Source organism: Schistocerca nitens, chromosome 2, assembly GCF_023898315.1.
Source record: "Schistocerca nitens isolate TAMUIC-IGC-003100 chromosome 2, iqSchNite1.1, whole genome shotgun sequence".
Taxonomy (NCBI): Eukaryota; Metazoa; Arthropoda; class Insecta; order Orthoptera; family Acrididae; genus Schistocerca; species Schistocerca nitens.
Genome location: NC_064615.1, coordinates 547136319 through 547208407, shown reverse-complemented (window position 1 = coordinate 547208407; position 72089 = coordinate 547136319).

Below are 72089 nucleotides of genomic sequence, written 5' to 3'. Positions count from 1 at the left end.
AGCAATCCGGGTTAAGAGGTCATTTGAGAAACTATATTCACGCAATCAATCTGTACGTCTCCTGAACACAATCGAGAACCGACGCATCGTCGATCATTCATTAATTTTTCTCTCTTTCCAAGTCGTACCAAAAAAACGGCCAAGGAGAACTGCCGTGAGTACGCAATCTAGTGTTAAAAGGTTGCATTCTATATCTTGTCGGCAAACATTGCCATAAATTATCATCATCAATGTTACATTTGGTTAAATGAGAAAAGCCGAAAAACCTTTTAACGCTAGATGTGGCGCCCGAACAGGGACCTAACTAAAAAACTAATTTGTTCCTTTTATTTTCATGTTACCATCTGGAGAAGATTGGAAGCCAAAGCCAGTGATTAAAAAAAAAGGACGCATACACACTGATTCGCAGTAAGAATCCACAACAGCAATAAATAGCAGCGTGCAAGACAACTAATGTGAGTACGATTTTTCATTACGTTTGAAGCTTTGCGTACCGAGCATTCAGTCGGCTCGTGACATTCACTCTCTACGCTTTTTTTCCTTTTCCTCAAGCAATTTAATTTCCAAATTTCTGTTTCCTTTTGCTATTAGATCCGCCTCTATCTCATCATTTCGCTTACAATAGTTAGAAATAGTTAGCAAGAATTTCCATTGTTGTGTATTTTAGTGAATCACAATGGCCGCTATCTGTGCCAGTTTCAGTGCTCTATAAGTGTTTTTCATTTATTTTATCACTCCCGTTGCCATATTGGCATTTTCGTGTGTCCGAGTTTCAATTGTTTATGACGCGCAAGCAATATCTGTGAAATCAGGACGCGAAATCCTTGGCGCACCTGACAAGTGGAAATCATAATTTAAAAAAAAATTATCTTTTCTAGCTCGTGCAGTGTAACAACTTTAAATTTACGATGGCTGATGAGCAACCAAGGCAACTTAGACCGCGTGCGGGTGTACACAAACCTGAATCTCGTAGTGAGGGAACAACAGACGACGAAGCGACACGTGAGCTGTCGGCGCCACAGACCGCGTCGCAGTCACGTGAATGCTCGCTGTCAGATATACTAAAATTGTTTGCTGATATGAAAACCAGTTTTGAAGCAAACATGGGTAATCTTGGGACGCAAATCAGTCAGTTAACAAACCAAAGTGACAATCTTGGAACGCAAATCAGTCAGTTAGCAAATCAAAGTGACAGCAGGTTCAGCAGTTTAGAATCAAGGATAGAGGACATCCAAGCACAAATCAAAAATTCGGATGACACCATGGAGGAAAAAATTAAAGCCATTACCACTGCTTACGCAAGCGAGCTAAACGCAAGCGTACACGCAAAAATTTATAGTGTTCTTTCGATGGTGGAATCCGCCGAGACCAATATTGGTAGCAAGTTCATAGATATGCAGGCCCAAATAGATGTGTGTAAATCAACTGCGAGTGACTCGTTGAAACATTACAGTGATGTTTCAAAGAGAGTAAGCCAATTTACAGAAAGTGTCAACTACGTTGGCGAGCGAGTCGAAGACCTTGCTCAGCAAATATCCGATGTCAATATTGACAAAAAGATCGCAGATGTCAACACCGGTATAAGCAATACACTTAATAGGGAATTCGAAGAGTGGATGCAATCCAAAGAACAGTACATTGTCAGCAAGCTACACGCTGAACTAAAGGGTACGGTTAAATCTGCTACAGCAGAAATCTTAACCGCTCCCGGTACTTCTGGTGACACTTTAACCAGTGAATTAGGTGAAATCAGACGAGCATTTAGCCACGATTTTCCGGAATGGAAACGTCAGCTAAGCAATGATATAGATCAACTGAAACGACAAGTTACGGAATAGCGAGGTGACAATCAAAGTGAGTATTCGCTTCAGCCAGAACACGATAATCGTCAATATTCCGCGTGTCAGGTACAATTCTCACCAACAGTAAATAATACGCGTGGCGAAACTACCACGTCACGTAGTCATGCCGATCAACTAATACTCGTTGAACTAATGCGAGACGAGAGTGTGCTAAAACACAGAATTTTTCAGCCTTTTATACCTGAAAAACGAAATATACATCCAATGGTATTTCTAAAATCATTCACAGGCGCTTTTCCAGAATCATGGAACGACAGGCAGCGGATACAGTTCATCTTAGGCTATGTACACGGTGAAGGATCAATTTGGGGTACAGAAATAATAAATGTCACACCTATGCAGATTTTGAAAAGCATTTTTTGAATAAATTCTGGAGTTCAAGTATACAACAAAGACTCCGAAAGGAGGTTTACAACGCCGAACCTTTCAACACCCAAGGAGGAGGTTTGAGACGTTATTTTGAAAAATATCTACGTAAAATTCAGTATTGGGACACGCCCATTTCAACCAAAGATGTAATCATGATCTTAAAGTCAAAACTTCCTGTGTCAATAAAAGAAAAACTAGTTAATGTGAGTGAAGAAGACCTAGAAGCCTTTCTTTCTGTTCTTGACAATTTGGATATGATCTATGAGGATGTGCGTGCGAGCGCGCGGAATAATTATAATAATGGACCGCCCGCTCCGCAGCAGCACATAACAAATTGCGTCAATGGAATGTCGTACCAACATAACACGGGACAACCAAACGCTCAGCCTTACGGCAATCATAACAGTTTCAACCGACGTAATTTAAAATAATATAACAAATATCCACACCAGAATAGATAGAATCCGATTTATCAAAACACACAGCAACAATACGGTAATTCACCGATAAATCACAACGGTAATTACCAGTACCAGAACAACAAGACGATTAATGGAAATCGTCACAAGGGAAAGAAATTTAACAATTATAACAGACCACAACAGTACAGTCAGCCGAGCCACTTCACTCCCTCTCACCAAATGAATTTTTCACAGGCGAAAAATGCGACATTTTCTCACCAACCCAACCAACAGTTACGGAACAATAGTCAGGACAATTCGTCGCATACTTTTCCTGACACCACCGGTCATAATAGCCAAGGAAACCCGACTATTTTTTACACACAGGCGAACCAAGCACCAAACGCGATGTCAAATAACACGCAATCAAGTGATGCACAAGTCGTATGGGATACGAACGCGAATTTTCGACCTGGTAGGTCGCAAAATACTAGTCAAGTAAAAATAACTGACATTTCAGCTCCACCCCAGTCGGAAAACCATTAGTAGCTTCTTTATGCCTCCACGGAGAACCTGCGGACCGAAATTACAACACCCTGAAATAACATTAGACGACGAGTTAAGACAAACTCTCATATCTTTAACCTCTCATGCCAACCTAAGAAAAGAGGCGCATGACAAACACATTAGCAAAGTCTTATCGTATCGTATAAATGAACGAGTGCTATTAAAGACCCACTTCAAACCATCTTTGATTCATCATAAGAATCGCAAGTGGCAGCACTTGTATGAAGGACCATATATTATATTAAGAAAGCCGCACATTGGTTGCTATCTACTAGCTGACCCTGTATCTGGACGAATAAAAGGGTTGCTTCATCACGCAGACTTGAAGAAATACCGAGTCAACCATTGAAAATATCTGTTAAGCTGCTAAAATAAAATATACACACACTATAAGTTGTCATACTATGTGTGAAGTACCAACGTATGTAAGAGTAATGCACAGGACTAACACCCTGTTGACCTGCCACAACAAGATAAGTAATTTATATGAGCACCTTAAGTAAAACACATTTATTGTAGGAGAGCAAGATTTGCCTTAGATGTAAGTTAGTTTTAAGTTAATTGAGCCCTGAACGGCCACAGCAGAAAGAGCTGACAAATAAATATTATAGTAGGGACGTGCTAAGTGCCACCTGTTACTAGTTTTAAGTATAGCAAAGCTCTCTCCTCTTGAATGAAATAAATTAAAATGATCATTCAGACCAGAATGATTGCTCGTAGGTTAAAAAAAATTGATTAAGGTCGCTTACTCTAATGAGGTAAATGTTATGTTATGCATAAGGAGTGTGTGACAACAAATTTTATGAGACCACCTATGAAACGCAGCAGGCAAAAAAAGCAGCAGCTTAGCATATAAGAATCAAGTAAGTCAATAACGATCCAGGTAGCAGGAAAGAAGTGTGCAACTCAATTATTTTATTATAATACGGAGAAAACCGTACACGCTCATAACAATTTTTCGGCACAGTGCAGCTGAAATACTTACAAAGATCATTTATAAATAAACTAATTTAGTACTAGAAATATCTATTTCAGGTCCTCGAGATACGACGATTTTTTTTTTTTTTTTTTAGGAAACCAATTTTACGATACATGGAACAGAAGATAGTTAACAGACACAGTTCACTGCTAATGCATGGTTGAAGTAATTTTAGATATGCATAGAAAATTGTTTAGAGAGCTGGATCAGACGACACTGAAACTACTGTATCGATTTAATTATACTATTTGTCATGAAAAACTAAGGTGATAATAATTTATGTTAAGCTCATCATATCATACGTCATTAACACTGTGTCTTCAAATCTCTTCACTCCATAAAAGTCTTTTGTTTTCCTCTAACCAGTATCCTTACCATCCTACCTTATCCAGTGGAGAAGTGAATTTTACGGGCTGGTTGCATGATTGATACATACAGGCTATACGAATGGATAGTCGTGACGCATTGGTTGTCGACGGGCTATGCTTATTCTCCGCAAATTGCGAGTTCAGTTAAGATTTGTTATGTGCAATTGCACGACAGGGAACACCAAGCTTCCTAATTTCCCTAATGGTAGTTTGAACCCGAACTGTTCATCACGTAAACGAAGCCACATTGACTATGTCTACAAACTAACGACGTAATAGAGAGAAAATAAAAGAGCTGAACTTGAGAAAAGAGTAACTATTCTAAAAAGAAAAGAATAACAAGATTTCGAACAAAGTGTAAACCTAAAGTGCCTAGGAAGCACAAACTACGAACAAGAGACACGCTTTTCGTCAGGCCTTGTAGTCACAGATACTAAATATTTCTTTGTAAATAATTTTTAGACATGATATATATACTAAATGTTAACTGTACTTTGTAGTAATAATGCAGTCAGTAATAAATGGACACGTATATGCTGCTGCATGTGAACCGACTATAGAAAAGTAATTAATGGACACGTATAAAAGTGGTGCGTGTGAACCTTAACATGACGACCAAATAAATGTGAACACGAATTAACAATAACGTGCTAACTGAAAAGGCGATAACTCCAAGGACACGTGTGAAATACCGCGTGTGAAGTAATGTTATAAGTACTTGTACCACGAAGTAGAAAGCCGAAGAGTGAAAGTGAATAAGTGTTGTACTTACCACAAACGGTACTGTACGCCTTTCCACGGACACATTCTTCGAAACAGCTGCGGGAGTCGCCGCATCTGGCTGCTTCCGTAATCCAGAGTCGATGAAAAACTGTGTAAAAACTCACACCACGGCTAGTAGACACCAAACGCTCTGCTTGTCGCAGAATACTGCTGCTAGCGTTGTGGAATTCTCAAGTTATTATCACGTGATTGTCACCAACGGACGTAACACTGTGTACGCTGAGCGCTCAACAATCAATTTTTCTTTGCACAACGAGCGCGGATGCCAAATGTGTTTGAAATGCATTCAAAATAAAATATGATAAAGCAATGAACTAAGCACTCATGTACCTTGTGAAATTATAAAGACACTAATCGGAATAGTCTTAAGCTCGATTTAGACAATTGCTACCGAATTTACTGACCAGGCCGAGTAATGACGAAAACGTGTCGAACCAAATAAAACCAGAAAAATAGATAAATATGAGAACTAAGAATTCCTAAGAGAATGAGACCTTATGTACATAAACAATTGTTATCCTTACCTAATCCAATTTTCTTTTAGACTAAGTTATTAGTAAGTAAGCACATTCTAATACAGATTTTTTTGTATTTTCCTTGTACGAAAACATAAATGGAAGCACGGACATGTGTCAAGTGAAATAGAGACCGCCACCATACGGCTCAACATGTTGCAGAACCAATCTTCCAGTTCCTGACCCACGACGTATTTCCAACGCAACATCACACCCCGACAACTACTCCAACTTCCGCAGTGAAAGCGATGCCCTACTTTTCCTCCACTGTGAAAGTGTAATCAATTTCCCCTCTCAAGTACAGTGCTATCATTTATACCCGAAGTTCTCCCACTCCCAGTGCAACTCATACCTACCCAAGTGTATTGAAACATTGTTTTTTGCAGGTCATGAAAGCCACAAAAAAGTAAAGTGCTACGTATTCACTGCAAGAAATCTTCGACGAAACAACGTAAAAATATTCCTGTAATATGTCATTGTAAAAGAAGAATGTCAATTTTTTGTAACATATTTTTTCCACGAGTGCTCACAGCACCCAGACTTCCTGCGAAGTTAAGTAATTTATTTCTTTGTTATTTTTTAATATTTATTATGCCATGTATAATGTATCTATGTATGTGTATCTTTATCTTAATTTCACTATCTTTTACCGAGAAATGAACATTTGTTATCCCTGTACAATACATTAGAAAGAGCACAGTTCAATTGTCATGTAGTTAACCTATGGACAAATTACTGTCAATTTCACTCGTACGAATATACTTACCTCATACTCTATATGTTAACCACTTTGCCTGATGTAGTGTGTAAAATCTATTGTAAAGAATTTTTGCAAGTAATACTAACTTGTTTCACGAAAACAATAATATCATGACTACGCGTGAGTCGCGATGATCCTGACGGAGTCATCGCTCCTCACGCGGGAAGCAATGTGATATTATTGGATTTCAGACATTTTGCTTATGAGAAAAGGATAGCCACCGAGCTGTAGTTTGTAATGATACTAAGCATGACAACGCGAGAGTAAAGAAATGAAATCTGTTTATAACGTGCGCCTATACCAAGACGCGCGGCCAGCGTTTAAAAGGTACTTTTAAACACTATGACTCGCTGGTCGCAGATATTTAAAATCAATGCCGCAGCGCTTGATAGCAAGAAGCTGCGAAACAGAAGAAAGAACAATTTATCATTTGTTAGGAAAATTCTAGAGTCTTTATAGTTGGTTGTACTTCTGGTCGCCGATATGTTAACATGTACTTCATTACCTTTGATGTTTGGTCGCCGACTTGTTAAGACGTGTTGTGTAGCACCGCTACAAGTTATATTTCGTTTAGTGTGAAAAACCACGTTATCATCAAGAAAGAAAACGCTTTTGTAAACCTTGTGACGATAAAAAATACTTACGCGCGCGCTTAATTTTTACAAAATATCACACATACAAAAGCTGCGATTGTTGGACTGCTCCATGTATGAGAAAAACATAAAAATGTAAGTTTTGTATTCATTGTAAATTTGTTAATGTTTATAGTTTAACGCCTTTGTTCTTTGAGAATATATTGATGCTTCACTGTACAGAAAATCTATGCTTATTCTTTTCTTTAAATTAACCACAAATAATGTTTATGTTTAAATGAACTTTGTTACAGGTTCGCTCTTTATCGCGGTGTCTCGATTGTATTTGGGAGACCATTAATGTGTTCAGTTTCCGATCTGACAACTTTTTTTACAAAATTTCACTGTTTTGCATTCATTTCCAATTTTTTTTATTATTCAAATAGGTCCCTTAGGTAATTTCATTGAAGAGTCTGATTGCGTGAAAGCAATCCGGGTTAAGAGGTCATTTGAGAAACTATATTCACGCAATCAATCTGTACGTCTCCTGAACACAATCGAGAACCGACGCATCGTCGATCATTCATTAATTTTTCTCTCTTTCCAAGTCGTACCAAAAAAACGGCCAAGGAGAACTGCCGTGAGTACGCAATCTAGTGTTAAAAGGTTGCATTCTTTATCTTGTCGGCAAACATTGCCATGAATTATCATCATCAATGTTATATTTGGTTAAATGAGAAAAGCCGAAAAACCTTTTAACGCTAGAAGATGTAGTGGTTGAAACTGATAAGGGTTTATAAATTAGGTCAAAGTCACTTACGATAAAGTTTAGGCTGCTACAGTATCCAATTGATAATAATGCCCAAATTTTAACTCAAGTGTTTCAAGACACATCCTTGACAGCTTTTCCTAAAAAAGGAGTCAGGTTGGCTGCTAAAGGTTTCACAGAAGGGGTACCTATGTTGACCAGGATTTTTGCCTCTACTGAAGAAGACTGTATCATGTCCCAATGAGATCAGTACAATGCTGTGTTTCATTGTTAACGCTTCCACAAGTATCACATATGACTCGCACAGCCTCAAGCCCAGTTTAATTACTTGGAGTATCATTCCATAGAGTTGCCCCTGTTTTGTGACAGGTTAACAGAACTTTGCTGCTTTACAAAAGTTACATTAACGTTCATGCAAATGTCCCACCTAGTAGTAGTGGCCATGAGACACAAAAGCCACACAAAGATCCCCCACATTGACACTGTCAAAAAATGGCAAGCAAAGATGCACTCATGTTCCCATTGTGTCGGACTGCTAGGTGAAGCTGCAGTTACAATGCCGGAGCTGGTATACATATGATAGCTGATGCTGTCATACAGCAGTACTTCTGACGCCAAATATAGTAGCCAAGGGCAGGTTGCAACTGTTGGTGTTGTATAGAATTCAAATTCAAGTCAGCACGAGGCCAACAGTTCAACACCCAAGAGACATGGGTATGTGACAAGGAGGCTAGATGCCTAGCTGACGTCTGTGTCTGTGTTAGAATATTAAGCATTTGTCGTCCAGAAAATACATAAGTTGATGCTTCAGCGTTCAGGCAGAGCTGGTGGTAGTGTACCACCATGGAATGAGCCAGTCAGTATACAATCGGAGCTGTGTCGGTTCAGCAGTAGCAATGTCACAGTGCTGCTCACCTCGCCTGTGTTAGTGCACAGCCACGTCTGCTCCAAGTGAGGCTACACATAGCATCAGAGACTTGATGGTCAGGGCCTCCACGACCGAAACGTGGACTGCACACCTGAAAGGCATCTGATGGCTCTGCTCAGAATACATCAAGTTGTGCAGAGAAGTGCCATGGCCTCCCATCAGTAAAGAGCGACTGGCACCATCAGACTGCTGCAGAAACTCAGGAGATTGACAGCAGACGCTCGGCCAAGTGATGGATGATGGTCCCCAGGCTGCCGTATGGCGACTGTCACCACTCCCCTCTATCCTGGACTCAGCAGTTGGTGCTGCAACTCACAAAGACCCTGTCTCTTCGGACATGGCTTGCTGCTCGATAGAAGATCGATGATGACTAAACGAGCAGAGGGTCACCAGCATAGACCTTTCCTTTCGACAGGATGGCTGAAAACTGAACAGAACATCAGAACAGAAGTGTGGCTCCTCTGCCATGGTGTTACAGCAATGACATCATACGTCCTGGTTTTCCTGTTTGGTTAGCTCTCTTGGCTGCATCAGGATTTCACAATCTCACCTTTCAGACACTGTTTCTACCATCTCGGTAAACTCCATAGTTATTCTTGCATCTGACATAAGCTTACTGGCGACAATTTGCGCAGTCACCCCATTATGGCAAAATCTCTCAAGTCACCATTACGTCAGCTTACTACATTCGTGGATTGGGTGCCTAGCTCGTTCAGGGTGTTACAATAGCATCCATTTTGAGTGCAGCCCCATCAGCGGTACTTCCTTGCAGGCTATCTGCCTGGCTACCGACCAGTGCTGCTCTGTCTGAAGGTGTTGCCAGTGAAGAACTTAGAAGAAATTTTTCTGGTTACACCAAATATAATACATTGTGCAACAGTGAAATGGATCCAAAGGTGAGAGGTAATGCTTATCAAATGATAACAAACAACAATACCAATGCAATAACGAATTAATTGCTATCGTTCCAAGACTGAGCTGGTACTGTTGGCGACCATTATCAACGGTGCTATTTTATAACAGAAAAGAAATGAAATGGTAGCTGTCTCTTCACTGCGATGATATAATGTGAATACAAAATTTTACTATGGAATGATGATGGATTTTTTCCTCCTTGTATATTCTCAACTGTACCTCCCAAAACGACAAACATAAATAGATAAACACTCTGCCGATCAGTATCTATGAAATCTAAGTTTTCTTTTCTGATTAAAACAATGGCTTTGATTTGCTTTAATTTCTTTCACGTAGAAAAATACTTGTACCTCCGACGTGACTTCGGTATCATATTCCACCCTTCGGTGAACAGTTAGTAAAATTAAAATAATTACTGATCCTATAACCTTCCATATTTATTTGTTAGAACAAGCAAGTTCTTTTCCGCTGTTATCAGCAATTTATGTACAATACATTAAAGAAAAGAAAAAAACAGAGCTCTAAATATCGTGTACCGTTTGCTAACAGACTTTGTCCTGCAGTACCATGAGATACAATTTAAGTAATCGATAACTGATTATTTGAGCGAAGTGGATCACAACACCTTGTGACGGACTATTCCATAAAATCTATTTATGTTGTGGTATAATACATGTTTTAGCGACAACACAGCATTGCTGACTGCTTTTTGATGCCATGGATGCCAAACAAGCATATTGAAATAGATTTAGAAAATCCCTGTAAGAAATCCATATTTCGAATGTTGAAACCCGATAAATTGTGCTGCAGTGAACTGGGGATCTGTAATAACTAAAGATGGGATGATAGTTTCCGAGCGCGAGCTTACTCTTGTGGCTCGTTTCAAAATTGCATCACGTTTTGAAACAAATGTGCTCTGCAATATGAAATTTCAATTAAACCTCGCTGTACCAAGGGGACAGGGAAAGGAGTCGTTCTGTTCATCCACCTTTTGAAAGTATCGTAATCTAATTATGTACTTTATAATGAAAATATTGAAATACATGTATTACTTTATTGATTCACTATGCCAGGTTCTGTAATTGTTTTAAAATTATCAGTAAAACTTAACCCCAAATTTAAGTCCTCATAATCAGGATGGCTTTTCACAACAAATCTAATATTAATATTTTCAGTTCAAGAACCTTCGCCTCATCTATATATCCATAAAAAGTATGTTGTGGGTAAAATTAAAAAAACAACGAACTAAGCAGGCGCTTTTGTAAATTTTTGTGGTAGTTATAAGGTACTCTTCTGCTCAGTGCACAATATAAAGAAAATACGTTGGTGTTATTAAAATTAGGTTAAAGAAGTTTTCAGGTTCTAGATCATACTTAAACATCACTACCTTTTTGTAATGTACGTTGTTAATGGAAGTTAACAATAATTAACGCAATTTGTAATTACCTTTTTCCGGGAATAAAGTACCCTTCCTTCATAGTACACATACGAAGGATGAGTTGGTACTGTTAGAACAAGCAATGTTTTAAAATATGTAGTTCATTCAACTACATCTACAAAAGGATCACAAACTCATCAGGTACATTAATATGAATAAAACAATAATGACTGCATTAAACTCTCCATTGCTTTGGAAATACAGCTGTCTCGCAAACGAAAGACTATTTTGGGAAGCAGTAGGACAATTTCTGTCAGAGGAGACACTTCACACACCAGTTTGGAGCCGTTTTAAATTTTGTAAAAATTACAATTATTTTATTTTTCAAAATGACAGAACGATTCGTGGAAGGAAGTGATGACTCAGATATTGATGAAAACCACATTAATGTACATTACGACTACTGTAATATACAGAGGAAAAACTATATATGTAGAATGTAATGTAAATTTAATAATGCTAGACATGAGGTATCAAGCTTCTATTATTTAGTAAATATTATTTTTACTTTTTTGTTCTGACTTCGTATCTCCAAAACTGGTGGGGAGTGGCACGCCAATAAATAGATTTTCAAGGGATATCAGAGTCAGATCTACGTGAGTTTATGTCAACAGTAAAAAACACACTCCCAACCTTCGTTGTTCTGGATATTGTGCATTGTGATTTCTGTGAACTTCGTTTGCTAATAAACTACTTATTGTGAATAAATGTTTTGACTTTTGATATTTGGAACATAGCACCTATAGCAGAAGTCAACTCATCGACCAATTTAATTAATCTCTATTACTGATTAAATCCGCAGTATGGATTTGTGGGGTAATTTATTAATTTATTCGCGCTCAGAAGCTGTTTGTAGATATAAAGTGACAAGCAACATCATAACCAGGTTATTAGATAACATGGGGAATTATTACTTCGTTGCAACTACGTGACTTTAATCTTTGAAACATAGTTTGTTTTACAAGGAGGATTATGATTTTCTCCCAAAACCTAAGACAACAGTAACTAAGGCACTAAACACAGAAGGAAAAGAAGGTAAGAAGTAAAATTCCTTTTATGTAGAGTTATTAAAATAAGAAAAAAAATCAGAATTCAATTTGATGAGGTTAAGAAATTTACATCTTGGAATTAATATTTTAATAGAAGGAAAAAGGAAGAGTGTAATTGAATGAGAAATAAATGAAAGTGGTTATTTTAAATGTAAAACAATCGACTTTGAAAAAGTTGATAGATACTTTCAGAGTTGTTTTCGCAAAGATGTGAACCAACCATTTGGGTTAAGAGAATATGTGATTTTAAACTGAAGTTTAGCTAATCCTCCTGTTTTGGTTATAGTTTGCAGAAGAAAGGAAAGGAACGAAGCTTCTAATTTGAATTGTTATAGAAGAGCTATTACACCAAAAATGCAGTTAGAAACTCAGTGGGGTTAGACGATACCGTCTAATAAGTGTCTTGTTCGAAAGACTGAATTGAGTAGTCCTTAGGTTCCGTACTAACTGAAATCCATAGAAGAGCCCCATGCCTTCAAGATACTTCAGCGATTCATAAACTAAATACAACAACCGAAAAAATAGCTCAACACGCTCACATACACAGACAATACACATTTGCATTCTGTGAACCGGGAATATGGCGTTTTACTGGAAGGTAAAAAGATGTCCAGGAGTGATTTGAACTGCATTTGTGTTGTGCTAATAATACGCTATTATTGGAAAATATTAACGCTCTTTTAAACAAATAAATTCCTCTTATTCTTACGTATTTAGGCCACTGATATTAAATCGGTGATTTTGTGAAGTTACTCACAGCTGCAAATGATGTTACATTTAATTATATGACAGTAAAATTGTGAGTTTTCGTCATGCTACAAATGTCATCAAAACATGTTGACAGTTATTAAAAAATTATCAACTACGTGCTACGTTCGTGAAAAGAACGTCACAAAAGAGGCCGCGGATCACGGGGATATTTTTCGATTCTCGTAATACCGAGATGGCACGTTCCAAGAAACGGACTTATCGTATTGTTTCCTCCCATGTACACCTCGCGAAATGGCCACGGCTGGAAATTCAGAGAAATCCTGAATCATGTCGACGGTCGTTCCTCCTGTACACCACTCACTGTTTGGAACATTAAAGGGGCTAAATCATGGTAGAACTAGAAGTAACCTCAGACAGTCACCACAGGATAGTTTGAAGAGTACAGATGTAGACATAAAAGTAGAATTCAAAGTAGTGCGCCTGCGTTTGGAGGTCCCTGCATTACCAACAGCGCTTTTCATGCACGCATCGCAGAACGAGTCGAAGTTACAAGTTTTACGTACATACTGACGGTTCATCGCAATTGCCTGCAGGGAAGACAGAACGTATTCTACCTAATGCGTGAAGGATGACTTCAAAAATAATTACTCGTGATTCACTTTAGGAGTCTGGTCATTAGCAGCAGAGAGGAAAACAAGATTACGGGACATCCGTTGCCCTGAAACGTAAGCAGGTTACTTCCATGAAATACGTGTTTAATTTTATGAAGACTCTTTTCTGCTTAACAGAAGCGTTATTACCATTGTAGATCAACAAGTCTAGTAAGTTTCTAAGAAATGAAAGGAAACTTAATTAACTACCTGATTTGTTACTTGGCTTCCTTCTTAGAAAAGGTTTTGTACTTTCGAAGAAATTTTGCCCTAATGAGCTGCGTTTATTGGAAGCAACCGTTAGTGACAGATTGCACATGGTTGAACAGATACGGATATGAAGTTTAGCCGTTTGTTTACCAGTAATGTGGTTTCTATTACATGCACTTGATTTGATGACATATCTGTTGCACAATTACGCATATTTCATATTAACATAACTACTGGTATTTCAGAAAATACATTTTACAGGAGTTTTACTATACGTTGTTTCACAGCGAAGCCACTGGTGGAGGAGGGAGTTTTCAACGTTTGTAGCACAGTTCCTATAATTGCTCACATAGATTTCGGCACCTTATATCTCCCACCTCCATATGGTGTGACGAGACGGCTTAATTGGTCTACCTACTGTACACTTTTTTGTTGTTCCCTTTGGAGGCATCTGCAGCTTTCTTTCGCTTACACATTTGCCTGCAACGGTTTGTAAGAGTTTATGCACAGTGCTTTATTTGCTCTGGTTGTTACCGAACACGCCCTTCTTGTGCGAACATACTCGTGTCACCACATACCCTAAAATTACAGCAAGTCTAGATTGATTCCATCTTCTGCATTAATATCACAGTAGATTCTGACAGCCACATCAAGGAAATATTTAATTATAAGGGTCCACAATTTTTCCCTTTCTGTCAGCTGCTTGGCAATTAATTCTATCTCGTCTACATAGCTCTAGTTACTATTGTAATCTTTTATTAACATTGGAAATTATAAAATTGACTGAGAGCCGGCTTAGTTCTCATTTGAAACATCAGAGAAATTTTAGAGCGACAGAGAACGTGCCCCGTGTTTCTTCACAATTACTATAGTGTCTTCATTTCAGCAATGATATAAAATTTTTCTCTTTCCATATAGTTTTGAGTTCTAAAATTTGTAGTAAATCCAACTCTGACTATTCTAACTATTCTACAAGTGTAAAATTCCATATTCTTGTACGTCTTTGACTGATGGCACTGACGATATATGTCATGATATTTCTCCTGCAGGTTTTTCACAACGTTTCCGCCAGCTCCTTCCCAGTACAGGTGCAAATCATTACTGTGTAGTCAACATTGAAAAACATACCTATTTTTATTGGCTCCAACCCATGTTTTTTGAGTCCAGTTACATGTATTGTTTGAAACCAGAGCGACCACTGAAAAACTGTAACGGATTCATCAATGCTAGTCTCTTTTTTTGTTTATGTTAGGTTGATGCGTAAGTTCTTTGCTTTTTTGTTTTGCTCATTGGTATTCCGATTGCTATGGGTTCATTTATGGATAGTCATTTTTTTTAAATTTGTGGTTCAATCTTGCTATCTGAGTTTACATATTGTCATTCTGCTATCTGGAGAGAGTGAGTGGAGCTGTAGGCGCTAGTAAATGGAGTGGCAAGTGGAGAAACCCGAACATTTCCCGCGTATTCTTATGCTCCACTTCAGTAGAATGGTGAAAGCAGCGTAGGTAGCAAGAAACATTCCCCCTGGTAAGGGGATAATTTCACAGGACGGAGCATGGCAAGAAAACGGTTTTCTCGACTTAACGAGGATCATTTTGACATTAGTGACACTCCATTTTCATGAAGACCTTTGGCGTTTGATGAAACCGCATTAATCCACAACTATCAACATCAATGGCCTCGAGAACGGGCAAATGTGGTGAACAGTAATCATTCTACCATCGTGCAACATTTTCATGCAAAGGGGAATGTTTAAAAACCGCATGTATGGGTACCGCATGCTAGATGTGCATCTATGCTCACTTCTCATAAATTTACCATTTCTATCCTGTATCGTTACTGGTGACGAGAAATGGTGTCTATTCTAACATCAGAGCAAGAAAGAAATGGTTGAGTCCAAACAAAGCAGCAACTCTCCTTAGAAAGATCTGCGCACATCCAAAAGATAATGTTATATTCCTGGTGCTGGCCGCAGTGGCCGAGCGGTTCTAGGCGTTTCAGTCTCGAACCGCGCTACCGCTACGGTCATAGGTTCGAATCCTGCCTCGGGCATGGATGTGTGATGTCCTTACGTTAGGTAGGTTTAAGTAGTTCTAAGTTCTAGGGGACTGATGACCTAATATGTTAAGTCCCATAGTGCTCAAAGCCACAGTTCTGGTGGAAGAGCGACGCTGTGGTGTCTACCAATTGGTTCCCCGAGGTTAAAAATCACTGCTGACATATATCGTTAACAACTGAAATGTTTTTTCAATAGTAGTACTACGATCAGGAGGGCTGCGTGAAGTAACGCTACTCGACGAGAACGCCCGCTCGCATTCTACTAGACTGACACAAAACACTGTAGAGGAGTTGGGTTGGGAAGTCATTCCGTACCCACTTCATTCATCTGTCTTGCGTTCTCTGTCGAACAACCTTCAAGGAACTTCCTTGCCGGATGAAATCTGCTGTCATTTCAACAGTGACGGAATCGAAAAATTACCACAACATAGTCACACTGTTGTAATGTGTGAAGGAGAGTATATTATTGATGACTAATGGCTCTGTTATTTGTATCTGTTAAACTTACGGGAAAACGCAACGAACTTATGCACCAACGCAGTATGATGACAAAAAAGTGGGGGAGAGATAGAATTTGCAATGTTTATCGAAAGCCTCGCCACTTTTTTGCGCATGGCAAGCACCTTCGATACATAACGATGAGATGCAGTTGTCTCCTAATGCTGGGTCTGAAGTCCAGTAGTAACTTGGAAGTTTTTTCACGCCCACCAACCAGATTTACTGCTGTTTTCTTTGTTTGGCCTTGCTTTCTTGGCTGATAATTAGTTGAGCCTCCTATTGTGTCATCTATAACTTACTAAATTAATTTGATGTTGAATACGTTCTGCAAGTTCGGGAGTAGAAAGTCACTCAATGAAACTGTAGTGGAACGCTTAGTCATTGAACGTCAGATTCTGAAGAGCCCGAAAATTTGCTGGTATTGTTGCGTACGAGATGCTGAAGCCCGACGACTTCAAAAGTTGGTTGACATTGACAACCACAAGTTATTCAATCGGTTGTTGAATGGTTCAAATAGCTCTGAGCACTATGGGACTTAACTTCTGAGGTCATCAGTCCCCTAGAACTTAGAACTACTTAAACCTAACTAACCTAAGGACATCACACACACCCATGCCCGAGACAGGATTCGAACCAGCGACCGTAGCAGCTGCGCGGCTCCGAACTGAAGCGCCTAGAACCGCTCGGCCACAGCAGCCGGCAACATAGCTACAAAACGGTGTCTTGCATAAGGCGGAATTCCTCTCCAATTCTTTTAGCAAACACGGAAATCAGAACTGCAACATTTACATGACGTCTAGGGGACTGATGACCTCAGTCCCATAGTGCTTAGAGCCATTTGAACCATTTTTTTGTAGCTTTGTTTTCACGCAGACGTGTTTCAGCACTTTTTCACTGCCTTCAGTGCTTTGTTTAATTTCTTTATGCAGAAAGCTTGTTACGCGGTAACATCTATGGAAACTTTTCGTAGAAACCATTTGTAATATGAGCGATTACTTTAAATATTTTACATTGGTTTGCCTACAGTACAGAATTGAGACATGTATCAGTAACTTGACGCATTATACACTGATGAGCCGAAATTTTATGAACACTGCCCACAGCGCGGTTGAATCCCTCCTGGTGGTGTTGCGAGCACGTCCCATAATAAGGAAAGAATGTAAGCGGAAGAGAGACGAATGGATAGTCATTATAGTGAAGAAAGGGCCGTGAATGCAGAAATCCACTGATATAAGTGTTTTGACAAGGGCACAATATTGTGGCGCTGCTGCTAGAAAAGGGAATCACTTAGCGGCGAAGCTCATGGACTGTTGGCGTACTACTGTCGTGAGCACCTACGGAAAAGGGTTGAAGGATGGTGAAATAATGTGTTGGCCGTATGGTACTGGACGACCTCGACTCAGCACAAACGTATAGGTCGCAGGACCCCCTGTTTGTACTCCAGGATAGGCAGCGATCTGTGGTAGATCTGACAACAGAGTGCGAATGCAGGCACAATTGTTGCGGAGCATACCGTTCAAAGGCCATTGTTGAACACGGAGCTCCACATCAGACAGCCACTATGTGTTCCTGTGTTGACCCGACTACATCATAAGTTATGATTTCTGTGGGCACAGCATCACGGGGTTTTCACCGTGGAAGTGCCGAATGAATCGCATTTCTTGTTGCACCAGGTCGACGGTTGGGTCCTTACACGTCGTCATACAGACGAATGGCTGCACGAAACATGCACTGCATCTAGGTGCAGGTCGATGAGGGCAGGATTATTCTATGGATTTAATTTGGATGGTCTTCTGTGGTGGCGTCATGACAGCAGTGAACTACGTGAACATTATTGAAAAAATGGCTCCAAGCACTATGGGACTTAACATCTGAGGTCATCAGTCCCCTAGACTTAGAACTACTTAAACTTAACTAACCTAAGGACATCACACACATCCATGCCCGACGCAGGATTTGAACCTGCGACCGCAGCAGCCGCGTGGTTCCCGACTGAAGCGCCTAGAACAGTGGCTGGCGTGAACATTATTGCGGACCGCCTGCATGGTTCATGCTTGAAGTCTCCCCCTATGGCGACGACGTCTTCCGGCGGGATAACTGTCAGTGTTGCGTGGTGAAATCACGTGGATGTCTTGATCAGCGAATGTGCCTGATGTGTAACCGCTGGATAACATACCGGGCGCCAGCTACGTGCCCGTGAACCACCATCCCGTAATTTGCGGGCATTGCTTTAGCTGTTCTAGGATATCTGGTGTCATATACTTCTGGATTCATGTCAAGAACTTGTAGAATCCATGCCAAGCAGAATCACTGTTGTACTGATTTTGAAAAGTGGACCAACACGCTATTCGTTAGGTGGTCATAATGTTTTGGCTCATCAGTGTTGTAACCTCCCAGCAAATATAAAAGAAAATGTCAATAATTTAAATGTGAATGGAAATAGTGTTCAACGCAACCTCCCAGCAAAAATAAAAGAAAAGCCCATGATAATGAAAACGTGCCAAAAGTTATTTCCCCACATGATTACTGAATAATAATGAGCCAAATGTTGTTGAGCTCCCACAAAAATGAAAGTCAATTCAGTGATAATGAAATCTCAGTGACAATGAAAACGCAAATAGACCGAAATGTCGATCTTAGGCCCTGTGCAATTTTGAATTTAAGTAAAACTTTTCTTTAAGGAAATGCATGGGAAACTTTCTTTCAATTCAAATGATTGTTTTCTTAAAAAATTGCTTTGAAAACAAAATTATTATTGGGGCGATTCTTGAACAAATTAATTACACTTAATATACATTACATTATCAGATGTGCGCAATGCTGCTTCATTACCTTATTTAAAAAATATACCTCGTCCTGAATCTCGACCAGAGCGCCATGTCGACGCCCGCCGACTCCTCACACACAACTCCGACTATCTCGCGCGTCCTACTAGCACTAACAGAGTGCAACTAGCAACTACATGCTCTCGCGACTCGCTACGTACAACTGAACTCTCTCGCAACTCGACCGCAACTGCACTGAACTCTCGCGCGGTCAAGCGCAGACTAGCAACGATAAATAGCTTTCTGGTCAGAGATTCTGTCATGCCTCGCCATCGCTGTACTGAATACATACGCGTTTCATAACCCTCCACTGGGGGGGGGGGGTGCAAAAATTTGGCAGCGATGGTGAGTCATTTGGACTTGCCATGAGCCACAAAATTTTTCTTAATTAATTAATTAGAACATGAATTAAATGTGGTGCACATGCACCGAGTACAGAACATATCAGGCATTGACAATGAGTACGTAACATATGACATAAGTGCACAGTTACTGACATTCAGCACAAAACATATTAACACATGACATAAGTGCACATGCACTGAAGAATTCTTCAACGTTTTCATAGCAAAAAATCATGAAATCACAAAATGTGTATACAATATAAATGACAAGAGTGCACATATACTGTACTTCAGAATATATCAACAAATCAAAAGAAATGTACATAGAATGTGTAGAAATCATGTTACAAAAATGACAAAAGTGCACACGCACTGAAAAACTCTTTAGCATTTTCATAACAATTAAACGCAATGGTAAAAAGTCATGTTGACAAGTGACATAAGTGCACATGCACTGCAGTTGAGAATATATCAGCAAATCACAAAATGTATATACAATGAATACAAATCATATTGATAAATGACAAAGGTGCACACGCACTGTAGTACAGAATATATCATCAAATCACAAAATGTATTAATAAATGACAAAAGTGCACACGCACTGTAATACGGAACATATCAGAAAACCACAAAACGTATACGTAACGAGTACAAATGGCATAAAGTGCACACGCACTGTAAAACTCTCTAATATTTTTACGACAAACAAACAAATCAAGGAGTGTAATAAAGTGCACATGCACTATAGAAGTCTTTAGTAATTTCACGACAACTGATGTTATTAACAAATGAAAGGAAGTGCACACGCACTGTATATGACTTTTTCATTTTACTAGAATTAGGAAAGGATAGGAAGGATTGCGTCATGGTTGTAGCACTTTAGGTTGCACGCATCTGCACTGACAGTCCATATCTTTCCACAGAAGTACAACATCAAGTGAGACAAACGGAAGTTCTTTTCCCAGAAGTATTTACCAGCGTAGCCAAGACACTGAAATGTCGTAGTAATATTCCCTGTTATCATTTTGGCAGTATATCAGGTACACCAAACAGTGGAACCATAATAACGTCTTCATCGCTCACGGTGGTGGACAGCATGTCGTGTCAACACCACGCTCTTACAAGGCACACCAACGTAGAATCAGTGCAAAAACCAAATATGGTGCTCCATGATCATGAGGATAGACAGGACAAATGGATATTGTAGTAATTCAGGGTAGTTAGGTCAGAAGGTGAAGGACATTAAGTCACATACTAGTCTTCATTGAGAATTACATTAATCTAACAGCTGATTTAAGTAATTGGTGGCACTCATCGCCCAGTTATTGAACATTTCTGTACCATGTATTTAGTATTACAGAATAATGTTCATAAAATTAACTGAATATAGCAATTATTGGCATCATGGGTAATCGTATTACAATAAACAGTGGCATTCCTTGGCCAGTTACAAAGCATATTTAGTATGACAGAATAATGTTCATAAAATTAACTGATTATAGTGAACATTGGCACTTATTGGCCGGTTTATACCATCAGAAGTCATCATTAAAAAGGAGAGTCAATTATTGGCATAGCATTAACATAATTCATTTAGTTATACTAATTATTGGCGCTCATTGGCCAGCAAGTATTGAATAGTACAAAACATTGTTCATCATTCAGTATTATTCAGAACTCTCTTAAATAGGTAGCATTATTTGGAACTGGTGATACATTTTTTTTAATGCATTGCTTTGGGTAATTATAAGTGAAAGTAAGAAGAGAAAAAGAAAAAAAAATTGCTTCTGGGTTGTTCCTGTAAATGAAAAATGTGTAACGTCATTCGTCATGTGTCAGCTGTAGCAAGGTTATGACACAAGGAAGTATATGTGATCACATTTATAAATGATAGACGCAACTGGGTAAAGAAAATGCAAGTACTAGTACAGGTTTAGTAAGTATCATGAAAAGCTTCTCCTGAAAAAAAAAATACAAAATGGATTATTGAGCTGAAAGAAGAAACGCATACTATGCTGAAAAGTAGTGAACTTCGAATTAACAGGTAGTGAAATGTGTATAAAAAAATGTGTTCCGTAGCTGTCCTTTCCAAAACCTTCAGTCATCATACCATACGATATAAAACATACTGTCAAAACAAACTGCAACAAATACTTAAATAACTACATAGCATAAATACATAAACTTCAACATCATCCTCATCTGTAAAGAAAAAGACTTCATTACCCATCACTTCCTTATCCATATTATCATAACTTCATTATTATCATCACCTGTAAAGAAAAACTTCATTATCCATAGTAGCATATTCTTCATCATTATACATCAGCATTCATTATCATCTGCAAAAAAATCACTTCATTACTCATTACACAACTATTCCTTATCTCTAGCATATTTCATCACTAAAACTAAGATGTGTAGTTCTGTCTGACAGCCTGCATCAATCGCCTTGTATTCTGAAAGAAAAAATTAGTTAAGACTGCTATTCTACGATGTGTATAGTATATTCTTGTTAATGCTTGTTAATTCTGATCCATTTACTCTTCCTCATAAGGTTTTTGTATCTTCTTTCGTCTGTCTATTCCGTAGTTGAAATTCCCATTTCTGTTAAATTTATTTCATTCACGAATCATTTCTTTCTGAAATTGATGAACATAGATTAATATCTTGCATTTAAATCATATACCCATTAAATAATGACTGGTTTATAGTAACATAATTTGAGCATACAGCAGACCAAGACAGAAAACGTAATATGTCAAAAACATAGAAAGTGTTCAAAGGCAAAAATGTACAAAGAATATCACAATGTAGCAGCAAAAAAAAAAAAAAAATGTAAAACAGTCACGATGTGGAGATATCATAGGGCAAAAAATGTCAAAGTCAACTGGTGTGTGTTATGCCTTAAATATTTCGCAGTGCATACAAACAAAACATGAAAACAATCGTACATACATAAGAAAGACAAAATGTGACGTTCGTTGTGTTCAGCTTGTATGTAGTGTAGTTAATAGAGGCGTGAATTAAAGACTTTAATGAAGAGAGAATTTGATAAAATTAATACGTCACTACATAGAATTGCATATTTATTCATAAAATACGTAAGTTTGTCTGGAAAAATATGCACGGTCTGATGTGTAACGACAAGAAAAGCGACCTGCTAACCTTACCTTGCCGGGCACTTGCCAAGAAAAAATACGATAGTCATCAATAATTAATCATGTGAATATAATTGCATAAGTGGTCATAAAAATTAGTAAATGGCATCATACCATGTTAAATCATAAAGTGGTTTCATTCAATAAAGGGTTTAATGTTCGACACATGGTGGTTCCCTTACTTTTCCTGGTTCTCAAAGTTTCGACGTGTACAACATTGGGGTGAGGAATGCTGCGAATCCGATATGGACCTGCGTATAGAAGTTCAAATTTACTGCACTTACCTTTTATTCTGCTGTATAAATAGTGTGTACGTACTAATATCTTCTGTCCAATGTGAAAGTCACGGCGTGTACAAACCTGTTTTTGCTGTCTTCTTCGGCGCTCTGCGGCACGTTTGATGTTGTTCATCGCAATGTTAATTATTTCGTGGTGTCGTAATCGACGAGATGTAGGAAAGTTTACTAATTCTTTAATTTTGTTAGGTGGTTCACCATTTTTCAGTATAACAGACGGAGATAGCGTAGTGGATTCATTTGGTATGGAATTAATTACATCTTGGAAGGAGAGTATGTGTGTGTCCCAATCAATATGTTTTTTATGGCAGTATATTCTACACAGTTTACCAATTTCTTTCATTAATCGTTCACAAGGGTTCGAAGAAGCATGGTACCTGGATATATAGATCGGAGAAATGTTTCTAGCTCGTAACATGCGTGTCCATATAGCAGAACGAAATTGTGATCCATTATCGGAAATTACTCTCATCACATGCCCCACATGAAATAGAAAATGTTTTACAAATGCTTTCGAAACAGTTTTAGCAGTAGCTTTGCGTAACGGAGTGAAAGTAACAAATTTTGAAGTGAGTTCAACAGCGACAAAGATGTAGCAAAAACCTCTGTTAGTTCTCGGAATTGGACCAAAAATGTCTACAGCGACCATATGTCTTAATTTAACAGGTACAATGGGATATAATGGAGGAATATGTGAAGTGGTGTCTGACTTAGCTTTCTGGCAAATGTTACATGACGCTAAAACTCGTCGTATACGTTTTTCCATGTTGGTAAAATAACAGTTCTGTCTCAGTATAAGAAAACATTTTCTGGCTCCGTAATGTGCATAACTTAAATAGTGTACCAGATTAATTTGTTAACCATTTCGTCAGGAATGCAAAATAACCAATTGTTGCTGTCAGGATGAGAGCGGTGAAACAGAATGTCATTACGTACAGTGTAATGGTTTCTAATCGTAACATTATTCTTATCTTGCCAAAGGTGTTTAATTTCTTTCCACACATTGTCTTTACTTTGCTCTTTTGCTATGTCCTGTAATGACGATGAAATAAAATTTTCAAATGCAACTTGCTGAATGTACATGACGCTGAAATTTGCTTTGCAGAAGTTGGTTGCGATGTCATGCTGATTGTTGCTGAGAGAACGAGATAGTGCGTCTGCTATAACATTTTGTGTGCCGGGAATGTGAACTATTATAAAATTAAATTCCTGTAAATAAAGCTTCCATCTGCTTAATCTGTCGTGAGTGAATTTAGCCGAAAGTAAAAATTGTATCGCTCTGTGATCTGTGTAAACGGTGGTATGTCTGCCATAAAGAAAGTGCCGAAATCTCGTAAAAGCCCATACAACACATAATGTTTCCAGTTCTGTAACGGAATAATTTCGTTCAGCAGGTGACAGAATGCGGCTTGCAAATGCGATGTTTTTAATTACTGCTGAGCCACCTTCTTCAATTTCCTGAAAAATGTGTACGCCTAAAGCGGTGTTGGAACTGTCGGTGGCAATGGAAAAATTTCTGCTAAGATCTGTGTGCGATAAAAGTGGTGCATTCAACAGAGCATGTTTCAAATAACATTCTCGTGAACAAAATTCTGCGTGTCAAAAGTAGTGTTTACGTTACTGGAATATGCAATCTGTGCTGTATCCGGTTAAATTCTATCGTACGTGTTATCATTTTCAACAGGATTCTGTGGCATTTTAACTATTTGAACTGTACTATTATTTCTTCCTGGCGTATTACGCTATGGATGACACCTTTTGTCTGGTTCATTCATGATAATATGTTGTTGCTGATGTTATTGCTGCTCATAAGATCGACTGTTATTAAATGTACGCTGAAAATTGTGCTCATCATTTTTACGTCTGTCATGATAGTAATTTCTATACGGTGCATTGCGATACGAGTTGAAATAGTGTGTTGTCTGTACGTAGTTATTTCTTTGCTGCCATGCGTTACTATTTGTTGGAGCTGAGACTATACGTGCACGCGGCGAAACATTAAAGTTTGGTTGACCTTGTAGACTGCATTGTTGGTTACGTATGCTAAGCGGCTGACTTTCATGCTATTGTGGTGAAAAACATCTATTGTTACAAAAATGTGGTTGCGACTGCTCAAAATTTTGTACATACTGATGATTAAAATTTTATCTGTTATTGGAATTATGGCGGTAGTTGTGGAGTGCCTAGTGAAAATTGTCACTTTCGGTAAAAAAATTTTTCATATCTGGTTTTCACTACTAATGTTTCTTAATTCTAGGTAGAGCAATAGTTAAAGAGCTGTTTTGATAGATATAAAGGATAGTAGAAGAGAAGGCAGCAGTGCAGAAAACTAAAGATGAAACAGCACTACTACAGCTCGGGGCCCTATGCACGCTACGGCACATATTCATTAAAGCGTAATGAATCCCCTGAGGTCTATTACGCACTGCAATAACATTTTAGTTTTTGCGTTGCAGGCAATGGCGATAAAAATCCAAAAGCAAATTGTTGTATCCATGCTAATTCCACTTTCTGCATTATAGGCAATGCTGATGAAAATACAATAATAAATCGACGTATCCAGTTCAAATCGTGTATCTGTGCTCTGTCATTTTTAAACACTTTAAATGTTCTCACTGACAGAAAATGTTTGTAATCGAAATTATCGTCTCTGTATGATGGAACAGGTTCATGATTGTAAGAGAATCTATTAGTCTGTGTCTGTTCGGAATCTAAGTCCCGTACTCTCTGTAGATTACCCAAATTATACGCGCTGCGTGAGTCTGACAAATGTTCGAAAAGTGGCGTCTGCTGTGATGTGTTATTAACTGAAATATTTTTCATCTCTGTTACTTCTTGCTGTAAACTTGACAATTTTCTACGCAATGTGTTATTAGATGAATCTATCTCATTAATTGTCTGCTGTAAATTTTGGAATTCAGGTGTTGGATTAAATGAAACCGGTGAAGTATCGTCTGATTTGCTGTCATTATTACTTTCAATGACATCAATACGACTGGCCAATTCATCATATTTTTCAGTCAGTATTTTTGCCTGATCATCGTTTTTACTGTCAGAAGCATTAATCTGTTTTTGCAATTTACGTGTAGTTTCGTTCAGTTTTTTAACGTCAGCTTTGATGACATCGCAATCCTGTGTTAGTTCTAATTGTTCGAATCTGTCTGTCACTGTTTGAATATCTACTGTGTGTGTATCTGTTTTTGATTTAAGATCAGAAATTTCATCACGTAATTCCGCGTTCAACTGTTCGATGGTATTAATTTTGTCGGACACTGTAGCAATATTGTTGTCTACGTGTGTTTTTGCTTTCACAAACATTTTACGTTTGTCTTCTTGTCTCTGTGCAGTGATTGTTTCCATTACTTGACGTTTTACTTTATTTTGATCCTGAATAAATTTGCGGAAACGCGTATCACTGTTTTGTATGTGAAGATTAAAACGTTCGTCAATTTGAGAGTTCTGTTGGTCGAATTTCGCGTCTATCTTTGCGTCCATTGTACGCGAATGTTCTGCCGTCATTAATTTAAATTCGTCGCGCAATTGTGTAGCTTTTTCAGAGCATTGTTTAGCGACTCCACTAATTTCGTCTCTAAGTGTTTCTGTTGCAGCTGTTTGCATTTCCCTTAATTCTTGCGCAACAGATCTAATTTCTTCGCTACTTTTTCTTGAACAAGCCTCAATTTCCTCGCGTAACTGTACCTTAGTATCATGACACTGTGCGGCAACAGCTGTAATCTGCTCGCTAAGCTGTCTAGAATTGTTGTCTAATTTTTCATTAAGGCTGTCATGTTTTTCATTAAGCTGTTTGATCTGTTCACTAAGCTGTCTGGAATTGTTGTCTAATTTTTCATAAGCTTGTCTTGTTTTTCGTTCTGTTGTTTCACCTGTTCACTAAGTTGCTTGAGATTTTCATCATTGTTGTCTAATTTATTACTAATTTCATTAATTTTATCAAATTTTTTGTTCTGTTCACTAAATTGTTGTTGTAGCAATCTTGCCATAATTTGTTCCAAACCAATATTCGCATTTCTATTCTCTGTGCTGCTTAGTGCCGTACCTGCGATTGTCGCGTTCTGTGTGACCATTTGGTCATTCTGTAATTTGCAAAATTGTTTGCCAGTCAAACGTACACTGTCAGTCACTATTTCGGAATTAAATAAATCCGTCCTATTTTGTGTATCCTGTTCATTTTCATTAGACAAATTTGTCTGTTCGTCACTTGAATTTTTCAAACTGGGTGCGTTAAGCTGGGCAGCGCTCATTCCGATAGAGCTCCCTGCGTCATCAATTGTTGTCAAATTAACAGAAGACACAATTAAGTTCGCTTGTTCATCATTAAGATCTACATCATTATTGGTGGTTGGAACGCACTGATTGTCAGTGAACGCAAGATTGTCAACATTACACTGCGCATCACAAGCACTATCGGTGAAGTTGCTTAAGTTAGTAATTTCATTCATTATACCTCGCGATACACTATTCATAGTCTTTCGCGGCATTTTTACTATAGTCTCAATTATTCACACATGAAATAAGCACAATGCAAGAAGCAACAAATAAAAATACAACAGAGCAACGAATTGCCGATGATCTGAGGAAAGAAAGTAATAAAATTAGTAAAAGCGCTGCGCCAAATCCTAATTATATTTAAGCAAATAAGAGCAGATATCTGACTGTTTCTTAGAAGATTCCCAAAGAAATACGATCCTGGCCAGATATCGCCAAGTGTAACCTCCCAGCAAATATAAAAGAAAATGTCAATAATTTAAATGTGAATGGAAATAGTGTTCAACGCAACCTCCCAGCAAAAATAAAAGAAAAGCCCATGATAATGAAAACGTGCCAAAAGTTATTTCCCCACATGATTACTGAATAATAATGAGCCAAATGTTGTTGAGCTCCCACAAAAATGAAAGTCAATTCAGTGATAATGAAATCTCAGTGACAATGAAAACGCAAATAGACCGAAATGTCGATCTTAGGCCCTGTGCAATTTTGAATTTAAGTAAAACTTTTCTTTAAGGAAATGCATGGGAAACTTTCTTTCAATTCAAATGATTGTTTTCTTAAAAAATTGCTTTGAAAACAAAATTATTATTGGGGCGATTCTTGAACAAATTAATTACACTTAATATACATTACATTATCAGATGTGCGCAATGCTGCTTCATTACCTTATTTAAAAAATATACCTCGTCCTGAATCTCGACCAGAGCGCCATGTCGACGCCCGCCGACTCCTCACACACAACTCCGACTATCTCGCGCGTCCTACTAGCACTAACAGAGTGCAACTAGCAACTACATGCTCTCGCGACTCGCTACGTACAACTGAACTCTCTCGCAACTCGACCGCAACTGCACTGAACTCTCGCGCGGTCAAGCGCAGACTAGCAACGATAAATAACTCTCTGGTCAGAGATTCTGTCATGCCTCGCCATCGCTGTACTGAATACATACGCGTTTCAGTGTATGTTGTTCATTTACAAGCCTAAGCTTTCTACTTTTATAGCAAATTTGGAAATAAAAGGTAGATCCATGTTCAAGCTATTTTATTGAGTGTTATGTTTCTTTGTCTGTGTTAATTACTCATTGAGATATGACCAATTTAATTAAGCTTGCATAAGAAATTTTACTGTCGTACGCGTGAAGGCTTTGTGGGTCTACTGAATATAACCTGTTGTGTAGGCAAATTCCTAACGTAATTTTTTTCACAGATCATCAGAGTATCCGTAGTATGTAACATTTTGTGAGTGGTTAGGAACGAACCTAAGTGTTGAATGACAGCAACGTTTCTCCAAAGGAGCGAAACTAGCCATTCATTGTAAGCTGACTGTATTTGGTTGGTGCGGCAGACGATTTTTCTGTATTTAGATTTTTTGGCACTGTAATATTTTTAGTTCATAAATGTAAAGCAGCCATTCTACAATATTGACCCAGTTCCCGATTCCACTTCCTAACCGGTGCTACTATTGGAATATATACTATATAACAAATACGCAAACCGTTTCACATTTCGGCCTTCGTTCGATTCACGACAGTACCAGCGACGTTTTCTTGAAGACTAAAGAAGCAAGTGGGTTCACAAGTGTTCTTCTAGAATGTGACTGATGAAGCAAACTCTCTGGCTAGAAGCGCACTGTTCCCATTGCAAGTGTCATTTTTACTCCTCTTAATTGACGTTCTAGAAAGAGGATGTAGAAGCATTCAGCTGACAGCGTTATATGGCCTGTTGTTCTGATGACGTAGTTATTTTACTCATTGTACTTTATGTAGTGTGCAGCTCGTAAGGGGCAAGATAAAAGCGTACAGCTGACGGATGGGTGTACGTGCTACAGATACTGAAGTCGTATGAAGAGTCTGTCAGCGATATGAATGCCGACAATGAAATGTTTCATCCTGGAAAACAAATTAGATTAGATCGCTAGATTTACAGCAGTTCTTACTAAACAGAAAGTAAGCAGTTTTGAAGACAGAAAATCGAGAAGTGCAGTTCATTACTTACCTGATGCTGTTGATTTTGGTAGCTGGATCATGAAAACTGAATATATAGTATGTAACAAGGTAAATTAAAATTCTTCTTAGTATGAAAGTTGATTTAAGGCAGAAGTATTAAGTTATGTTGAGTTTAAGCCTTTACGGAAGGGATGAAAACTTTTAGTGGGCGGTGCCTGGAACGATAAACCCATTTAGCAGGGAATCTAAAGAGCGTTAGGACAAGGCAGTGCGTAATACTTGAACAATGATAACAAAACCAACAGGTGTATTTGAATCCAACGTCGTTGATTCCTTTAACACGTGCTACTAGTTTCTACACCAAATGGTGTCGTATTCAGGCCCCAAGCGTAATCTGCCACTCACACCCGCAATGACAATGACCAACGAATTCTACAGGTGGGAAATGTTATCGAGCATGTAGGCCAGCATGTGCAACGAACCGAGCTGCATTCAGTGGAGCCTAAATTAACTCAATTCTGTACCTTCGTAGGATTAAGATGCCCAGCATGTTCAGACGATAACTGCCGCGCGGGACTAGTCGAGCGTTCTAAGGCGCTGCAGTCGCGGACTGTGCGGCTGGGCCAGGCGGAGGTTCGAGTCCTCCCTCTGGCATGGGTGTGAGTTTTTGTCCTTAGGATAATTTAGGTTAAGTAGTGTGCAAGCTTAGGGACTGATGACCTTAGCAGTTAAGTCTCTTATGATTTCACACACATTTGAACATTGTTTTCAGACGATAACTGGACCTCTAAGATACCCGAGACGTGTATAAATAACCTCTGTAAAGCAGCCGCTGCTCCTCTATGCTTCTTGAAATTTTTCGTCTCCAAATTATCATTGTCCTAATTAGGAGTACCACTATCTGTTTCCGGGAAACCTGGGGAAGTGCAACATATCACGTTGTGCTCGTCGGCTATTGCAGGGTGCTATTGTGAAAGCCAGGGCCTTTCTCAGGTCTCTAAGATTGTAAGCTCTCTTCAGGACGCTAATGATGGTGACCTGACCCAACCAGGTTGTTCTCAAAGGATTTATACGGGACGAATGCTGTTTCGTAATACCCTTTGGGAACAAACGTCTGAAAGTGTTCGCGGGGACCATTACCTAACAGCAGTACTACCGTTGTTAACAAGAGCTGACCAATCGAAGTGACTGTATTTGGCTGTGGAGACTGATTGGCCGTAAGGAGTACAACTTAAAACAAATCCATGGTGCGGTTTGGAGTTCATGACATACTCGTGAGGTACAGGAGGCTCATTTTGAGTCGTGTGGGGCAAAGGTTATGTTGGCGTGTGTATTTCTGAAGTTGCCGTTTAGTGAGTGTGTACGAACTCTACACGAAGAGGCGCCCAACAGAGCATGGAGGTGCTGCTTAACAAACGAACCGGTCTTGGCTTAGTTTGTTAGGACAGAGTAAATTACGTTTTATTATATCCGAATTTTGCAGTGTGGAAAGTTACGATCCCTTCTGACTAGACGACGGTCAAGTGTTGTCTATGGAAGAGATGGTGAAAACTAGTATAGTGACTGTTAGCGGTTTTCCGTTCTCGTCTTCCAGTTCAGTGTGTAGTTTGAGAATTATTCGGGAGCTGTTAGTCTGCTACAAGGCAATGATTAGTGGTATTGAAGTAGTGACTATTTTCTCCCTATCTTTGGGGCGAGGCTGCTGACCCTTATTTATTTTGACAACGTATGTGTCGCAGGGCATAGTGTTAATCCCGGTCCGCGAATAAACGTTTCAGAGAAAGTCCACGGAAGAAAAGTTAACATGATTTATCTAGCGCATTATGTGTCGTTAAGAGTGCGTGGACTCCCCAACAGATTATAACTCGATGCCGAACCAACACTAGAACCTGAAACCTTTGAATTTCACCGGCAATTGCGCTAGCGATTAGGAAGTGTGCTATCTTCAAGAAGTGCTAGTCCCGAAAACTGTGAAGGGGAAAGTCTATGAGGTACGAGATCGGTACTGGTGGAAGTAAAGCTGACCGAGTTGTGAATCGCGAGTCGTGCCAGAGTACTTCAGTCGCTGGAGCAACTTAGTGCCCGTGAAAGGCAGTTGAATCCGCCAGCAAGCTTCAAATTAACGAACAGTCCATCGTAGGAAGGAAATTCTTTCTGTAATGGTCAGGTCTTTGTTGGCAAGAAATCGCTCACAACAATGATGAGCCAGGCAGTGTTTGACTCAGGCCGTTTTCGCCTATCATGTATTCTTAGCCTCACTGAAAACACAGACTACGCCTTTCTTTTAGCTGCGTAGCAACACACGTGTTTAAGGCTACGATAAAATGGATCGTGATTCTTGCTTTCTCCGAGGGGCCTCTTTGGTAAAGGATTTGTTTAAGATGGATTTAAACTTACTTCTGATGCTTAATTACTCCTAAACGACCATGTGTTTGAACAACGTATAACGAAGCCATTATAAATTAGAATATAACTGCGACAAGACATGACTTGACGTTCGGCTGAAATAGACGAAATGCAGTGATTAGTAACTAAGTTATTAATGTTACTGTTAGGACAGAACATTGACATATTCCGAAATTAGAAAGCGATGTTGTGTTTTGCGAAATGCTTGCTTCTAGTCCACCAGCCTAAATAGCTACAAGCAAGAATCCAGTGTTAAGCTGTTATTACTGACTCGGTTTCTCTTGAAACAAGATGTCGTAGAACTTGTGACTGGGTCGTAATTTTGGCACTGCGTTGTGTTGACAACAAAAACAAGCTAATTCGTAGCGGATATTTGGCTGGGGTGGCAATAGTACATGTCTTATTCAGTCGCCCTAGCTGGTAATTCTGCGAAGAATTTCCTCTTAAAACTTCTCAATGATTCATCGTAGCCTCTCCTGTGAGAACGGAACCTTTTAACGCAATCAATTATGTATTAATCTTACCTGAATAAACAGAAGAATGAAGGTACAAACCATCACGTTACAATCTGTTTAAATTCATAATTGGTTTACTGCCACTGGTTCTTTGCTTCTCTGTTTCTTCATTTTACTGAAAAACAGAAAGGAATATTAGTGTTTAATGTCCTGTCGACGTCATGGTCAGCTGATACTGGAATTCGGGAAGGATGGGACATGAAATGAACCACATTGTTTTCAAAGGAACCATCCTGACATTCGCTTCGGTCAGTTTCGGCAGCAGTGGCAAACTCGGTAAGGGTTTGAGGTGCCGGTGTTTCAAATATGAGATACATCTAATTTTTATTGTGTTCTTCATAATGCTAGAGAAATAGTATTAGGTGGTTTTCAATGGTTCCCTCTTTTGGCAATAGTTCGTTGTATACTGGTTGGATATCTGTTGTTATACCTGAATATAAACACAACATTCCACACTTGGGTAACATCATTAATCGAATATAACCTTTCCTTTATTGGTTCATAGTTTTCGTAAAACTCGTCAGGGAATCGATATTCCTCTTGGGAGGTAATAACCGCTTCAGCTCTATTTGGTTTTTTGTAACTGTATCACTATCAGTTTCGTGACACTTTTAGGACCAAATACAGCTGAAGCGGTAACTAATACACAAGGTGAATATTCGTAGATGTCGTTACCTACCTACAAGGCTGTCTGTAAATCGAGATTCGATGTTCATCATTCAACAACCATTTTGACCTCAAACAAATATTCTACACTTAGTCGGCTGCAATATATCAGCGAATATAAAACCTCCAACATTCCACTGACAGTGCTGGTAACTTCATAAAACAATAAGAGGCACGTGATATTGTTTGGGACAGAATAAACTAGAAAAGTACACGTTAAGAAAAATGCAATGTCTCCGTCGTAGGCTATGAAACGATTATTGTATAACTTAACGAGTGAGAGAACCACAGCCTAAAAGAGAATTATCAACCTGTCTGTTCAAAGCGAAGACTCACTACCCATCATCGACCATAACGGGTAAGCTCCTATGTTACACCACGTTGAATGCTCGTTGTGTGACACCGTACAATGTATTCGAAGGTAGTAACTCCAGAAACATTGGCAACGTCATAAATTTACTTTATGTTTATTATTCGTCAACATAGAATGCGTTAATGCTGGGCATGGGTTTTATCGGTCCACCAACGAAGGCATTCCCTTTAAAAGCCTCTACAAGAATTGTATATGCACCGTTAAACTGCTGACGTTTTTTTCGTGAAATAAGTTGAGAGCTATTGCAATTCTTTAGAGTAACGCATACGGATATAGCCCCTCATCTGCCACAACCTCTAGAAACGGACAATATTTTTTACATTAGCGACTAAGAGCTACTCGTATGCAACATATTGACTCCCCACATCATGACCGCATCACCAAAACAGTCTGTTCCCATGTAACTTTACAAGGATACTTTTTCTTCAGAATGAATTTTGAAATGAGTATCACTGTGTTAAACGAAGAGAGGCACATCTGCAAAAGGAGCATTCCTCCACTCGATCGTAGTCCTCACTAAGTACTGAGAGTCCACAATTTAAGTGTCAATTAGCACGGTGGAGATTGTCTGGTCTCCTTCAGTTTTGCAGCATCTTCAGTTTTGCTGGTGAAAGGAGCGCGTATTGCTTGTTTCGTCTACTAGCTATTCAACTCAGTGTAAAAGCATTGTAACAAGTTGATGATGGTATATCCGTTTTTTGATGAATTTCCCTTGTCGGGACACTCTTCGTCCAATACACGCGATGAATTTGTTCACATAAATATTATTTTGTAAATCTTCCTGAGTTGTTGAACGTCAAATGACCTGAATCTTCCTGAATATAACTGCGGATTGCATCATCGCTGTGTGTAGCGGAAAGGAGGAATACTTTAATAGACACAACATCAAATTACGTATCTCTGGAACATGGAAACTCACTGGGTCTTATTAAAAACAATATTGACCAAAGGAAACAAACTGCAACGATTGCATATGAATGTCGACTGTCGTTTTTTGTCTAACGTTTTGCACATTGTATAAGGCAACAGTTTTCATGTATATTTAAACGAGCAGTACTAACGAATTCCCATAGAAACGTGTGCTTATGTCTCTCAAAAAAAGCAAATAATTTTTCTAATCCTAAGTGAATGTAATTTCAGAAAAAGTTTATAACTGGTGTTAAATCAACGACTTGTTGAAGTTACTGCCACCTGATGTAGGTGAGGAGAACTTTCTTTTTTTTTTTAAAAAAAAGAAGAAATAAAACATAGATAGTCATAACGAGTGAGAACTGTTAGTGATAGAATCAACTTCGACATTAGTACCGACTTTTTTTAAAAACAAGTGGCAGCTGTCTTATTACAATTAGTAATATATGCTCTTTGCTGTAGCTATGTGACAATAGGAATATTTCTGGTTTCTGTGGGTTTTTGGAGAAGGAGGTATCCTAAGGTTTTCTGAAATAGTGATACAGATATGTTAACATCTGTACATTGAAATGATTTCGTACGAAGTGAGATGTTAAATGGGAGATTTCATGGAGAAGACTATTTGTTATTGTGACAACACAAATATATTACAAATGTTTACCAGACACTACCCACGATTGTATTTATTCCACTCTTCTATTAGTCAGTTCCCTCTTTCCCCCTCTGTCTCCCTCTTCCTCCTCTTCCTCCTCCTCCTCCTCCTCCTCCTCCTCCCTTTCTCTGCCCATCTCCTCATCCCCCCCTCTCTCTCTATCTCCTGCTCCCACCTGTCACTGATAATCTCCTCCTCTGTCCTTTTCTCTCAATCTCCTCCAGTCCCGTCTCTCTATCTATCTTCTCGTTTTCCCTTTCTCTCTCCATTTCATCCTCTTCCACTGTGTTCATCTCCTCCTGCCCCTCTCTGTTTCCTGTCTCTGTTCACCTCTGCCTCTTTCCTTTCTCTGTCCATTTCGCCTCTCCGTATCCATATCCTCCTCATCCTCTGTCTGCTCCTCCCCCTTATTTGCGTCGATATCCTCCTTCCCCCTAGCGGTCTGTCTCCTTATCCCCCTTTTCTCACCACGTTATCACGTTAAGCCAATATGACATTGGGGCCCTTACCCCAACAGTATTTATTTCCAGGACTTAATTAGTAAATGTACAAAATTTGCCTGAAATACTTCAAAGGGCCTAGGATGAGCTTCCTACCAGTGGTTTGGACAGCAAACGTACATATGAAATATATTTCACAAATATTTATCATATTACGTATTGGAAAACATTTTTGATCAGCATCTCTAGCGATTTTCGACCAGCAGTTTCATCTTCAGGCAGCTTAATGTTTACGACTTCATATTTCATTAACTACGTCCTGTATAACATCATAATTTTCCAGATAGATATGGTGGTATATTTGGCTGCTGAATGTGAACTATGTTGTGAATAGAAATGGAAGTGAAGAAGTAATAAATTACAAACGTCAAACAAGATGTGGCAATTTTTCAAGCATCTCAGCGTTTGACGTCATATTTCCTGAACTATATGTCTTAGAACGACATACTTCTGTAGGTACGTTCAGCGACATCTGTGGATACTGTGTGCAAAATTTGTTGCCGATAGAGTTAGTTGCAAAGAAGTAATCAATTAATTTGTCATGCACAATGTAGCATTTTTCCATGCTTCTCAGTATTTATAACGTCATATCTCCTAAGCTATGTGTCGTACAATGGTATAACTTTGCTGGTACGTGTGGTGTATGTGAATACTGTTTGCGAAATTTGTCGCTAATACAGTTGACATTAAAGAAGTAATAAATTAAAATATCAAGCTTCATGATGCTCTTTTTCACTATGAACAGCGAAAATGTAGTAAGCGATAAACTTTTTCGCTTTCACCATTTTTTGGAGATTGTTTCGTAAAGGTTTGAAATGATGTGTAAAGTTTGTTGCAAGTCATTAAGTGCTCTCATTCTCAAATACTATCTGACTAATATATAGATAATCGGTCGTCGTGGGCTAAACTGCTTTTAACCTCCAGCTTCCACCCCTTTGACAGGTAGGTGGTTCATACCCTCACAGGGACGATTTACAGACAGTAAGTGATACGTCTACTAAGACTGGTTGAAATGCTGAAGTGCTGATGAGGAATATAGCTACGTGCAAATAATTCGTAATACATATATACGTATCTCCAGATTTGAAACATGTATGGATGTGGACTTGCAAGATACTGGAGAAGAGGAATAAATTATAATTTGTTCGATATTAGAATGCAGAACAAAGGACATGAAATACTTCTATTGTATCATTCTCCAGGTAGTAACCTGCAACCTTTTTTATTAACTTAACTCATAACTACTAAGGAATAAATAATTTATGGGTATTGCTTTATCAGAGGCAGCAATTTTTTGTTGTTGTACCACTTGCTCATACATGGAAGCCCACTATGACTTTCTTCCAGACAGCAGCGTAGCTTGACGTCTTATCCCCAAATAGGCAAAAATCAGTAATTGTTTCACTTGTGCTGAATGCAAGTGTGACTCATATTGTGACAGTGGAAATATACCAGTACCTGTGGTAATTCTCGCCTCCCACTGTGTGACGCGGTAGACGAAATGACAAATTAAAAAATAAAAATAAATAAAAAGTAGGTACTTCCTTTCTGCAGGCTGCATACTACAGCTTTTTGCAATCTAAATCCGCTACAGCAAATTTTAAAAACAAACGAAATGTCTTTCCAGAAAACCCTTGCTCTTAACTTCTAGTTACATTACTAACAGCCAAGTCGCCTAGTTTACTTTCGGATACTGATTTTTGTCCCGGTATCCTAGCGACAAACATATCAAACTTTTACTACACACAGTACTTCGTTTCGCTTTACGGGCTTGGACAAACAAGGTGGATCTAAAATTTCTGAGCATTTGCTCGGAATGGGAGGTTCAAAAATGGTTCTGAGCACTATGGGACTCAACTGCTGAGGTCATTAGTCCCCTAGAACTTAGAACTAGTTAAACCGAACTAACCTAAGGACATCACACACATCCATGCCCGAGGCAGGATTCGAACCTGCGACCGTAGCGGTCTCGCGGTTCCAGACTGCAGCGCCAGAACCGCGCGGGAATGGGAGGTCGCACGATGTACGAGAAGATCAGGATTAATTCTGCAACTGTACGCCTAGGACGACCTTTAGTACGTCAGCTGTACTTCTCTAATAAGTAATATGGAAGGTGAACGTACTGACAAACAATGCTCTGAAACTAGACGGTGTCACAAGTAGGGCATTTAACCATGTGTCAAGTTATTTTTAAAGTGTTACAGAAAAGGAATTGTAACAACACCACGCAGTGTACAGAAGCGGTAGAGAATGGGGTACTTGCGCTAAATTACATGTGCGTTGACAGTACGTCGACAATACTCCGGCTGCCAGGGCACGCCAATGACTGTGAGAAGATGTTAAAAAATTGCCTACTCATTATAGCTCAGTGACTGACATATTGATATATTTTGTGCTAGGACAAGCTTTTTACTGCACTGAATGTTGAAATAAAATATTTAAAGAGAGACAGGGAATATAATGCACGTTACCTATGTTGTGAAAAGTTTGAAAGTGTTACTGCAGCTTTTTGCTTTCCCACTCGTAGAATGAGATAACTTTTTTGATACTTACATCTACATCTACATGATTACTCTGCAATTCACATTTAAGTGCTTGGCAGAGGGTTCATCGAACCACAATCATACTATCTCTCTACCATTCCACTCCCGAACAGTGCGCGGGAAAAATGAACACCTAAACCTTTCTGTTTGAGCTCTGATTTCTCTTATTTTATTTTGGAGATCATTCCGACCTATTTAGGTTGGGCTCAACAAAATATTTTCGCATTCGGAAGAGAAAGTTGGTGACTGAAATTTCGTAAATAGATCTCGCCGCGACGAAAAACGACTTTGCTTTAATGACTTCCATCCCAATTCGCGTATCATATCTGCCTCACACTCTCCCCTATTACGTGATAATACAAAACGAGCTGCCCTTTTTTTGCACCCTTTCGATGTCCTCCGTCAATCCCACCTGGTAAGGATCTCACACCGCGCAGCAATATTCTAACAGAGGACGAACGAGTGTAGTGTAAGCTGTCGCTTTAGTGGACTGGTTGCAACTTCTAAGTGTCCTGCGAATGAAACGCAACCTTTGGCTCGCCTTCCCCACAATATTGTCTATGTAATCTTTCCAACTGAAGTTGTCCGTAATTTTAGTACCCAGGTACTTAGTTGAATTGACAGCCTTGAGAATTGTACTATTTATCGAGTAATCGAATTCCAATGGATTTCTTTTGGAACTCATGTGGATCACCTCACAATTTTCGTTATTTAGCGTCAACTGCCACCTGCCACACAATACAGCAATCTTTTCTAAATCGCTTTGCAACTGATACTGGTCTTCGGATGACCTTACTAGACGGTAAATTATAGCATCGTCTGTGAACAACCTAAGGGAACTGCTCAGATTGTCGCCCAGGTCATTTATATAGATCAGGAACAGCAGAGGTCCCAGGACGATTCCCTGGGGAACACCTGATATCACTTCAGTTTTACTCGATGATTTGCCGTCTATTACTACTAACTGCGACCTTCCTGACAATTGAGACGATACCCCATAGGCCCGCAGCTTGATTAGAAGTCGCTTGTGAGGAACGGTGTCAAAAGCTTTCGGAAATCTAGAAATACGGAATCAACTTGAGATCCCCTGTCGATAGCGGCCATTACTTCGTGCGAATAAAGAGCTAGCTGTGTTGCACAAGAACGATGTTTTCTGAAATCATGCTGATTACGTATCAATAGATCGTTCCCTTCGAGATGATTCATAATGTTTGAATACAGTATATGCTCCAAAACCCTACTGCAAACCGACGTCAATGATATAGGTCTGTAGTTCGATGGATTACTCCTACTACCCTTCTTAAACACTGCGCAATTTTCCAATCTGTAGGTACAGATCTATCGGTGAGCGAGCGGTTGTATATGATTGCTAAGTAGGGAGCTATTGTATCAGCGTAATTTGAAAGAAACCTAATCGGTATACAATCTGGACCTGAAGACTAGCCCGTATCAAGCGATTTGAGTTGCTTCGCCACCCCTAAGGTATCTGCTTCTAAGAAACTCATGCTAGCAGCTGTTCGTGTTTCAGATTCTGGAATATTCCATTCGTCTTCCCTGGTGAAGGAATTTCGGAAAACTGCATTCAATAACTCCGCTTTAGCGGCACAGTCGTCGGTAACAGTACTATCGGCACTGTGCAGCGAAGGTATTGGCTGCGTCTTGTCGCTTGTGTACTTTACATACGACCAGAATTTCTTCGGATTTTCTACCAAATTTAGAGACAATGTTTCGTTGTGGAACCTATTAAAGGCATCTCGCATTGAAGTCCGTGCCAAATTTCGCGCGTCTGTAAATTTTAGCCAATCTTCGGGATTTCGCGTACTTCTGAACTTCGCATGCTTTTTCCGTTGCCTCTACAACAGCGTTCGGACCTGTTTTGTGTACCATGGGGGATCAGTTCCATCTTTTACCAATTTATGAGGTATGAATCTCTCAATTGCTGTTGCAACTATATCTTTGAATTTGAGCCACATCTCGTCACCATTTGCATGGTCAGTTCGGAAGGAATGGTGATTGTCTCTTAGGAAGGCTTCTTGTGACACTTTATCCGCTTTTTTAAATAAAACTATTTTGCGTTTGTTTCTGGTGGATTTGGAAGAAACGGTATTGAGCCTAGCTACAACGACCTTGTGATCACTAATCCCTGTATCAGTCATGATGCTCTCTATTAGAAACTGTGTGAATTGAACTGATGATTACTAATCAGTGCCATACTCAGGTGGACCATTACACACGTCGCCTCTAACATAATGTTATCTAAGCGGCCGCTGTGGACGAGCGGTTCTAGGCGCTTCAGTCAGGAACCGCGCGCCAGTTGCGGTCGCAGGTTCGTATCCTGCTTCAGGCATGGATGTGTGTGATGTCCTTAGGTTAGTTAGGTTTAAGTAGTTTCTAAGTCTATGGGACTAATGACCACAGATGTCCCATAGTGCTTAGAGCCATTTGAACCATTTTTTATGTTATCTAGTCTGCTGAGTCGATCAAAAAAGCCACAAGCTGTATCAGTAGCAACTTGGACATTGTAATTAGATCATGTAGCACTTACAGAATTTTTTTCAGTGTAACAGTCGTAGACTCGGATCTCTGTGGATGAATGTTTTCTAGTGTGTATGTACCGCACATTGTCAGTAGTATTAACCACAGGTATATACGTTCCAACAAATTCTCTTTAAGCATATAGCTGAGTTTGGTTACGCTTTAACTGGTCACTATCTACATGTGTTTCGTAATTCCTTTGTACTACCGTAAATTAGCGTTAATAATAGATTCTGATCACCATCGCAACAGCTTCCTTCTGTTCACAAATTCTGTCATTTTCGCCACACTTTCGATTCTACTTTAAATCCAGCTATACGTCATGACAGCATGTTCGACCCAGCTGGTCTACTAGAGTGGTTGCAACATAGTTTATTCAAGAGCTGTACATGTTAATTGCAACATCCTTTTTGACAGCTCTAACACCTTGGCTAAAATATTTATTTTAAGCTGATCCACCCTAAGACTGCGATATCTGTTTTTCGGCTCCACAAACATGAATGACGTAAATTTAAGTAAACCTTAATTCTTCTCATAACCCGCACTTCACACATAGTTTACATTCATATGCGTAATATATAATAACTTCAAATAAATCTTGAGTTTAAGCAAACTCAGTTTCGTTGTAAACATTCGATACCACTGATAATTCTCCCCCCCCCCACGCTACTACCTCATAACAGTTCACCTTGCATACAGAATAAATTAACTTCACCTAAATATATACCACCCATTTCCTTAAAATATTAATCGATTTTCCTATTTTCTTTATGTAGTGACCATGCTGCGGAACTTCTCAGTAAGGAACTGCATTTTATATGATGACTATCTTCCTTGTACGAAGCGACAGCTTCCTTTCATAGAAAATCACATTCAGCTGAAACATCGAATAACATATCTCGGTTTTCGGATCTTTTCATGGAATTCGAAAACGGAAATGAAAATGACTTTCACATTTTCGTATCTGGAATATACAGAATAAATAACTATTCTTTGGAATGAATATATACAATGGCACAATATCGACGTAAATCTGATTTCCGAAACAAGAAACAAAGGCACTGGCTGTGAATATGTGCTGGATTCCGCTCATTATTTTAATGCATTGGACAATAACAATAGGGTGAGAAGCTGATAAAGCTCTATCTAAGACCAATAGCTTTGAATATAGTGAGAATGAGAGTGTATGTCCTTATTGGAGAAGTGCCCTTGAAGATAAAAGATTTTGGACAGATTCTGATAGAGATTATACATGCCAAAACAGATGATCATGAATTAACACTAGCAGGAGAGGAATAATAAGGTTACTGGGATGTATTCGGAGGATGTTAGGAATGAGAATGGGAAAAAGTTGGTGGGTTTATAGGAACAGTATGAATTACCAGTGAAATATATATCCTTCGCTCACAATTATACACATAAATTTAAATGGTATGGCTATGCCAGAGATCTAAAATCAATTATTCGTTATCTAATGCTGAAGAAAGCACTCCGTCTTCAGGCCACAAGTGGCCCATCGGGACCATCCGACCGCCGTGTCATCCTCAGATGAGGATGCGGATAGGAGGGGCGTGTGGTCAGCACACCGCTCTCCCGGTCGTCATGATGGTTTTCTTTGACCAGAGCCGCTTCTATTTGGTCGAGTAGCTCCTCAATTGGCATCACGAGGCTGAGTGCACCCCGAAAAATGGCAACAGCGCATGGCGGCTGGATGGTCTCCCATCCAAGCGCCGGCCACGCCCGACATTGCTTAACTTCGGTATTCGCACGGGAACCGGTGTATCCACTGCGGCAAGGCCGTTGCCATCTAATGCTGAAGTTCGATTTGAAAATTCGTGATGCCAAAGTTAAAAGAGGGGCAGAGTGTGGAAGTGACAAGCATCCAGTGTTATTTAAAACTGATATTCCCTACATTTTCAGGATAAATGGCGAACGGAAGAGGATGCAACATACTGACCAACCTTAGGTCATAAGGTATAACATGGGTAATTTAAGGCCACGTAGTACTACGTACTTACACTGACATCGACTGTGAAAAAATTTGGAGGATGCACTATCAGCACGTAAAGAGGGCCAAAGATGAAGCAGCAAAAGTAGGTCTTGCAGAACATGAATAGAAGAAAGGACCAGTTTGGTAGAATGTAGAAATATCAGAGGTGTTTGCTGGAAAAAAAAACTTATTTGACATTTCCAAAAGTACCTGAAAAGGAAGAAAAAAGTATAGGGCACTAAACAGAGAAGTAAAAGTGTTAAAAATGGGGAAAAAAAGCGCGGGAAGAAAGACGTGAATACGCAGAGAGGAAAATTTGTGCTGCTGAGGCACTGAATAAAGGCAAGTCATTGCGCTTAACTAGTGCCAAGCTAAATCAAAATAATATTAATCATTTTCAATGGACAAAGCAGCTTAAAGATTGGTTCCAGCGAAGTCTGCCATTTTTACACATAGATATGAAGTGAGGACGCAATGGGGTTAGTTATGGCCTTGGGATATAAACTCTCTAAAGCAGGATATGAGGAGCTGTAGGATGAAGAAGGCACCATTATATGGATCAATATATCTACAACTTGTTGAGTTTGTACCACCGAAGTCATTGGAGATGCTACAGGAGTAGTTTGGAAGAGTACAATAAGGAGAAGATGTACCATCGAAATGGACAACTTGTTACATAACATAAGCGCTAAAGAAATAGACAACCTCTTCACAATGAAAATAATGTGGTGATGAAGGTGCATATTGCATTGACTGACCCATAAAATTCGTATGATAATGTACCCATCGACAGCCTGTAAGAAAAGTTGAAAGAGACAGTAGGATCAATGATTTCCTACGGCATTTATGAATTTTTATCAGAATAAAATTGTAGGTAAGAAAAATTCGAAGTCAATAAGGATCTGCCTCAGGTTGTGGGCTGTCACCAACCCTCTTTAAGCTGTACATAGAAACAGTCCTGCAGACTTGTCATACAAAATGCCGTACTTAAGGGTTTGATATTAGAGAACAGAAGGATATTGAACAAACGTTTTGCAGATGGCCATAATGTACCTGCAGTAGATGAAGGTGATCTGAGCTGTGTGATACTAAAACTTAAGGAGGAATACAGTAAGGAATGATAGGAGATGAACATGAGGAAGTGATCATCTTGAGGTTGAAGCTCTTCTATCCGTGTTTGCTTACAAATAAATTTGTTTTTGGAGAGGGTCCGCCTTGATAAAACGCAACTTTTTTTTATTTCCCAGTAACGTTTTCAGTATCATGGGTGTGTTTATTATTGTCTTTCTATAAAACAGGAAAAATTCTTTTTACTTCATGTACACATATAAAATTGAGTTTTTAAGACAGATTTACGTATTTAGGTATTTGAAAAACAGACGAAGTTTTGCAGATATACCTTGCTAACACATTCTGTGTCTTTCCCGTACTCTTATGTTATTTAATGCAGTTGTTTTGTTTTACAATTTTTATCTATAACCATATGGAACATGGAACTTAATGTAGAACAGTTATTCACTTCGCAATATTACGACTGGTCATGTTATGGTTATGCCTACCATTAACTCAGAGTATGTGGAAGACTGAGTGTGTGTGTATGTGTGTGTGTGTGTGTGTGAGAGAGAGAGAGAGAGAGAGAGAGAGAGAGAGAAAGACACTGAGGGAGGGGGACTGCAGTACTTTTTCGAGTTTCCCCGTTATCTTCGCTGCGAAGCCCTGCACTAAGTAAATTCTACTCCCACTGTTTACAAACTGCAGAAACAAGATGGTGTACAGTTGAACAGAATGTTCCTTCGACGTGAGTTTTGAATCTGTATTATGTGTATCAACCATTTAGTGTGTGTGTAAGTGAAGTGCTTTTGGGTATTACTTAGTATACATGGCACAAGTAATGATGATATGAATAGTAACATTATTATAGAACGAAATGTAACAAGGGGAAAAAACTCTGTTCTGTGGAACAATAAGTCGGCCGCGGTGGCCGAGCTGTTCTAGGCGATTCAGTCCGCAACCGCGGACAGAAGAAGACCGCACTGCAGTTCCTTCTCTAAATCCTCGCACAAACGAAAAAATGGCTGACATCGAAATAAGTGTTCAAGGAATAGAAAAGCAACTGGAATCACTCAACAGAGGAAAGTCCACTGGACCTGACGGGATACCAATTCGATTCTACACAGAGTACGCGAAAGAACTTGCCCCCCTTCTAACAGCCGTGTACCGCACGTCTCTAGAGGAACGGAGGGTTCCAAATGATTGGAAAAGAACACAGGTAGTCCCAGTCTTCAAGAAGGGTCGCCGAACAGATGCGCAAAACTATAGACCTATATCTCTGACGTCGATCTGTTTTAGAATTTTAGAACATGTTTTTTGCTCGAGTTTCATGTCGTTTTTGGAAACCCAGAATCTACTATGTAGGAATCAACATGGATTCCGGAATCAGCGATCGTGTGAGACCCAACTCGCTTTATTTGTTCATGAGACCCAGAAAATATTAGATACAGGCTCCCAGGTAGATGCTATTTTCCTTGACTTCCGGAAGGCGTTCGATACAGTTCCGCACTGTCGCCTGATAAACACAGTAAGAGCCTACGGAATATCAGACCAGCTGTGTGGCTGGATTGAAGAGTTTTTAGCAAACATAACACAGCATGTTGTTATCAACGGAGAGACGTCTACAGACGTTAAAGTAACCTCTGGCGTGCCACAGGGGAGTGTTATGGGACCATTGCTTTTCACAATATATATAAATGACCTAGTAGATAGTGTCGGAAGTTCCATGCGGCTTTTCGCGGATGATGCTGTAGTATACAGAGAAGTTGCAGCATTAGAAAATTGTAGCGAAATGCAGGAAGATCTGCAGCGGATAGGCACTTGGTGCAGGGAGTGGCAACTGTCCCTTAACATACACAAATGTAATGTATTGCTAATACATAGAAAGAAGGATCCTTTATTGTATGATTATATGATAGCGGAACAAACACTGGTAGCAGTTACTTCTGTAAAATATCTGGGAGTATGCGTGCGGAACGATTTGAAGTGGAATGATCATATAAAATTAACTGTTGGTAAGGCGGGTACCAGGTTGAGATTCATTGGGAGAGTGCTTAGAAAATGTAGTCCATCAACAAAGGAGGTGGCTTACAAAACACTCGTTCGACCTATACTTGAGTATTGCTCATCAGTGTGGGATCCGTACCAGATCGGGTTGACGGAGGAGATAGAGAAGATCCAAAGAAGAGCGGCGCGTTTCGTCACAGGGTTATTTGGTAACCGTGATAGCGTTACGGAGATGTTTAATAAACTCAAGTGGCAGACTCTGCAAGAGAGGCGCTCTGTATCGCGGTATAGCTAGCTCGCCAGGTTTCGAGAGGGTGCGTTTCTGGATGAGGTATCGAATATATTGCTTCCCCCTACTTATACCTCCCGAGGAGATCACGAATGTAAAATTAGAGAGATTACAGCGCGCACGGAGGCTTTCAGACAGTCGTTCTTCCCGCGAACTATACGCGACTGGAACAGGAAAGGGAGGTAATGACAGTGGCACGTAAAGTGCCCTCCGCCACACACCGTTGGGTGGCTTGCGGAGTATAAATGTAGATGTAGATGTAGACTGCTACAGTCGCAGGTTCGAATCCTGCCTCTGGCATGGATGTGTGTGATGTCCTTAGGTCACTTAGGTTTAAGTTCTAGGGGACTGATAACCTCAAATGTTAAGTCCTGTAGTGCTCAGAGCCATTTGAACCATTTTTGTAGTACAATAGTGTAACAAGAACAACGAAGGAGAGAATGTATAACACTCTAGTTCAGAGCGTACTTTTGTAGGAATCACTAGAAGCCTGGCACGGAAGGAAAAGGAAAACATCTTACTCCGAGACAGAGTACTACTTAAGACGATACTCAAGCTGTAATGCGATGGAGAAAGGTACTATGACATCCTGTCATGTGTGAAGGTGAATCAGGGATTGCACCCTGCTCTTCACTCGTGGGAGATAGACTGGACTGCAGTTTCGTCCATGTTATATTTTGTTGGTATCAACACTCCCACTCCCAGGCCCTGTAGTTCTGCAAATTTTGCGTGAGGTTGACTCCACCCTGAGCTCCGGCATTCCACGGGCCTCGTGCTTCGGCTCTGCAGCTTTGTTTGCGTTACTGACTTCCAAAAATTACCTTAAGGAATGGCTCATTAGCCCTCACATTGTTAACTTTGATTTTAAGTTAAACATAATTCGCCATGAAACACTGGAATGAGTAATCATGTTTTCTTAATAAACAACACTTTCTTATAAAACGTAAATAATGAACTAGGAATTCTTATTCAGACCACTGCCATTTCAGCTATGTCAGTATTCAAATTTAGGAGCTGTAACCCTCACTAATCAATTAGTTTGTGAAATTTCAATGTATACAAATTGTTGCCAATTGTAAAATGAGAATGTTAATCTTATTTTTTAAAATAAAGAGCGACAGATTTATTTTTCCATGTATTTGTTTGCAGCCCTTTTTTTAATTTTTGTAGTTGTGGTAAAAGTCGCACTGCACACTCTTGGCCCAGGCGCCAAGCTTGTGGCCAAAGGGAGGGAGTTGGGAGGGAGGATGTCCGGAAGGAGGGTGGGGAGGGGGACACCAAACCCCCGTATCACCTACATGAAATTACACATTACCTAGCTGCCATGTTATGAAACGTAAAGATATTTTGATTTTCGATAGTCAACAAGGTAACTGATAGATTTCAACTATCTAAATATCAACAACACTATCGGCTATTGCCCATCCCTACTTTGGCATAGACCAACTGCTGTTTTTGGTGGCCTTAATTGGATTCAGTTGTTGTATTGTTAATCGGTTCGGTTCTTACTTGCACTTTAATTTAATGTAAGTGCTTCCGTTTATTGTATTTGTGACATATGTTGTCATGATAGTGTCTAGTCTTAGATAATTTTGTAACAAGACAGAATAAGAAAACTGATATCGGTTTGTCCACTAGCGTTATGATAAAAATATCTATGCACTCCTATAATAGCCTAATTACCTATCTACAGTTGTTTAACGTTAGCACTGGCATAATTATTTGGAGACTTCTAGAACTTTCGGGTTGCGAGACAGCGGAGTAGAGCAGTACACATCCCTACAAATAACGTTTTACGAAATAAGTGCAGAAACGTACACTTGGATTTGCCCTGTCGCCCAAAAATTCTGTTGATCAACAAACATATCACCCAAACATCAATGGTCGTATTTCGTGAAACAATTGGCTCAAAAGTCTATCATCGTAAAATATTGTTTCTGGTCATCTGAGGGATACTCAATTACGAAAACGTCTACTATTATGAAACGATGCGGAGGGATTTGTGGTGAGCAGGGGGGATATGTGATGACATCACATTCTGTAATTCGTTCGTTTCTAAGAGATTTTTTGTCGGAGCTTACCAAGCCCTTCATTCCTCTCCTTTCGTCCTAACAGCTCTTGCAATATTATAATAACTGAAGCCAAGAATGTCATGCATAATTAAATCTAATACTATGCGTGCATTCATGTACTATCAAACGACCACTCTTGTTCAATTAAAGGATGAACATACAATGATTCCTTGTTTTTTTATGGAACACTTTATTTTAAAACAATGTACAACAACCATATTTTCCAGATTCTACACCGACAGCGGTAGCTCAGCGCGTTGGAGCAGTGAGACAGCACCGCCTGGATTTGGGGGATGAGGTGGTTCGAACCCACTCGTCGGTAGCCTTGAAATTGTATTTCTGTGGGTTGCCATTTTCAGTTTAGGTAGATACCGGCATTGGATCTTTACTGTCGGTCACAGCTAATTTCTTCCAAATATCTTTCTTTCCTGACAGATTTCAGTTCCCTCAAACAAGTAGCCTCACTGCTTACATGTAAAGAGCAGCATCGAAGGCGAGCAGAATGTGTCTTTGGAGTCCCTCAGCACTAAAATCCACACGATAAATAAATAATAATCCAAATCCTCCTCATTATCTGCTGGGACATTCTTTAACGTAGAGTATGATCTTCCTAAATTGCAAAAAGTTGCAGGAGTGTACTTAAATGAGAAATTTTGGGAAAGTGCAAAGCTGAATAGTTGCGGACCCTTTGCATGTTCTCCACTAAAAGTTCTTCTAGGTTCTCTATCGATCGTAACAATATCAGATCTGTTTATTCCAAAAGACCTGTCAGTATTAATCATTGTGTCCCAAAGAATTTCCGTTCGTTTGTACTGATCACGTGTAAAATGACTTTCGAGAGTGAACGGAGATTAGCGCATAACTGTTTCTTAGTGATTTGTCAAAATTCAGCACTGTTAGGTAACGACATTATACCTCTGCTTGATGGAAACTCCGAGATCGCTGTCGAATAAAATGGTTTATCGTTCTTTAGGGAAATTAGATGTTGTACGAAGCAAAATTGGAGAAAATCCTCTGTTATGCACAATAGTGTAATGTTGTGCACTGAAGGCAGAAGGTGATTAATATGCAGGATTAAAGAGTACAATATGTCACATTAACCATGAAAAAAAATCATAATATACAGTGTACAAGATTTTACAACATGAAAGCTCTGAATATGCATGAGAAAATTTTGAGACTGACTGTTACAATGACATGGCACGAATGGTTTGAGCTGTGTAAAATCACTGAAATTTTATGTGGCCCATGATAGCAGCTTCTCTTAGCACGGCGCTTCCAGAACTCGGCGAAGCAATAGTGAACCTTGTATTAAAAGAATGAGCTGTATTTTTATAGGAAAAAGGCAATACATTATATCAGAATCATAATTCATTTGACAATAAAGTGAAGTTATCATATCGCCAAATATAGAATCATTTAATTGTACATTAAGGTACTTCTTCAACACTGTTGTGAGTATGTGTTATACTTTTTAAGAAAAGCTTTTCTTGCTTAATTTTATAGATCAGATACTGTAGTATGAAGGTCTTAATGAAGCAAATTATGAGCCCAAAATAAAAAAAATGTGTTTGCAGAATAAATGGTAAACATGAGTTCTTTTAAGGTCCTGCGCACTTTTACCCCACAGCATGGAGTAAGTCTACGGAATATTACTTGTTAGCGAAAATTTTATTACTCCTCTAACAATTGTTGAATGTCACTGAAACTTTTACAAAGTGTTATCCAGATTATTATCCTCGTGTTACATGCGTAAGTAATACAATATTGTTGGACCTTTCTCTTAAATATTTAGGTAAACCATAACTGCTTACTTTTCCCCCGACTCTCCCTATATTGTTTAATCTCTATAATTTGACTTCACTGTCCTGCGTCATTAAATGGCCGTCGGCTAGAATCATTACATTTAGAAAAATTCTGACACCATCCTCCCCCCCCCCCCTCCTTTCTTATACGTTGAGGTATTTTGTCATTCACCCATCCTCTGCCCAGGCCATCGATGTACGTGTGAATGGTGTCTGTGATGTACTACAGCCTTGTCTTATTACCTGATCCAAGCTCTATTTCTGGTGTCAGCTATTCTTAATTTGCTACTTTTGTATAAACTGTGGCATACTTTTGTCATGTTCCTAAGGAAACCAGTCTTTTCCGTTACTGGTCTGGACTTTTTCTATGTGCATACGGCAAAATGTATTTAAGTAATCGTTAAACGATAGGTGAGCTTCCGAAGTTAGTTCTAGTCATTTTTATTTATTTTCATTTAGAATGAAAACGTCGTTGACTCTGGATTTTCTTTTACGGGTGCCTACTTGCTGCCCTAATCAAATATCATCAGAGATGTTAGGAAGCCTTTCATTAATCGTTTTAGTGTAGATTTTACAAAAAGCTTAGAGGAGACTAAATCCCCCTATAATTACTTGTATTACTTCTGTCTCCTTTTTTTAAATTGTAAAATAAATTTAGCACATATCCATTATTCTGGTATCTTCCCTGTGCATCAACACATGTTATAGAGAGGGAGTATTGTGTATTCAACAAATATTGCTGTACATCTTTTAAGTTCGTATTTAATTCCATTTAACGCAAGTGATTTTGTACCTTTTTTGTTTCTGAAATACTTTTAGCTCATTCTGATCAGTTAGATCGCTCCCATCATCTGCTTTTTCTTGCGCTTGGTCTTCAACGCGAATGTACCATAATTTCTTGTATTGATTTATCTAACTTTCTGAAGAAATAATGATCGTATTTGCAGTATTTTTGACTGTTCTTTTTAGCTCTCTGAATAGTTTATACTCTATTTCCGGCCTACTGCAATGTTTAACTCTGCTTATATATGACACTGTATCCAACGACGATCTTTGTACCTGTCTTATATTTGTAGTCATGCCTTATTTAAATAGTTTCTTAGCCTCTCCAAATAGCATCTGCAATAATTCTGTGTATGCTTAATTTTTCTTTCTATAGCTTCTGTACCTCTTAATTCCAAATTTTTAATCCCCTTTTTGGATTCATTTCCGGTTGTTCACTTAGTACTTCTTAGCGATCTATATTAAGATTCTTTTAATGTGTGACCATTCTACACTTAACGCCATTTGGTAGAGTAGCTTAGTTAACCAGTTCTGATAAGCATTCATTAAACTCTCTTCTTCGAATAGACCAATGTTACACGTTTTGTTTGGGTATCTTTCATTTTTCGTCTCATTCTATCTCCGTCTCTCACACTACTGTATCTTTGAATCAGCGAAAGTGGTCCGCAGTCATGGTTCTCTGTACGTATACTTGTGTATGCCTATCACCTACCTAGTTAGATTTTTATTTACCAATATGTAAGCAATAGAACATCTGTTACTCCACGCGCTTTCAGAACAAATTAAAGGTAACGATCTCTCTCAGTTTTATTCCACTGATATTAATGGTATCTTCGTCACTGTGACTGATTAACTGGTGGATGAGTTATTTACCTATTCTTGTGCTTAATTCTTTTACCAAGCTCACGTTCTCAGTGTTGTTAATTATGTTATTTACTGCGTGAGTTAACGATACAAATATGTAGATTAATGAACCTTTTAGACAAGGGTTGGTAACTGTCGAAGGACTGTTATCTGTTTATACAAGAAATGTAGTACCAACTCAGAGTAGTTCTTATGACTGTGTCACTGAACTTCGTTGTGGTGGTTTTCAGTTGCATTAGAGAAGGAAGAAACACATGCAACATGAATTATACGAGGTCTTCAGCGAGAGTTGAACCTATGGTGACAGCTGAATTCACCTGTGGAAAAGTGTACCATGGCTCACTGCTCGCACGACGTCCCTGTCAGGATTGCATCTTCGCTGTCAAAGAGAAAGACAAATCGCTCAGTTAGTGGGAAATAACAGCAGTTGTAATTTACCCACACAATTACCTCCTTGCAGTAGGACAATTAAAACTTTTCGCTCATCGTCACATGTTATATAAGAAACTATTTGGAATATTCCATCAGTATGACAGGAAAATATCAGTTAAACTTACTAGGATAATTCTGTGCCACTGATAAAAGGAATCTGATGATCACTGAGTTCCCATTCTACAGGTTTGTCAGTTCTCAGCTATTTCAGCAGTGGGAAACATTTCTGGGGTGGCCTCTAAACAATTCACACACGTTTACTGTCCAGTGTGCGCCAGATGGAGATCGGTTTTTCTGGACTACTAGAAGCTTACCTATGGGCTGGCTTCAACACAACAGCATACCCACCACTGACTTCTACTCCAGGTCAACCAGATAAAATTTTCTGAATGTGTACAGTATTGTACAAACATTATGAAACTGTATTAGCAGAATGGCATTTGATTTGTATTATTGTGCTCATTTATGTTTATCAGCATAATTCCATAATGAAGGTATTAAATTGGATCATAAAAATTTTCAGAGCAGAGAGCTCGTAAGTTATATCTGAACAGTGAGTCATTCTGAAAATAAGGATAATTTAAAAATTTGCGAATTGTCATAATAATAAATAAGAAACTATTATCTTACCTTCCAACATTCGCTTTAAGTTTTTGCTAACATGGAGTGCTCCCGGAGTGAGAGGCAGATCCAGTGGAGCCTGTAAAGGAGCCTGATGGTAGTGGAGGGTGAACTAACAGTAAAACATGAGCCACAACCCGTCAAATGCACCATATAGTTTTTTTTATCAGGAATGGAGAATCATATCCATCACCATATTGCATCATCATATGTAAGCTGCCTTATTGTACACGTAGTATCAGCAAAATGAAATGCAATTCCAACAGTTGGCACAATTATTTTTGTTGCAGCAATACAAGTTATATGCGATCGTTTATCTTGCTGTTTGTTAATAGGACCTTAACTCAATCATTTCCGTAGTCATTATTTTGTGATGTCTGTAGTTCATGTCAGATAAATGTGAATCATTGTGCATCGCGTATTTATTCAGATAACTAACGGTCAGTAAATTTTAGAAAAGTCAAATTCGGAAAGCCGTCTGTGCCGGTCAAAACTTGGAATTAGGTTTTTATGTTGGTAACGCCACGTACCGCTCTCTATGAAAATCACTGACGGTGCTGTGCGCAGTCTGTGGCTGGTCTCCATTGTTGGAATATTTGCTATTTTAGTGTTCTGCACTTGGATGTGAACAGAGCATAGCGTTGCGCAGTTGGAGGTGAGCTTTTGTAGGGATTATTTAAAGTCAGATTGCGTTGCGCTTAAAATATTGTGTGTCAGTTTAGTGTAGATCAGAATGATGGAGCGTAGATACTGATGACGCCCGTGTCGAAGATGGTAACAGCCACACCCCTTCCAGAGGGAAGGATTGTCGTGTCCTTGAGCGGGATCCCTTCGCGTATGTAGAAAGCCACTCGACGCCCTGATTGATCACATGTGGACGTGTATGAGTCGTAGACGTAGACCGGTGGTAGTGTGGCAACGCGTACTTCCTGAAGAAGGGTGACGTCGACGTCAGAGGCCCGAAGCATGTCACATAGGAGCTGCAGCTTGGGTGCAGCGTCGATCATGTTGATGTTCAGTGTGGCGAACCGGTACGTTTGTTTCAGTGGTGGTGGATGCGCATCTACCATCACCAAGGGAAGTATGATGAGGACACCGACAGGAAGTCTCGTCCCATCTGCTGCAGTGCCTCGCTGTTGATGTTAAGAGGCAGCCTCGTCTGGCGGAGGCAACTCATCCGGAGGAGGGAGCGTAGCTTCCTCAACGTCGTCGGCCCATGCTCCTGTGCCGAGGGTCTGTCCAACGCCCACGGGAATTGCGTCAGAGTGAGAGAGATCTGGAATAGTCGGCGGGGAGACAAACGTCTCAACCTGCGCACCGATCGTTTCATTGTGCGTGGCGATCTCGATGGTGGTCCCGTCGTGCGAAACGTCTTGCTCATCGTGAAAGCTGTCCGCCGAACTCTGCGTGGAAATGTCGGCTGGTTGGGTGTCGTCTTCGTCGTCGCGGGTGGTGACGCTTTGAGAGACCGTGGGTGAACGGTGGTGGCGTCTGCGCCTACGTGGCGAGCGTTGTTTGCACACGTGTTCCTCAGGTTGTCAGGTGGGACGTCTGCACCGTCCGTAGGTGACTGGGACGGTGGGACGTCCCGATCCGAAGGACCGGGCGACGGACTGGACGAAACTGTAGATGTGGCAAGAGTCGCTGCGTAAGTGACTGGTAGGGCGGTCATCGTGGGTGTGACGGACGCTTCCGACAACGGGAGCTGCGCGACACGTCGTTGAATGCATTCAGACCGTAGATGACCTTCTTTGCCTCAACCGGAACAGGTCCGATGTTGGCCGTCGTACATTATAATGGCACGGCAGCCTCCGATACGTAGATAGGAAGCCACGTGTTTCTGCAACTCGATGCGGGCCTGTCTAACACCGTTTAAAACGGGATAGGTCTGAAATTGTATCCCATCGTTCGGCAACATGTTCCGGAACGTTGCCATAGGGAGCGCCACGATGACGACGTCTGCAGGTAGTTCGAACGGCAGTTCGAAAATCCTTATCGTTCGTGTGCCGAGACCTGCGTGATCAACGGTAGCGGGTCCGACGTTGCCGTCGGAATGACAGAAGCGCAGACCACGTTTTGCCTCTTGAAGCACCTTGTCGCATGCCGCATCGTTGATCATTTTGACTTAGACGGTACTACTAACTATGGACAAGTGGATACCAATTAGATCCGTTGGTGGTATTTTAACTTCATCGCGAATAAATCGTTCTACCTCCAGGGACTAGGGTCGGGCGACGTCGGAACAAAAGTTGAAACGTAATGTCTTCTTCCGATAGATGTATGCCATGGTGGTCTAGAAGGAAAGCAGCACTTACAGCGGCCGAAGTAAACACAAACACATGGTGCGCGCCTCTCCCGCAGGGCTCTGGCACGTGACCGCCTCGTAGAACTGTTGCCGGCAGACTGACCACTCAGCTACCGTGAGAGGACGACAGGGAATGAAACAATATACACTTAGTAGGATTACTTCCGTAAATTACGTACAATCAGAATGTACTTACAAGTAATCACACCATGGTTTAAAGCGTCTGAGAAAACGGCTCTCGTCAAACAGAAATGTCATAGGAATAAAAATTAAAATGTAAGAGTATAGCATGATTGTTAACCAGATGAAATACTACATGAAATATAACGACAACCGCAAGTCGCTTAGGACCAAGAGTGGCGTAATACAGCCGCTAGGGTTAGACTGACCGGATAACACGCCGAGGGAGCCACGAGGTGGAAACGAAAACAAGATTCGCGCCATCTAGCAGGACGTAATCGAAATGTAGACAACTTCAAAGCCAATTAGGTATTGCAAGGACAATTTAATCGTTACTGGTAACAAACAAGAACTAGTGTATGAAAGATACAACATAACGTAACAGTCTTTTTTACAAAAAAAGAACAAAAAGAACAGTTCAGGTAATATATAGAGAAAACATAGGATTGGAAGGAAAAACGATGTTTAGGAGACTACTTCGAAGAGAGTATCACAATTCAGATAATTTTCATTAGCGACCCTACACATTGAAAAACGTTTTTGTTGCGTAATTGCAACTGTTCGTTAACAATGAGACCGTCCTTCAGAGATAGGTGTTCAAAAATTTCTAGCTCTTCCACGATGTTAAGCCTTAAGCCTTCTTCCTCTGAATACAAGATATGGTCTTTTACATCTTTAGGATTATGCCCTGTGGTTAACAAATTATCGTCTAAGGTTGAATTACGAATATTGGTGCCTTCTTTCCCTAGAAGGTGTTCCTTGAATATTATCGAAATAACCCGTCCTGTTTGCCCTTCGTAATAGGCCGGACAATTGTAGCAAACAATTTTATGAAGACCAGAATTTTGCAAAGGGGAAAGCATAGGTTTCAAGTTATGTATGATGTTATTTTTTAAAGAATTATTAGTGGGAAAGGTTGTTCTACAGTTATATTTATTTTGAAGCAGATGCTTTTGCCAGGCATTAGAGCCACTAATTAGAATTATTATAACTGACTTTATTTCAAAGTGTTGTTGTTTCTGACAGGTTGAAAGACAATTTTGATCATCTCGTTAAGATGTTTATATTATATTTAAAAATTCATTGTTTTATTTAAATTTTGCCAATCTTTAACGAAATTTCTTGGTGGTATTAAATCCTTCGCTTCGGCTTCGGCCGATGGTCGGGGCATAGCCCATCACTCGGCTTCGGCTTCGTCCAGAAATCGACCTTCGGTCGGATGCTACCTGTAGATCTCACCATCACTTCAAGTATCGATGTAGTGGCTGCGTTTGTGGGCGATGGCTCACTAAGGGCTGCTGCATTGTCCCCGGACGAGGTCTGAAACAGAAGTCTTGCGGCGAAGTCTCCGCCTGAAGTGTCCTGACCAGATTTTTTTACAATCCGAAGTACGGTACCTAGAAAGCACAGAGCGCATTCATTCTAGGGATGTTCTTCGTGTGTGAAGTTATCAATTGTCATTCAGAAATATAACATTTAGCAATCCATCAACGAAAAAATTAACCTGATGCCATTGTACAGCCAATAACGTAGGGAAAATTCGGCTATCATAGTCAATTTTACTGATTCCCCACTTCGAGTATATGTGTCCAGAAATTTTTACGTCGTGATGCTCCACCCAATCCAAATGTCTTGTTTTTCGCGCCTAGTGTGGGAACACAGAAAGAAGTAAAAATTTGGTATAGTTGCCAATCTGGCGGCTTAATCGTATAATCTTTATTTCCAGAGATTCGTGCTTTGTAGAATGTTTTGAAGATTTGTGTCACCCCTAGAAATTACCCCTTAAGAATGGCCCAAAAAAGTGATTATGCAGTTTAAGAATCCTCCTTCCACCAGACAGACATTTTGCGGATGTCCATAGCAGTAAAAGTTTTATATGGGGACGCCTTACCAATAACATCTTGCTGCGGGCGGATTGTCTTCTCACTATCCATTAAACAATCTGACCACCTACTTGGATAGGCTTCAGGTTGTCTGCTCCTTCACTCTGGGGGTAAGTATTCTATGGTCGATTAGCCGACAAAATCAGCGTCGATGAAAATTCGACTAATTACCCACTATCGAGCGACTGGGATTCTTGGATGAGTCGTTTGAAAAAGTTTCATGTAGTTGGTTTATGGTCATTAAAACAAGGAAAATGGCTAAAGTCCGTATTTAATATCCGGACATCAATTATGCAATGTTACTGAAAGTCTGTTTAACAAGTTCACACCCGAAACAGGCAGAAGAGATTTAGTCCGTGTCGATGTTTTTAACGTCCTAAACAGTCACTGACTCACAACTGCTTGTGAGTTACCACACTCAGTCATTCACTAGACTTCCTGTACAGAAGCACTCGCTGTACTGTCGTGGTATCTGCACGAAACACGATACGCTGTGGGGCGGCGGGTTGGCTGTCGTAATAATTTTCATTAATCATAGGAGCAAATTGGAAATGATGTAAACATTGTTCGCCGTCTTTTACGACAGCCTGCCAACTATTTATATGGTCAGCCAGAAAGCGATGAAGAACATACTGACCATAGTTTCCAGTCTGAAAGCCCACTTTCTTGTCCAGCCCACTGATAGATATGTTTCTATTCTCTATTTGCTCAGCGAGATCACAACAATGATTATAAATGAAGATATATTTGAAAATTTTCACACTTACTACATTGTAATATTCATTATGCTCATGCTGACAGTAAATCTCTCTATCCTAAGCAGCATTATGAGCAGTTCATAGGCGACCTCTACAGCGAGTTCCTACTAAATTATCTTTCGCCTTGACTACATGCTCGCCACAAAAGTGGAAAATAATCGTCACCACTTGCCACGAGGATTTGTTAACGTTATGGGAGGCTAACTAACAGTTACTTTTGCGAAATCTAAGCGATCCGGGACAGTGTACAGTCCTCGCGAGTTCACTATCTTTTTTTTTTTTTTTTGGTCATCAGTCTACTGACTGGTTTGATGCGGCCCGCCACGAATTCCTTTCCTGTGCTAACCTCTTCATCTCAGAGTAGCACTTGCAACCTACGTCCTCAATTATTTGCTTGACGTATTCCAATCTTTGTCTTCCTCTACAGTTTTTGCCCTCTACAGCTCCCTCTAGTACCATGGAAGTCACTCCCTCATGTCTTAGCAGATGTCCTATCATCCTGTCCCTTCTCCTTATCAGTGTTTTCCACATATTCCTTTCCTCTCCGACTGTGCACAGAACCTCCTCATTCCTTACCTTATCAGTCCACCTAATTTTCAACATTCGTCTATAGCACCACATCTCAAATGCTTCGATTCTCTTCTGTTCCGGTTTTCCCACAGTCCATGTTTCACTACCATACAATGCTGTACTCCAGACGTACATCCTCAGAAATTTCTTCCTCAAATTAAGGACGGTATTTGATGTTAGTGGACTTCTCTTGGCCAGAAATGCCTTTTTTGCCATAGCGAGTCTGCTTTTGATGTCCTCCTTGCTCCGTCCGTCATTGGTTATTTTACTGCCTAGGTAGCAGAATTCCTTAACTTCATTGACTTCGTGACCATCAATCATGATGTTAAATTTCTCGCTGTTCTCATTTCTACTACTTCTCATTACCTTCGTCTTTCTCCGATTTACTCTCATACCATACTGTGTACTCATTAGAGTGTTCATTCCGTTCAGCAGATCATTTAATTCTTCTTCACTTTCACTCAGGATAGCTATGTCATCAGCGAATCGTATCATTCATATCCTTTCACCTTGTATTTTAATTCCACTCCTGAACCTTTCTTTGATTTCCATCTTTGCTTGCTCGATGTACAGATTGAAGAGTAGGGGCGAAAGGCTACAGCCTTGTCTTACACCCTTCTTAATACGAGCACTTCGTTCCTGATCGTCCACTCTTATTATTCCCTCTCGGTTGTTGTACATATTGTATATGACCCGTCTCTCCCTATAGCTTACCCCTACTTTTTTCAGAATCTCGAACAGCTTGCACCGTTTTATATTGTCGAACGCTTTTTCCAGGTCGACAAATCCTATGAAAGTGTCTTGATTTTTCTTTAGCCTTGCTTCCATTATTAGCCGTAACGTCAGAATTGCCTCTCTCGTCCCTTTACTTTTCCTAAAGCCAAACTGATCGTCACCTAGCGCATTCTCAATTTTCTTTTCCATTCTTCTGTATATTATTCTTGTAAGCAGCTTCGATGCATGAGCTGTTAAGCTGATTGTGCGATAATTCTCGCACTTGTCAGCTCTTGCCGTCTTCGGAATTGTGTGGATGATGCTTTTCTGAAAGTCAGATGGTATGTCGCCAGACTCATATATTCTACACACCAACGTGAATAGTCGTTTTGTTGCCACTTCCCCCAATGATTTTAGAAATTCTGATGGAATGTTATCTATCCCTTCTGCCTTATTTGACCGTAAGTCCTCCAAAGCTCTTAAATTCCGATTCTAATACTGGGTCCCCTATCTCTTCTAAATCGACTCCTGTTTCTTCTTCTATCACATCAGACAAATCTTCATCCTCATAGAGGCTTCCAATGTATTCTTTCCATCTATCTGCTCTCTCCTCTGCATTTAACTGTGGAATTCCCTTTGCACTCTTAATGTTACCACCGTTGCTTTTAATGTCAACAAAGGTTGTTTTGACTTTCCTGTATGCTGAGTCTGTCCTTCCGACAATCATATCTTTTTCGATGTCTTCACATTTTTCCTGCAGCCATTTCTTCTTAGCTTCCCTGCACTTCCTATTTATTTCATTCCTAGCGACTTGTACTTCTGTATTCCTGATTTTCCCGGAACATGTTTGTACTTCCTCCTTTCATCAATCAACTGAAGTATTTCTTCTGTTACCCATGGTTTCTTCGCATCTACTGTCTTTGTACCTATGTTTTCCTTCCCAACTTCTGTGATGGCCCTTTTTAGAGATGTCCATTCCTCTTCAACTGTACTGCCTACTGCGCTATTCCTTATTGCTGTATCTATAGCGTTAGAGAACTTCAAACGTATCTCGTCATTCCTTAGTACTTCCGTATCCCACTTCTTTGCGTATTGATTCTTCCTGACTAATGTCTTGAACTTCAGCCTACACTTCATCACTACTATATTGTGATCTGAGTCTATATCTGCTCCTTGGTACGCCTTACAATCCAGTATCTGATTTCGGAATCTCTGTCTAATTGAAATCTTCCCCTATCTCCCGGCCTTTTCCAAGTATACCTCCTCCTCTTGTGATTCTTGAACAGGGTATTCGCTATTACTAGCTGAAGCTTGTTACAGAACTCAATTAGTCTTTCTCCTCTTTCATTCCTCGTCCCAAGCCCATATTCTCCTGTAACCTTTTCTTCTACTCCTTCCCCTACAACTGCATTCCAGTCGCCCATGACTATTAGATTTTCGTCCCCCTTTACATACTGCATTACCCTTTCAATATCCTCATACACTTTCTCTATCTGTTCATCTTCAGCTTGCGACGTCGGCATGTATACCTGAACTATCGATGTCGGTGTTGGTCTGCTGTCGATTCTGATTAGAACAACCCGGTCACTGAACTGTTCACAGAAACACACCCTCTGCCTTACCTTCCTATTCATAACGAGTCCTACACTTGTTATACCGTTTTCTGCTGCTGTTGATACTACCCGATACTCATCTGACCAGAAATCCTTGTCTTCCTTCCACTTCACTTCACTGACCCCTACTAGATCTAGATTCAGCCTTTGCATTTCTCTTTTGAGATTTTCTAGTTTCCCTACCACGTTCAAGCTTCTGACATTCTACGCCCCGACTCGTAGAACGTTATCCTTTCGTTGATTATTCAATCATTTTCTCATGGTAACTTCCCCCTTGGCAGTCCCCTCCCGGAGATCCGAATTGGGGACTATTCCGGAATCTTTTGCCAATGGAGAGATCATCATGACCCTTCTTCAATTACAGGCCACATGTCCTGTGGATACACGTTACGTGTCTTTAATGCAGTGGTTTCCATTGCCTTCTGCATCCTCATGTCGTTGATCATTGCTGAAAATAAGCATTTTGTAACAGCCTGTCTCAGACGTCATCCGCGGCAGCGTACACCCCGGGGTTTGACTGACGCGGATCTTACGGTGGCTGGGCGCGAAGTGAAGCTTCGTCTTGCCTCATTTGCTTGATTTATATATGTTGCACAGCGGACGGCCAAGGGAACATCTGCTGTCATTCACTCTATGCACACGGTAGCAGTCTCTAAACGGCCGCTTTCTCGGACACACAATATTTAATAACAATGTTACGAACCGATTTGGAATCTTTACAATTTTTGTACGAATGCAGGTAAGTTGGTTAAAATCACAGAAAAATTTTAGCTCACTGCATTAAAACATTGCCTTCTACAATGTTTAGAACGGAACTGACTGCAGAACATGACCTCTGAACTACAACTTTAAAAGGTCTTGTATTGGTTGTTATTAAAATCAAGATCCTAAAACTTGTATCTCAATTATTTTATAGGTTTCATCACGTTCTGTAACCAAAAATTTCTAGCATTAATATAACAGATGCTTAATCTGCTACAAATAAGGACGTTTTTGTTACAAATTTAGTTTTCAGTAAATTACTTGAAAACTATTAGAGGTAGCTTAATGGGGTCACGTAGTTATTATTTTTATGTTGAACTGAAGCGTCACACAAATTTTCACATTTCTAACTCTAATATTTAGCGCATTCAAGTTTGGACACTGACTAAAATATTTCCATAATCACGTTGAGACTTGTAGCAGGCAATTTAGACATGCATCTGCACATTATAACCAATTTCTGGTTTCCTAGCTTTACTAGTTGGCGCCACTTTTTTTTTCTTAAAACGATGTTTTTAGGAATAATATTGACCTAATCAATCTGATACTTCACCATTTAAATATTATTATACTAAAGCATATGTTGACAAAGTTTTAAATAGCAACTCTAATTTTAATTTCATTCTTAATTATGGTATGATACTCATGTGCTACGCACACTGAACTGTTACAAGTCCCAGCACACTCGCTCCCCTCTGTATCTCTCAAACGATACAGCGCTTGTTTAGCCACAACGCGGAGTTGGTGTACGACTTAAAATATTCAGATGCAAATATCTCCTTAAATAATCCACTCACAAGGCTCAAAATTTCACGAAGTGTTCAATAATATAGTCTCTTCTCGTCAACGACATGAGAACCGTTCAAACACACAAATATCTTCATTTTAGTACAAATTTGATCAGCGCCGTTTAAAATAGGTGTTTGCCTGAAGACGGCTCCCGAATGACTATCTCGATTCACAGACCTGAGGCACAAAGCCCTATTCAAACGCGCTGGCAATGCTGAATCCTATTGGCTAGTATGTTAAGCAGCTAATCAGACCAACTCGAGCAGTTCTATACTCGCGGTATTTCTAATGTCAGCCAGTCACATTATCACAAGTAAATTAGACTAGAAATCTCGTAATTACGAAAGCTTAGGGACCGATGACCTTAGCAGTTAAGTTCCATAAGATTTCACACACATTTTTAACAGCGTGAGAACCAACATCTGCTCATCTCCCGGCTCCACGGCAAGCTACGCTTTCATTGCAAGGCGACGAAATGGTTCAAATGGCTCTGAGCACTATGGGACTTAACATCTTAGGTCATCAGTCCCCTAGGACTTAGAACTAGTTAAACCTAACTAACCTAAGGACATCACACACATCCATGCCCGAGGCAGGATTCGAACCTGCGACCGTAGCAGTCGCGCGGTTCAAGGCGACGATTCGTAATAATTTGCTACGTTGCAAACTCTTCAGGAAGCCTGTAGCACCATAGGCAGTTGGTGGCCCAAAATACTCTTCCATACCTGAGGCCCAGCACTTTCCCTTCCTCCTAAGACAGCGGGTGGTCAGGAAATTTCTTCTATTAGAATGTCATGTCTGCTCTGAGGTTCACACAGCTCACCGTAATCACCTTAAACTGTACCCAGTAAACATGCAACGTGTATCTTCAAGTGTGGAGATGAAAGAAACAGGAGAAATCACCTATGCAGTCGGCTTGTTGTATTGAAATTGGATATAAACTTTCGCTTTCTCAGTCTCTACCCCCCGCCCCCAATTTCGATTGGATTTACTTGAAATATAACATTATGTATATCAAACTGTCCATACCAATTACAGAAACGTATCTACGTATGTGTATATGTGTCACATCTCCTCTGTCTGAAAGTACATAGGTGGGAGTAAGAACTACACAGGTGTCAAAGAGTTGAAGGATGGAGGTGTGTTTGAGAATTAGAAAACTTAGAGACTTTTAATGTACTTTGCATACAATTTCAAACCAGTTGTTGTTGTTGTTGTTGTTGTTGTTTTTATGGTCATCAGTCCAATGACTGGCTTGATGCAACTCTCCATGCTACTCTATCCTGTGTGAGCTTCTTCATCTCGGAGTGACTACAGCAAAATACATCCTTCTGAATCTGTTTAGTGTATTCATCTCTTGGTCTCCCTCTACGACTTTTTCCCCCAACATATCCGTCCAGTAATAAGTTGGTGATCCTTTGATGTCTATGAATGTGTCCTGTCAATCGATCCCTTCTTTTGGTCAAGTTGTGCCACAAATTTCTTGTCTCTGAAATTCTGTTCAGTACCTCCTCACTAGCTACGTGATCCACCCACCTAATCTTCAACATTCTACTGTAGCTCCACAATTAGCAAGCTTCTGTTCCCTTTTTGTCCAAACTGTTTGTCGTGCATTTTTCACTCCCATACATGGCTACACACCCGACAAAAACCTTCAGAAAACACTTCCTAACACTTAAATCTGTATTCGATGTTGACAAATTTTTCTTCAGAAATGCTTTTTGGAAAAGACGGACAAAATTTAAATCCTTACTACTTCGCCCCTCATCAGTTATTTTGATACCCAAATAGCAAACCTCACTTACTACATTTTAGTGACTGATTCCCTAATCTAATTCCTGTAGTATCATCTGATTTAATTCGATTAAATTCCATTATCCTTGCTTTATTTTTGTTGATTCTCATCTTATATCCACCTTTCAAGACACTGCACATTCGATTCAACTGTTTGAAGAACAGCCTTTGCTGTCTCTGACCGAATTACAATGTCATCGGCAAACCTTAAGGTTTTTATTTCTTCTCGCTAAACTTGAATTTCTACTCCTAATTTTTCTTTGGTTTCCTTTACAGCTTATTCAATGTACAGATTAAACAACATCGCGGATCGGCTATAATCCTGCCTCACTCCCTATTCAACCGCTGCTTCGCTTTTAAGCTCCTCGACCCTTATAACTGCCGTCTAGTTTTTGCAGAAATTGTAAATAGCCTTTCGCTTCCTGCATTTTACCCCTGCTATCGTTAGAATTTCAGAGACATTAATCCAGTAAACATCGTCAAAAGCTTTCGCTAAGTCTAAAAGTACTATAAATGTAGGTGTGCCTTTCTTTAACCTATCTCCTAAGATTAGTCGAAGGGGCAGTATTGTCTCGCATGTCCCTACCTTTCTCCGGAATCCAAACTATCTTCTCCGAGGTTTACCAGATTTTCCATTCTTCTCTGAAGAATTCCTGTTAGTGTTTCGCCGCCATGATTATTAAACTGATGATTCTTTCTTTGGAATTGGAATAACTGCTTTGTTCTTGGAGTCGGAAGTTATTTCGCCTGTCTCATACGTCTTCATCAGACGGAAGATTTTTGTCGTGGCTTGCTCCGCCAAGGCTATCAGTAGTTCTGAGGCCTAGTTTCAACCTAGATGCTTCAGAGCTCTGTCAAATTCTTATCTCAGTATCTTATCTCCCATCTCAACTTCATTATGTTCACTTTCCTATCTATTATATTGCCTCCGATACCATCTCCTTCGTATAGACCCTCTACAAGCTCCTTTCAGCTTGCCCCTATTTGCTTAGGACTTGTTTTTCATCTGAGCTCTTGATATTGATACACTTGCTCGTCTTTTCCCAAAAGGCCTATTTAATTTTCTGAATACGGTATCTATCTTTCCTATAGTGAAATATAGTTCTAAATCCTTACATTTGTCCTTTAGCCATTCGTGGTTTGGAATTTAGCACTTCCTGTCAATATCATGTTTTAAACGTTTGTATTACCTTTCGCCTGCTCCATTTGCCGCATTTATAGATTGTCTTTTTTGTTCAATTAAAGTCAATGTATCTTGTGTTATGGAAGGATTTCTATCAGGCCTGGTCTTTTCATCTATTTGATCCTCTTCTCCTCTTCTCATAAGGCCCCCCCCATTCGTCTTCTACTGTATTCCTTTCCAGTGTTCTAGTCAAGTGTTGCCTAGTGCTCCCTCTGAACCTCCGCTTCTTCCAACTTATCCAGGTCTCATCACCTTAATTTATTACCTTCCTCCAATATCTTCAGTTTTAATATACAGTTCATAAGCAATAAATTGTGGCCAGGGTCCACATCTGCCCCTGGAAATGTGTCACAATTTAAAGTGTGGTTCTTTATTCCCTGTCTTATCATTAGGTAACCAACCTGCAACCTTCATGTATCTCAAAGTGTCGTACATGTATACTACATTCTTTTGTAATTCTTAAACCGAGTGTTAGCGATGATAAAATTACGCTCTGTGCAAAATTCTTCCTGGCGGTTTCCTCTTTCATTCCTTTCCCCCGGGTCCATATTCACCTACTATTTTTTCATCTCTTCTTATTCCTACTATCTAATTCAAGTCCCCACATCACAATTAAATTTTCGTCTCCTTTAACTATCTGCATAATTTCTTGTACCTCATCACACATTTATTCAATCTCTTATCTTCTGAGGAGCTAGTTGGCATATAAACTTGTACTACTGCGGTAGATGTGGAATTCGTGTCTATCTTGGCTGCGATAATGCGTTTACTATGCTGCTCATAGTAGCTTACCCGCATTCCTATTTTCTTATTCTTTATCAAACCTTCACCTGTATTAACCCTATCAGACTTTGTATTTTCAGCCCAATATTCACCCCAAAAGCTCTGTTGCTCCTGTCACCGAACTTCACTGATTCTGACTTCAGCCTATCCATTTCCTCATTTAAATTTTCTGACGTACCTGCCGGATTTAGGGATGTAAAATTCCATGCTCCAACGCATAGGAGGCCAGTTTTGTTTCTCCTGTTGACGACATCCTTCTGAGCAGTCTCCTCCCAGAGATCGGAATGGGAGACCATTTTGCCAGCGAAATATTTTACCCAAGTAGACGATATCATCATTTAACCATAAGCAGAGCTGCATGCTTAAGGATACTTTACGGCTGTAGTTCCCCCTTGCTTTCAGCCGCTCACAGTACCAGCACAGCAAGGCTGATCTAATTGTTGTTAGAAGGCCACGTTATACAATAATCCAGACTATTGCCCATGCAGCTATTGAAAAGGCTGCTAGCTCTCTTCATTAACCACAAATTTGTCTGGCTTCTCAACAGAGATCCTTCCGTTTTTGTGTCACCTACCATATGGCAATCTGTATCACTGACGTATACTAGCCAGTTAACGAAACTCTATCTCGTTGGCGACCCCCAGAATATGATGAAACAAAAAATGTTTATCACTTGCTACATTATCGCTGTTCATTCAGTAAAACTGCAACGTGAAGCATGACGTCTTCATTTGTTACTTCCTTACTACTAACTGTATTCATTACACATTTTGTAGACAGTTTTCATATATGTCATTGAATGTACCAGAAAAATTACGTAATTGAATTTTCATATTAACGTATTGCAGAATGGAAAGAGATGAGGTACACCACTCGAACGCTTTTCATATCTAGCGTTTTGTAGAAAATACATGTAATGAACACAACGACGATTCTGGCAGTCGCTGAAATACCGTTCTGGGTAATCTATTTTATTCAAGAACAGGCTTGCTGAAGTAGGCTTTACTTTAATTGTCAAACCAAACTAGACCGTGAAGTAAATACATGCGGATATGGGATGAAATATCTGTGTTTTAGTTCCTGTGGCGTTACAATATTATTATGCGTCACTTCTTGTTGCGTGTGCTGTTCTGACCTAGCTCGACACGAAGAATGTTCAACTGTTGCTGTGCCCAGGAGATCCTCACGATGTCTCATTCATAAAGACGTATTAGTAAAGGTTGCTGGTGGAGTGAAACGCCACGACTTGCCAGCCATTGCGATTTATGAACTCTGCTGTAGAGCTGAAGCTACAGGGGATGACGTATCCGTATATGTCATCCAAGCTCAGGGTCAATGCGAAACTAAGTTACAACCGTTAGTACAGCTCTATGTATCAAAATTTCACACACTATTATCAAATCCTTTTCTGTCATTAACTACTTTCTTCAGCTCTTTAAATGTTTTTAATGTGAAAAATGTCGAGTAACATCGCGGTTTGCATTTCACGCTGAACTGTAGATCCTTTTGTAACTGGCTGGAGGAAGAGAACAGCATATGATATGTAACACTGCGGTGCCCTATAGAGCACACCGGCGTTTGATGGTGGAAGAGCAATACCAAATTACCCACTTATTTAATGGTGCGATCTTTATACTATACTCTGTACGTATAATAAGTAAACTTTCGTTATTTCATATTAATCATTGTGATGATATTTTAATGGGAACAGCGTACCTACAAATCCTACGCCCAGTCGCTCTGATTGCCCTCAGAAAATAAATAACCAGTCAGAATGAAACTGTAAGAAAGTAATAAAATGAGAAATAAAATCACTATCCCATTTGATTTTTCTAGTTGACCGTGAAAGTAATATTTTAAAATATGATTCCGGAATGTTTTAAATCTCTGAAGTCTGTAATAATGTATGGGCAAGAACTTATTTTGCAAACGAACGCTATCTATGCTGAACAGAGCTCTCCTCTTTAATGTGGCAGGAATTGGCGGGGTTACATCAGTTAGGACCCGTCAAACGAAGTAAAAAAGTGGAAGAGTGTGCCAGGTTGTCCAATCGACATCAAAGGACGTTATACCGGCAAGCAGTGAATTCGAATTCGGACGGAGCAGATGGACTGGCCTCCGGGAAACGGTTTTGCCAAACCGTGACATTTAGACCGGTACAGGGAAGCTGTTCTGACAGTCAAAGATGCTAATGGGAAGGGATTCACGTGAAACGACAACCGTGCCCTGCACTTGCCACAGTAAATAGCCGATCGCCATTTTTGTAAACTACTCAGAACAAGCACTTTTTTTTATGTACATTCTGTTTCAGACCACAAGATATCGTTCTCATATTGCTCAAATGCATATATTTCACCTATTTAAGAATACCTGTTTGATAGTTCCTGCCTTTTGGTACATTATGTACTTCCGGATATCTGAATATCGCATCCTTGGTTCTCTGCGCGAAGGTGAAGTCCTGAGGTTTTAAAACAGATTGCCATTAGCGGAAATCCAAAAATAAAGTTGATTTTGACACATAAATTGTACAAATGGTAATAAATTGTGCTTCTTCCACAGTGAAAAATTTACCAGTTGAGGTCCTCATCCCTTCCAAGAATGCGAAATGAATAATGTGCTTGCCATTTTGTCCACATTGACGTAACGGATCTTGCAGCATCGTCCATAGAGAACGTTACGTAGCAAATTACATCCCGATTCTAACCACCCACGTGTGGACACAAATGTCCCAGCTTCCAGTAAGAAAAGGTATGCTCCACCTTACACACGGAGTAACACTCACAAAATGTTTATAGGATATGGTGTTCGTTACGTTCTTCAATGCATCACAGTCACTAGTAGTCGGGTCACAGCTATATCGAGGGAGATGGCACAGGATTATATCCAGGGCCTGCTTCATCCCACAAAATAATGTTTATAGCATCTGGTGGCAGCATGTGGTGGCTTCACACATATAATGGATTCTCAGCGATATAAATCATGGAAATTCAGCAAACTTAATTATTTACGTATTGGCACGTATGATGGGCATGCTGAAAAGTAATGCATCACAATTCTTTATGTGAATATTCGTCTCTGTATTTCTTTCTCAGCGTAGTCACCCTGGCGACGAACACATTTCCCCTAACGAGAGACCAGGTTTGTGGAAACCATCTCGTAGAACGTTGCACTTCGTTGACGGAACCACAGCCTCATCTCCGCTTGCACTGCTTCAGTATTTATGTGAAGTCCTCAAACGTGTTCTTTAAGTTTTGAAAACAGCAGAAAATCGAATGGGCCAAGTCGGGGTTATATGGAGCATGATCGATGACAGTGAACCTATAAGGTTACAGATATCGATTCTGTGCTTGATGGATCCAATATACCCTTACGTTTCTTTGGTGTAGCGCAGCGTCATCGCTGAAAGGGATGCCCCGTAATTCTAGAACTGACAGGTTGGCAGCTGGAGTTAGTTTGGAATGAAGGAGTGAATCAATCACCCAGTGCCATCACTCGAGGAGGATGTATATGTATACGAGACAAGCGATCGTGGTTGAAATAGTATTTTTGAAGCAGAGGATTAATTTCGTGTCCTGAGAGTTATTTTATAATTAAAAGATCTTGTGCTGCAAGAAATAGGCAATCGTAAACTCATACAAGCTTGTGATAACTTAGTGACTGTAATTGTAATGAGAGTGCTATCAGAACAAGTAGGGACGTGATACTTAAAATTAAAGAGAAGTAAATCAACTGTGTCGCACGGAATGGAATGTAAACACACGGCCAGAACGTCAGTTATCGAAGCATGTAGCCTCCAAAACTGGTAAATTTTCCAACCAGCCAGGCTACAGCAAGTAGTGATCAAGTCTAAATACACAAGTAAGACACATTGGCCCCTTTCATTTAGCGATGCATGGCAACACAGAACTGTTTACAGGGTGTTTCAAAAATGACCGGTATATTTGAAACGGCAATAAAAACTAAACGAGCAGCGATAGAAATACACCGTTTGTTGCAATATGCTTGGGACAACAGTACATTTTCAGGCGGACAAACTTTCGAAATTACAGTAGTTACAATTTTCAACAACAGATGGCGCTGCAAGTGATGTGAAAGATATAGAAGACAACGCAGTCTGTGGGTGCGCCATTCTGTACGTCGTCTTTCTGCTGTAAGCGTGTGCTGTTCACAACGTGCAAGTGTGCTGTAGACAACATGGTTTGTTCCTTAGAACAGAGGATTTTTCTGGTGTTGGAATTCCACCGCCTAGAACACAGTGTTGTTGCAACAAGACGAAGTTTTCAACGGAGGTTTAATGTAACCAAAGGACCGAAAAGCGATACAATAAAGGATCTGTTTGAAAAATTTCAACGGACTGGGAACGTGACGGATGAACGTGCTGGAAAGGTAGGACGACCGCGTACGGCAACCACAGAGGGCAACGCGCAGCTAGTGCAGCAGGTGATCCAACAGCGGCCTCGGGTTTCCGTTCGCCGTGTTGCAGCTGCGGTCCAAATGACGCCAACGTCCACGTACCGTCTCATGCGCCAGAGTTTACACCTCTATCCATACAAAATTCAAACGCGGCAACCCCTCAGCGCCGCTACCATTGCTGCACGAGAGACATTTGCTAACGATATAGTGCACAGGATTGATGACGGCGATATGCATGTGGGCAGCATTTGGTTTACTGACGAAGCTTATTTTTACCTGGACGGCTTCGTCAATAAACAGAACTGGCGCATATGGGGAACCGAAAAGCCCCATGTTGCAGTCCCATCGTCGCTGCATCCTCAAAAAGTACTGGTCAGGGCCGCCATTTCTTCCAAAGGAATCATTGGCCCATTTTTCAGATCCGAAACGATTACTGCATCACGCTATCTGGACATTCTTCGTGAATTTGTGGCGGTACAAACTGCCTTAGACGACACTGCGAACACCTCGTGGTTTATGCAAGATGCTGCCCGGCCACATCGCACGGCCGACGTTTTTAATTTCCTGAATGAATATTTCGATGATCGTGTGATTGCTTTGGGCTATCCGAAACATACAGGAGGCGGCGTGGATTGGCCTCCCTATTCGCCAGACATGAACCCCTGTGACTTCTTTCTGTGGGACACTTGAAAGACCAGGTGTACCGCCAGAATCCAGAAACAATTGAACAGCTGAAGCAGTACATCTCATCTGCATGTGAAGCCATTCCGCCAGACACGTTGTCAAAGGTTTCGGGTAATTTCATTCAGAGACTACGCCATATTATTGCTACGCATGGTGGATATGTGGAAAATACCGTACTATAGAGTTTCCCAGACCGCAGCGCCATCTGTTGTTGAAAATTGTAACTACTGTAATTTCGAAAGTTTGTCTGCCTGAAAATGTACTGTTGTCCCAAGCATATTGCAACAAACGGTGTATTTCTATCGCTGCTCGTTTAGTTTTTATTACCGTTTCAAATATACCGGTCATTTTTGAAACACCCTGTACATCTTCCGATGTAGTCGTGGAGAGAGAAATAGGAAGCCGAATTACTTTTAAAACACGACAACTCTCACTGGTTACATCTATGGAGGCGATCGTAAGAATAATGGAACGAGTGCGAGACTAGTTTTTAAACATTTCGATACGATAGACCAGCAAGAAAGAAGAAGGAACCGACCCACAGAACGAGACAAAGGATCAAACAAATGCCACGTCACAAGTAACAGTAGCCAGCAGTACAACCGCCAGCAAAAGTGGAAAATATAGAGCGTAAGTGTAACAAATTGCTGCAGTCCATTAACCAATTTAATTGCTATGGAAATGGTTAACAGTGCAGCATAGCCTATGAAGTGACTAAAATTGTGTGACGAAAAGTGATATTCCTGAATTTCAAATAGTGACAGAATCTGGTAATATTCCGGAAACATAATAATAAACTGGAGGAAAAATTTTCCGGCAGATAAGTTAAAACAAGAGAGTGCATCAGACAATGACTATTACCAGTCGAATGTAGAGGAAGAGGAACAACCGTTATTAGAAATGAAATTCAAGAGGAAAACGAGTGTATTAGGGAGGAATATCTGAGCTGTATCCATACCGAATTCTCTTTTGAGAATAGCATATCACAGAAAAGCGCTTGAAATTCAACCGCACCCCGAACGATAAACGCGGTGAACGTGAACGCACCCAAAAGAGAAGAGCGCGGAACAGCTGTAGCGAGTAAAGACTGTGGCTATGACGCGCCCAAAGCAATGCCTACAAAAGAGTTAGGAACCGGTATCGATCTCGAACAATTAACA